A 62,068-nucleotide genomic window follows, 5' to 3' on the forward strand; every position below is an offset into this window, starting at 1 on the left:
TTGTCTTTTCTGGGCGCCTCAGCACCCCACCTCTTCTCCCCAGGCAGGACACAATTAAAATCGCCACAGATTATCAAAGGCAAAGAGCCTGGCAGGTAGTACTGTAGATCCTCAAATAGCTGGGATCGCTCCTCCTTCAATGGTGAGGCATAGATAGATAGCAGCCTGAACTCTACTCCCCGGAAGCTTACATTTAGGAGAAGGGCTCTTCCAGGAACGACCTGTAAAAAGGAATGGACTTTAAATTCATGGGACTTAAACAGAACTCCGATGCCTGTCGCTCTGTTCTCATTGTCTCCAGACCATATGGATGGTCCCAAAGTCCAGCTTTCTCTCAAATCCGCATAGTTTGGGCTGTAGTCAATCCCACACTCTTGTAGGCATATAATATCACAGTTCATGGTGGACAAAAAAGAAAACAAGGCAGCCCTTCTTGTAGGACTCCTCAGGCTTCTCACATTTAGTGAGGCGATTCCAATGTTGCGGGCCATTTAGGAGGTCAGGCACTACTGCTGTCCGAGTCCGTCATAATCCCAGCTGTTCCAGGGCTCGAGACGTTCTCTGACGAATCGGAAAACCTGATGTTAGTTGGGTCAGAAGGGGGTGGTTCCGCAGGGGGCTCAGGTAGTTGCAGCCTGGAAGGAACCGGTTTATAGAGGCGGGTGTCTGAAGTCTCAGTGGATGTTTCCCCCGGTTGTAAAGAGCTGGATTTTACCAGCACCTTCTTTGCAGTGTCTTGTCTTTTGTCAGCCGCCTTTTTCCTTTTCCGCTGTACCTCCCACTCCATCTCGCCCTCTGTATCTTCGGTGTTGGGGCCCTCGGCAGCAACAGAGGGGCTTTCAGCGGCTTCAACCTCAGACCCCCCTGCCCCTGGCGCATCCCCCTCTGGATCATCGGACACCTTGGACCAGTCAACAGGAATTTTGGTATCATCAGTTAGGTCCTTTACAGGCTGTTCTTCAGGGACAACGCTAGCTGGTGATGCTTGCGCTTTAGATGTGCCCTCCAACACAGGGTGTTTTTTGAGCACATCCGCATACGATCGGCTGCTTTTTTTCAATGGACAGTCTTTAAAAGTATGCCCAGACACTTTGCAAATGTTACAGACGATTGTGTTCTTACAGCTCATGGTAGCATGCCCTTTCCTGTAGCATTTCTTACAAACCGCTACCTCCTCCTTGCAGGTTTCATACACATGCCCGAACTCCATACACTTTCTGCAGAATAAAGGCATTCCAGGGTAAAAGAGACGACCCCGATCCCTTCCAATCATAAAGCTTGATGGGGGGTGCCTCAAACCCTCGATTCCCTCCGGGCTCTGCTGGAATTTGACAAAAAACTTATATTTGCCAGTCCATAACTGCTCTGAATTCAGCACCTTATGAGAGAAACGTACCTCAGAGCAGTAGGTCCACAGAAAGCGGGTGATATCATCAAAGTCCACATATGGGTTGCTCATATGGACTACCAGAGGCTTCTCACCTCCAGAATAAAGCACCACAAAAGATAGTCCTTTTAGGTTCTCCTCGTGCAGGTTTGCATTAATCTGACGAAAGCAGTTCTGGCAAGCTGCTTCAGACTCCAGGGTAAGAATAAACCGTCCAGGCGAGTCTTGCAGGGCCAGAATATCCTCCCTCTTGATCTTCAACGTTTCCAGCAGGATCCTCCGTACGAAGAAACTTAGGGAGACCTTATCCCGCACTTCATCAGCAATTTCAATCTTGAAAGAATTCTTCAGACGTAGATCACCGGATTCCGCATAACGGATGGTAGCCGCCACGTTCTCCGACATCTTCAAAGGAATAGAGCGATCGCCTTCCCAAGTATCTTCGCAAGTCCGCCCCCAATAGCAGCGAAGGGCTTAAGATGCACGAAGCACCGATGCCCCAAGGCCGAGGGTACGACAGGCTCAGAAACCTCTGACCAGACCACGTAGATCTTAGCCAAAAGGCCGAGAAGCGATAACCCGAAATGGGTTTCACCTGTAGCCCGGTCCGCCCAACTCCACTTCCAAGGCTTGAGGCAACACGCTCAGCCAGCACTCTGGGCGCACCCACAATGCACCCAGGCAGCTGGGAGAGCTATTAAAACTTTACATAGCCCCGCCCCACGCCTTCTCAACCGCGCCCAGCCTCACACCCTCAGTCCTTCCTCTTGCACCGAGCTCACGCATCCTAGGCTTGCAGAGCCTGCTGCTGCTGCAGGACTCGTCAGCTCCCTACAAACGAGGGTTAAGCCGGCGATGACACTAGAAGCAAGCACTAGTTTGTCTCTGAAGGTGCGTCGGCCGGTCGGTTGGAGGGATCTCTTCGGCCAGCCGCATTTCGAGTAGGGACGGATGGAAACTTTTTACCTAAAATAAGGGAAATTGGCTTCGGCCCCATAGGGCTTTATTGCCTTCCCCTGGGCCAGCATTAGTAGACCCTAGTAAGGAGAATATTAGAGCGGCATGGTCATCCGAAGAACTTAAAAACATACAGCAGGCCTTTTTTTCCCCGCCATACATACATAACTACAGATTTTATATTTTTTTTACATATATATATATATCTCTATCACACACACACACACAATCGTAAATCTATCTTTAATCTATATCTACAAAATCTATAATTCAGAAATAATCCATATCTATATTCTACGTAATTAATAAAGATAGATTAGATAGGATAGGATAGATAGACACATACATGCATACATACTGTATGCAAATGAGCCAGGTATTTGGAATGCTGATGATGTCACTCCCTTGTGATGTCATGAGCCAGGTGTATGGCAGGCTGATGTCACTCCATTGTGATGTCATCAATTTAGAAGCATAAATAGCGGGCTTGGCAGCGATTTCAGTCAGTCTCTGCTGCAGCTGGGAGACGGGAGATGGTCTTTATCTCTACCAAGAAGCTGCAGAACTACCGGCAACTGCAGAACTACCGGCAACTGCAAAACTACCGGCAACTGCAAAACTACCGGCAACTGCAAAACTACCGGCAACTGCTGAACTACCGGCAACTGCTGAACTACCGGCAACTGCTGAACTACCGGCAACTGCTGAACTACCGGCAACTGCTGAACTACCGGCAACTGCTGAACTACCGGCAACTGCATCATTTTTATTTTATTCAATATAGGTTTTATTGGTTTCATGGAGGGGGGGAAACTTTTGCCTTATCTCAAAGCAATGTAAAAATAACTTTGACAATGAAACTTAATAAATAAATTTCGAGTTGAACTATATGATGTTTGTCTGTGATATTTTATAAGGTGTACAAACAGGGGAAGGGGGGGGGGGAGCGGTAAGGGAGGGTAGGTATCTATGACACGGGAGAAAGAGAAAATAAAACAAAAAGGGGGAGGGGGGGGCGCTCCGGGATTGCTGTTTCTCTTTACGATTGTGGTTTAAACGTGTTACTCACATGTCCCTGTCTGTAACCACCTAGTAAATAGGGGTGAGCTCCGGGCATCTATCCATATCGCCCAGGTGTGATACAATTTATCATAGCCTGACGGCTCATCTTGAAGCCTCATTCTCTCCCTACGCTCTATTTCGTGGATCAATGTTATTTTTAGTGGAGTGCATTTTTTATGCAGCACACAAGGGGGAGACAGCGGCCTACCAAAATCGAGTTGGCTGCTGCTGTGGCTTTCTTTTTTTTAAAAAAAAGGTAGGTTCCGTTCTTCCATGGTGAGGAATAGGCAGGGAGGTTCCGTTTTTGCCAGCTGGGGAATGCTTATAGGCAAGGCCTTATCCCTGGTGGTGCATGTAACGTCAGACCACGTTTCAGCATTCAGTCAGTCAGTGGCTGACAAACGAGCTCCATGCAAGTTTACATTAAACAGACACATTTCTTTCTTTACTGTATTGACTGCGGTCTGTAATCGAGCGGTTGAACTGTTTCTGTGTCCATGCATTGAATAAAGCAATACATCCTTGTAAAGTAGACGTCCGTTCGTTGGAGTTCTTTGCTCCCCGAGTGTTGCTCCATCTCTAAACGTTGGCCTGGATCTTCATGGACGAATACTGCCCATCCCACGTGGAGCGTGTATCTCAGCCCGCGTGGAGTGCTGCAGTCCAATGAGGTATTCCGTGCTACATAGCAAGCCTTGGGCCTGTGTGATTGGGGGTCCGCTGCTGTCTGTCCACTCTGAAGCGCGCATCCGGGGCCGGCCGCTTTTCGACTACCAGCGACTGCAGGTCACACACACAGGCTGGTTGGAATGGCCTAGCATTATCCTGATCCGGAGGTGTAACTTGAAGCTGCGGGGCCCCAGTACAAAGTCTGGAACTGGGCCCCCAAACTATAAAGCTTCATTGATAGCATTGGTTTACAATGTGGGGAAGAGAGACTTTATGGGCCCCCTGGGGCTCCGGGCCCCCTGCACATACACCCATGACCCGAATACGTGGAGCATACAGACGCAGGCTGCCAGGATACGCTGTGCCTGCCCGATGTTTCCAACTTGGCTATTAGCGCAGCGGTAGGTACGAACTATAGAGTGCGGCTGCCATATGAACTGGTGTGTGTGTTGTTTTGCTTCCAGTTGTACCTGTGCTGTGCACACTCTGGCAGACGCAGCTGCTCAGTGGATACAATGTTGCGAGCAGACGGGCTGAGTGTCAATCAAAGTGCTTGGGCGGTGGTAGCAGCAGCCGCCACAGCTGCGCTGCACCTCTTGCTCGTCGGTTTTGTTTTTCTGCTTTTGGAAACTGTTGTAGGAAAGGGGGTGCACCGGTCCTGGAGGTACTGCAATACCAGGTCAATGCGTGGAGTGGACAGAGCAAGCTCTTTTTCCAGCTCCCTGTTCTAAAAATCCATTTAATATATGGTCCCCAGATAGGGGACGTATCAGATATTAAACTGATAAGAACAGATTTTTTTTTTTTTTTTTTTTTATACCCTCAGATTGGGTTGAAAACTTACTTTACTTTACTTTCAAGTAAACTGTCATTGCATATTTACTGCAACGTTCATCCCTTTCATCATCAGGCTTTATTACTGTTCTTATTTTTCACAGTAACAAAAAACAATATCACAAAGAAAAAACATTATTTTTACAATCCAACAAGTTGAATCCACTTCTTCACCTTCCAAACGCCCTCCGCATCCACCCCCCTCCTCCTCTTATCCCATAGGTAGCATATAAATAACTTCCCCAGTACCATTCTTACACTCGCATTCACACTCAGCTCTTCTCTTTTATACACATACACGTTCCTCACATCCCACAGCACTTCTTTCACACATGACAAAAACAACCACAACAATCTTTCTTTCACTCCATCACTCGCACCTAATCCAAACATCAGTACCTCAAAAGATAGAAACTGAATGCCTGTTAACTCTTTACAGAGCGGTCCTAATTTTTTCACCACTTTCTGGGCATAGGCACAATTCCAGAATAAGTGGACTATGCTCTCGCTGCCTCCACACTGGACTCTAGGACAGGTCTCTCTTGCTATCAGACCTCTACTCCTCTGAAATTCTCTCACAGGCAGTACACCATGCAAGCTCTGCCATACAATTTCTTTCTGTCTGCCAGTCATTCCATCCATTCTCACTTTCGCCCATACTCTCTGCACATTCCTTCCACCAACCAGATTTATCTCACTCACCCTTTCCCTACTCTCAATCATTCTCACAAGCAGACGTTTATTTCGGAGCATACTCACTTCCACTTCACTCAACTCATACTTCTCTACAAACTTTACAATCCACTCATACCACTTTGGAACCACGAATGCAACAGGCTTACTCAAGTCATTCCTGCACCACTTTAACCTTACAAACAGTCGCCCAGCCAAATATCTCATCATACACGACACCTTTCTCTCTCTCTCAATCACAGCCAACAAAAAAACTAATCCATTCACTCCAAAATAAACTTCTAGGTTCGGGAAACTCATACCACCATTCCTCCAATTCTTCACCACAGTCTCTCTTTTCAAGCGCTCCATCTTAGATCCCCAGAAAAAAACAAATAGAATCCTATTTAAACTCCTGAGCCTCATATAGTCAGGCGGGAAGATCATTGCCACATACAAAAAGATTGGCAGAACAATACTCTTGATCACTACTATTTTTCCCAGGAGACTAAGATCTCTCATCCTCCAGAAGGTCAACCGTTTCTCCACTCTTTCCTTTGCTGCCTCCCAACTCTCTTTACCATCCACAGAGTCATTAAACATGACCCCCAGAATTTTCATTGGCCCAGACACTACATTCAAACCTAAATCTCTCACTCCACCTACCTCCCCAAATACTTTACATTCACTCTTTGACCAATTCACTCTAAAAGCAGACGCACCACAAAAAATAGACGCTAACAACTTGACTCTACGCACAGCACTCTCTGACTCGCACACCACACACACATCGTCCATATACGCACACACTTTTAACTCTTTCCCACCACTTCCTGGAATATGAATCCCTCTCACAACTTTGTCCTTTCTCAACAGGCACAACAATGGCTCAATCGCACAAATAAAAGCGACTGCGGACAGCGGACAGCCCTGCCGCACACCAGAACATCCATTCACCTTTCTCCCCACACATCCATTCACCAACACTCTGCTATACATTCCATTATATAAACTCTGAACTCTCCACACAAAATCACTCGGGAAACCCATTCGTAACAACACTCTAAACAAAAAACTATGAGACAATCTATCATACGCCTTTTCAAAGTCTATAGACACAACATACACACTCTTCTCTCTACTCTTACAATCCCACAACACATCTCTCAACAACACCAGACTCTCTTGCACTCTTCTACCAGGCACCGCACAGAATTGCTCTTCACTCACCACACATTCAACCACATCTCTCATTCTGTTGGCCACTATCTTCGCATAAATCTTGTAATCACAGTTAAGTAACGTGATGGGCCTCCAATTTTTCAGACTTTTCAGGCTTCCTTTTTTTGGTATCAACACAATCACACCCCCACGCATACTCTCAGCCACTTCCACATTCTCCCACATATACTTACACACCGCACACACATCCACTCCCACCACCTTCCACAACAGACGATAGAATTCCACAGGCAACCCATCCTCGCCAGGCGTCTTATTCACAGCCATTCCTTGTACCACTCTCTCCACCTCATCCATAGATATGTCTCTCATCACAGACGCTCTCTCTCCCTCTCCAAGCTTACTCTCTAGCACACTCAGCACCTCACTCTCCAAACTCTCATCCCTCTCTTTCACCGCATACAGATCCTCATAGAACGCAGCCACTTCCTCACCCACACCATCCCCACTCACCTCACATCCATCCTCTTTCATCACCACCTCTATTGTTGGTTTCTTTGCAAAGACCTTTTTAAAGAAAAACCTAGAGCATTTCTCTCCATACTCCATCTTTTCCAGTTTGGCCCTGTATATGATGCTTCTGCCTTTTTCTGTCATATACCTATTGATTTCTCTCCTCACACTCACCAACTCATCCTGCACATCCACACCATTCTCTCTCATTCTCTCCAAAAAGCTTAGACGTGTGTTTAGTTTTGTGTACTCCTCCCGCCTTCTTGCTGCCAGTTTATATCCCAAAGACTTGAAATATGCTTTAGTCTTCTTTTTTACCCAATCCCACCACTGCAGAATATTAGCAAACTTGCTTTTCCTCTCACACCACCTGTTATACAGACACTCATACTCCTTTCTCACATCCTCACTCTCCAGATGACTTATATTGAGTTTCCACAGCCCCCTCCCATGTACCCCTCTCACATTCACATCCACACCACACAGCAAACACTCATGATCCGAGAAAATAACTGGTTTTTGTTGGTAGCTTAACGGTATGATATTCTCTGAAACAAAACAATAGTCCAGCCGGGAATGAAGGCCCCCTCTATCGGCATGGTAAGTAAATAATTTGGGGTTAATGTTACATAAAATCTGCATATCTTGCAACCTATAATCAGAAACAATCTCTGACAAAACCTTCCCAGACAAATCAAAAGCCTTCTTGTCCAGGTCGCAGTTCACATCACCGACTATAATTACTGGCATTCTGCCCTGAATAAACAATTTAATTTTTTCAAATAAAAGTTTTCTCTCATTCTTACTGCTGGGAGCATAAATATTAACTAACAAAAACTTAGTGTTTTTATATATCAGTACCGCTGACAGACACCTCCCCACCTCAATTACTGTGTAGCTGTCTAGCTGCACCTCCCCCGACTTAAGCAATATGCCTACCCCATCATTTCTGTTTGTCTTACTACCAGACCATATACATGTCCCACAAGGCCATTCATCAGGTTTTATATTACCAGTAATCCCACATTCTTGCAGACAGTACACATCCGCATTCTCCTGTCTGAGAAAACTCAGTATGGCCGTCCTCCTGGCCCTACTGGTAAACACCCGGACATTTTGTGAGCAAATGGTAAAACCCATATTACATCCTCATATACATCATGCTGCTTAAATACATCAGGGTGAGTACCCTATGCAAAGATTCATTTATAAGTCTTCACCACTATCAGTAGTAAGGACAAGGTCCTGCGCCACTTTTTCCAGCGGGTCGCCGGTTTCCATGGGCTTTTCTTTACTCCTCTCACACTTTCGTTTTTTAGCAGAGTCCCCCACCACTTCTGCGAACTCTTCATCACTTGAGCTTTCAGAATCCCCACCACCCTCCCTCTTACACAGGGAAGTCTCTGGTGAGGAGAAGCTTGCAATGTTCTCTGGGTCTGAGGGATGTAGTGGACTCTCCACCCCTTCAATTACTTCCTCCAGGTGTCTAATTATCTTAGACACCTGGGCCTCAGATACCTCCACAGCTTCAGGCATTTCTGCTGCCTCAGACACTTTAACGACCTCAGGTGGTTTGGAAACTACAGGCGTTTTACTTGCCACCGGCGCTTTAGTTGCTCTGGACATTTTAGTTGCTTTGGACACTTTAGCAACCACTGGTGCCCTAGCAGCTCCAGACACTCCAGCCTCCACAGGTGCCTTAGCAGCCACTGCAGCCCAAGATATTTTTGCAGTTTCAGTTTTTGTGGCCTCAGACAATTTTGCAGTCTCAGACGTTTTTGGAACCTCAGACACTTTTGGGGCCCCTACGGCTCCAGATACCTCAGCAGGCCCTGCAGCTTCAGCCTGCACACTTTTGGGGTTTTCAACCTTCCTCTGTATGCCAGGAGATTTACCAGCTCTCTCCTGCTCTGGCACCTCTTCCCTCTCTCCTCCCATTCTGGGCCTTATGCTCGCAGTGCAATCTTTAAACATATGATCGCTAGAGCCACAAAAGTCACACCGCTTTGGTTGCGGGCAATTACCAGCGTGATGACCCTCTTCCTGGCAGTTTCTGCATACTTGCCCTTTCGTGCATTCAGTTTTTACATGCCCAAACTCGAAGCAATTGCGGCAGTAAGTGGGTTGCCCCGGATAAGTCAGATAGCCTCTCTGTCCAGCAATTGTGAAGTTGGCCGGTGGGTGCTTCACACCTCCAATGCTGTCTGCACTCTGTCTAAATCTGCAATAGAACTTGTACTTGCAGTTGAATATGCCTAAAATGTTCATCTGCTTGTCTCCACCCCTCACCTGGTCGCAATATCTTCTTAAAAAGCTTTTAACTAGTTCAACCTCAGTGAAGGGGTTGTAGACATGCACCAAGACTGGCTTTTCGTGGATGCCAAACAACGGAGTGATCCTAACTCCATCCAACAAGTCAATGTCCTTGTGCTTTCTGAGCCATTCATAAACATTTAGGCAGATATGTTCCTCTGTAAAAGTCACATCGTACATACCCTGCCGTGGAAAGTCCTGCACGCTGTAGATGGTTGCTTTAGGAACCTTCATCTTCTCCAGGAGAATATCTCTGACGATAAAGACGACAGTGTTCTTGTTGTAATCTCCTGGCGCAACTTCAAAGCGTATGGAATTCTTCATGCCAAACATTTTCAGGGGTCAGCTGTCGGTCCAAAAACCACAGGAAAAAGATGCCGCTCCAAGCAAAAAAACTGGGCGCACCCAGATCGCTCCTCCAGCACAGACCGAGCCTTACACTTGATCTGAGCCAAAAGGCCGAGAAGCGATAACCCGAAATGGGTTTCACCTGTAGCCCGGTCCGCCCAACTCCACTTCCAAGGCTTGAGGCAACACGCTCAGCCAGCACTCTGGGCGCACCCACAATGCACCCAGGCAGCTGGGAGAGCTATTAAAACTTTACATAGCCCCGCCCCACGCCTTCTCAACCGCGCCCAGCCTCACACCCTCAGTCCTTCCTCTTGCACCGAGCTCACGCATCCTAGGCTTGCAGAGCCTGCTGCTGCTGCAGGACTCGTCAGCTCCCTACAAACGAGGGTTAAGCCGGCGATGACACTAGAAGCAAGCACTAGTTTGTCTCTGAAGGTGCGTCGGCCGGTCGGTTGGAGGGATCTCTTCGGCCAGCCGCATTTCGAGTAGGGACGGATGGAAACTTTTTACCTAAAATAAGGGAAATTGGCTTCGGCCCCATAGGGCTTTATTGCCTTCCCCTGGGCCAGCATTAGTAGACCCTAGTAAGGAGAATATTAGAGCGGCATGGTCATCCGAAGAACTTAAAAACATACAGCAGGCCTTTTTTTCCCCGCCATACATACATAACTACAGATTTTATATTTTTTTTACATATATATATATATCTCTATCACACACACACACACAATCGTAAATCTATCTTTAATCTATATCTACAAAATCTATAATTCAGAAATAATCCATATCTATATTCTACGTAATTAATAAAGATAGATTAGATAGGATAGGATAGATAGACACATACATGCATACATACTGTATGCAAATGAGCCAGGTATTTGGAATGCTGATGATGTCACTCCCTTGTGATGTCATGAGCCAGGTGTATGGCAGGCTGATGTCACTCCATTGTGATGTCATCAATTTAGAAGCATAAATAGCGGGCTTGGCAGCGATTTCAGTCAGTCTCTGCTGCAGCTGGGAGACGGGAGATGGTCTTTATCTCTACCAAGAAGCTGCAGAACTACCGGCAACTGCAGAACTACCGGCAACTGCAAAACTACCGGCAACTGCAAAACTACCGGCAACTGCAAAACTACCGGCAACTGCAAAACTACCGGCAACTGCTGAACTACCGGCAACTGCTGAACTACCGGCAACTGCTGAACTACCGGCAACTGCTGAACTACCGGCAACTGCTGAACTACCGGCAACTGCTGAACTACCGGCAACTGCATCATTTTTATTTTATTCAATATAGGTTTTATTGGTTTCATGGAGGGGGGGAAACTTTTGCCTTATCTCAAAGCAATGTAAAAATAACTTTGACAATGAAACTTAATAAATAAATTTCGAGTTGAACTATATGATGTTTGTCTGTGATATTTTATAAGGTGTACAAACAGGGGAAGGGGGGGGGGAGCGGTAAGGGAGGGTAGGTATCTATGACACGGGAGAAAGAGAAAATAAAACAAAAAGGGGGAGGGGGGGGCGCTCCGGGATTGCTGTTTCTCTTTACGATTGTGGTTTAAACGTGTTACTCACATGTCCCTGTCTGTAACCACCTAGTAAATAGGGGTGAGCTCCGGGCATCTATCCATATCGCCCAGGTGTGATACAATTTATCATAGCCTGACGGCTCATCTTGAAGCCTCATTCTCTCCCTACGCTCTATTTCGTGGATCAATGTTATTTTTAGTGGAGTGCATTTTTTATGCAGCACACAAGGGGGAGACAGCGGCCTACCAAAATCGAGTTGGCTGCTGCTGTGGCTTTCTTTTTTTTAAAAAAAAGGTAGGTTCCGTTCTTCCATGGTGAGGAATAGGCAGGGAGGTTCCGTTTTTGCCAGCTGGGGAATGCTTATAGGCAAGGCCTTATCCCTGGTGGTGCATGTAACGTCAGACCACGTTTCAGCATTCAGTCAGTCAGTGGCTGACAAACGAGCTCCATGCAAGTTTACATTAAACAGACACATTTCTTTCTTTACTGTATTGACTGCGGTCTGTAATCGAGCGGTTGAACTGTTTCTGTGTCCATGCATTGAATAAAGCAATACATCCTTGTAAAGTAGACGTCCGTTCGTTGGAGTTCTTTGCTCCCCGAGTGTTGCTCCATCTCTAAACGTTGGCCTGGATCTTCATGGACGAATACTGCCCATCCCACGTGGAGCGTGTATCTCAGCCCGCGTGGAGTGCTGCAGTCCAATGAGGTATTCCGTGCTACATAGCAAGCCTTGGGCCTGTGTGATTGGGGGTCCGCTGCTGTCTGTCCACTCTGAAGCGCGCATCCGGGGCCGGCCGCTTTTCGACTACCAGCGACTGCAGGTCACACACACAGGCTGGTTGGAATGGCCTAGCATTATCCTGATCCGGAGGTGTAACTTGAAGCTGCGGGGCCCCAGTACAAAGTCTGGAACTGGGCCCCCAAACTATAAAGCTTCATTGATAGCATTGGTTTACAATGTGGGGAAGAGAGACTTTATGGGCCCCCTGGGGCTCCGGGCCCCCTGCACATACACCCATGACCCGAATACGTGGAGCATACAGACGCAGGCTGCCAGGATACGCTGTGCCTGCCCGATGTTTCCAACTTGGCTATTAGCGCAGCGGTAGGTACGAACTATAGAGTGCGGCTGCCATATGAACTGGTGTGTGTGTTGTTTTGCTTCCAGTTGTACCTGTGCTGTGCACACTCTGGCAGACGCAGCTGCTCAGTGGATACAATGTTGCGAGCAGACGGGCTGAGTGTCAATCAAAGTGCTTGGGCGGTGGTAGCAGCAGCCGCCACAGCTGCGCTGCACCTCTTGCTCGTCGGTTTTGTTTTTCTGCTTTTGGAAACTGTTGTAGGAAAGGGGGTGCACCGGTCCTGGAGGTACTGCAATACCAGGTCAATGCGTGGAGTGGACAGAGCAAGCTCTTTTTCCAGCTCCCTGTTCTAAAAATCCATTTAATATATGGTCCCCAGATAGGGGACGTATCAGATATTAAACTGATAAGAACAGATACTACACTTGATCTTAGCCAAAAGGCCGAGAAGCGATAACCCGAAATGGGTTTCACCTGTAGCCCGGTCCGCCCAACTCCACTTCCAAGGCTTGAGGCAACACGCTCAGCCAGCACTCTGGGCGCACCCACAATGCACCCAGGCAGCTGGGAGAGCTATTAAAACTTTACATAGCCCCGCCCCACGCCTTCTCAACCGCGCCCAGCCTCACACCCTCAGTCCTTCCTCTTGCACCGAGCTCACGCATCCTAGGCTTGCAGAGCCTGCTGCTGCTGCAGGACTCGTCAGCTCCCTACAAACGAGGGTTAAGCCGGCGATGACACTAGAAGCAAGCACTAGTTTGTCTCTGAAGGTGCGTCGGCCGGTCGGTTGGAGGGATCTCTTCGGCCAGCCGCATTTCGAGTAGGGACGGATGGAAACTTTTTACCTAAAATAAGGGAAATTGGCTTCGGCCCCATAGGGCTTTATTGCCTTCCCCTGGGCCAGCATTAGTAGACCCTAGTAAGGAGAATATTAGAGCGGCATGGTCATCCGAAGAACTTAAAAACATACAGCAGGCCTTTTTTTCCCCGCCATACATACATAACTACAGATTTTATATTTTTTTTACATATATATATATATCTCTATCACACACACACACACAATCGTAAATCTATCTTTAATCTATATCTACAAAATCTATAATTCAGAAATAATCCATATCTATATTCTACGTAATTAATAAAGATAGATTAGATAGGATAGGATAGATAGACACATACATGCATACATACTGTATGCAAATGAGCCAGGTATTTGGAATGCTGATGATGTCACTCCCTTGTGATGTCATGAGCCAGGTGTATGGCAGGCTGATGTCACTCCATTGTGATGTCATCAATTTAGAAGCATAAATAGCGGGCTTGGCAGCGATTTCAGTCAGTCTCTGCTGCAGCTGGGAGACGGGAGATGGTCTTTATCTCTACCAAGAAGCTGCAGAACTACCGGCAACTGCAGAACTACCGGCAACTGCAAAACTACCGGCAACTGCAAAACTACCGGCAACTGCAAAACTACCGGCAACTGCAAAACTACCGGCAACTGCTGAACTACCGGCAACTGCTGAACTACCGGCAACTGCTGAACTACCGGCAACTGCTGAACTACCGGCAACTGCTGAACTACCGGCAACTGCTGAACTACCGGCAACTGCATCATTTTTATTTTATTCAATATAGGTTTTATTGGTTTCATGGAGGGGGGGAAACTTTTGCCTTATCTCAAAGCAATGTAAAAATAACTTTGACAATGAAACTTAATAAATAAATTTCGAGTTGAACTATATGATGTTTGTCTGTGATATTTTATAAGGTGTACAAACAGGGGAAGGGGGGGGGGAGCGGTAAGGGAGGGTAGGTATCTATGACACGGGAGAAAGAGAAAATAAAACAAAAAGGGGGAGGGGGGGGCGCTCCGGGATTGCTGTTTCTCTTTACGATTGTGGTTTAAACGTGTTACTCACATGTCCCTGTCTGTAACCACCTAGTAAATAGGGGTGAGCTCCGGGCATCTATCCATATCGCCCAGGTGTAATACAATTTATCATAGCCTGACGGCTCATCTTGAAGCCTCATTCTCTCCCTACGCTCTATTTCGTGGATCAATGTTATTTTTAGTGGAGTGCATTTTTTATGCAGCACACAAGGGGGAGACAGCGGCCTACCAAAATCGAGTTGGCTGCTGCTGTGGCTTTCTTTTTTTTAAAAAAAAGGTAGGTTCCGTTCTTCCATGGTGAGGAATAGGCAGGGAGGTTCCGTTTTTGCCAGCTGGGGAATGCTTATAGGCAAGGCCTTATCCCTGGTGGTGCATGTAACGTCAGACCACGTTTCAGCATTCAGTCAGTCAGTGGCTGACAAACGAGCTCCATGCAAGTTTACATTAAACAGACACATTTCTTTCTTTACTGTATTGACTGCGGTCTGTAATCGAGCGGTTGAACTGTTTCTGTGTCCATGCATTGAATAAAGCAATACATCCTTGTAAAGTAGACGTCCGTTCGTTGGAGTTCTTTGCTCCCCGAGTGTTGCTCCATCTCTAAACGTTGGCCTGGATCTTCATGGACGAATACTGCCCATCCCACGTGGAGCGTGTATCTCAGCCCGCGTGGAGTGCTGCAGTCCAATGAGGTATTCCGTGCTACATAGCAAGCCTTGGGCCTGTGTGATTGGGGGTCCGCTGCTGTCTGTCCACTCTGAAGCGCGCATCCGGGGCCGGCCGCTTTTCGACTACCAGCGACTGCAGGTCACACACACAGGCTGGTTGGAATGGCCTAGCATTATCCTGATCCGGAGGTGTAACTTGAAGCTGCGGGGCCCCAGTACAAAGTCTGGAACTGGGCCCCCAAACTATAAAGCTTCATTGATAGCATTGGTTTACAATGTGGGGAAGAGAGACTTTATGGGCCCCCTGGGGCTCCGGGCCCCCTGCACATACACCCATGACCCGAATACGTGGAGCATACAGACGCAGGCTGCCAGGATACGCTGTGCCTGCCCGATGTTTCCAACTTGGCTATTAGCGCAGCGGTAGGTACGAACTATAGAGTGCGGCTGCCATATGAACTGGTGTGTGTGTTGTTTTGCTTCCAGTTGTACCTGTGCTGTGCACACTCTGGCAGACGCAGCTGCTCAGTGGATACAATGTTGCGAGCAGACGGGCTGAGTGTCAATCAAAGTGCTTGGGCGGTGGTAGCAGCAGCCGCCACAGCTGCGCTGCACCTCTTGCTCGTCGGTTTTGTTTTTCTGCTTTTGGAAACTGTTGTAGGAAAGGGGGTGCACCGGTCCTGGAGGTACTGCAATACCAGGTCAATGCGTGGAGTGGACAGAGCAAGCTCTTTTTCCAGCTCCCTGTTCTAAAAATCCATTTAATATATGGTCCCCAGATAGGGGACGTATCAGATATTAAACTGATAAGAACAGATACTACACTTGATCTTAGCCAAAAGGCCGAGAAGCGATAACCCGAAATGGGTTTCACCTGTAGCCCGGTCCGCCCAACTCCACTTCCAAGGCTTGAGGCAACACGCTCAGCCAGCACTCTGGGCGCACCCACAATGCACCCAGGCAGCTGGGAGAGCTATTAAAACTTTACATAGCCCCGCCCCACGCCTTCTCAACCGCGCCCAGCCTCACACCCTCAGTCCTTCCTCTTGCACCGAGCTCACGCATCCTAGGCTTGCAGAGCCTGCTGCTGCTGCAGGACTCGTCAGCTCCCTACAAACGAGGGTTAAGCCGGCGATGACACTAGAAGCAAGCACTAGTTTGTCTCTGAAGGTGCGTCGGCCGGTCGGTTGGAGGGATCTCTTCGGCCAGCCGCATTTCGAGTAGGGACGGATGGAAACTTTTTACCTAAAATAAGGGAAATTGGCTTCGGCCCCATAGGGCTTTATTGCCTTCCCCTGGGCCAGCATTAGTAGACCCTAGTAAGGAGAATATTAGAGCGGCATGGTCATCCGAAGAACTTAAAAACATACAGCAGGCCTTTTTTTCCCCGCCATACATACATAACTACAGATTTTATATTTTTTTTACATATATATATATATCTCTATCACACACACACACACAATCGTAAATCTATCTTTAATCTATATCTACAAAATCTATAATTCAGAAATAATCCATATCTATATTCTACGTAATTAATAAAGATAGATTAGATAGGATAGGATAGATAGACACATACATGCATACATACTGTATGCAAATGAGCCAGGTATTTGGAATGCTGATGATGTCACTCCCTTGTGATGTCATGAGCCAGGTGTATGGCAGGCTGATGTCACTCCATTGTGATGTCATCAATTTAGAAGCATAAATAGCGGGCTTGGCAGCGATTTCAGTCAGTCTCTGCTGCAGCTGGGAGACGGGAGATGGTCTTTATCTCTACCAAGAAGCTGCAGAACTACCGGCAACTGCAGAACTACCGGCAACTGCAAAACTACCGGCAACTGCAAAACTACCGGCAACTGCAAAACTACCGGCAACTGCAAAACTACCGGCAACTGCAAAACTACCGGCAACTGCTGAACTACCGGCAACTGCTGAACTACCGGCAACTGCTGAACTACCGGCAACTGCTGAACTACCGGCAACTGCTGAACTACCGGCAACTGCTGAACTACCGGCAACTGCATCATTTTTATTTTATTCAATATAGGTTTTATTGGTTTCATGGAGGGGGGGAAACTTTTGCCTTATCTCAAAGCAATGTAAAAATAACTTTGACAATGAAACTTAATAAATAAATTTCGAGTTGAACTATATGATGTTTGTCTGTGATATTTTATAAGGTGTACAAACAGGGGAAGGGGGGGGGGAGCGGTAAGGGAGGGTAGGTATCTATGACACGGGAGAAAGAGAAAATAAAACAAAAAGGGGGAGGGGGGGGCGCTCCGGGATTGCTGTTTCTCTTTACGATTGTGGTTTAAACGTGTTACTCACATGTCCCTGTCTGTAACCACCTAGTAAATAGGGGTGAGCTCCGGGCATCTATCCATATCGCCCAGGTGTGATACAATTTATCATAGCCTGACGGCTCATCTTGAAGCCTCATTCTCTCCCTACGCTCTATTTCGTGGATCAATGTTATTTTTAGTGGAGTGCATTTTTTATGCAGCACACAAGGGGGAGACAGCGGCCTACCAAAATCGAGTTGGCTGCTGCTGTGGCTTTCTTTTTTTTAAAAAAAAGGTAGGTTCCGTTCTTCCATGGTGAGGAATAGGCAGGGAGGTTCCGTTTTTGCCAGCTGGGGAATGCTTATAGGCAAGGCCTTATCCCTGGTGGTGCATGTAACGTCAGACCACGTTTCAGCATTCAGTCAGTCAGTGGCTGACAAACGAGCTCCATGCAAGTTTACATTAAACAGACACATTTCTTTCTTTACTGTATTGACTGCGGTCTGTAATCGAGCGGTTGAACTGTTTCTGTGTCCATGCATTGAATAAAGCAATACATCCTTGTAAAGTAGACGTCCGTTCGTTGGAGTTCTTTGCTCCCCGAGTGTTGCTCCATCTCTAAACGTTGGCCTGGATCTTCATGGACGAATACTGCCCATCCCACGTGGAGCGTGTATCTCAGCCCGCGTGGAGTGCTGCAGTCCAATGAGGTATTCCGTGCTACATAGCAAGCCTTGGGCCTGTGTGATTGGGGGTCCGCTGCTGTCTGTCCACTCTGAAGCGCGCATCCGGGGCCGGCCGCTTTTCGACTACCAGCGACTGCAGGTCACACACACAGGCTGGTTGGAATGGCCTAGCATTATCCTGATCCGGAGGTGTAACTTGAAGCTGCGGGGCCCCAGTACAAAGTCTGGAACTGGGCCCCCAAACTATAAAGCTTCATTGATAGCATTGGTTTACAATGTGGGGAAGAGAGACTTTATGGGCCCCCTGGGGCTCCGGGCCCCCTGCACATACACCCATGACCCGAATACGTGGAGCATACAGACGCAGGCTGCCAGGATACGCTGTGCCTGCCCGATGTTTCCAACTTGGCTATTAGCGCAGCGGTAGGTACGAACTATAGAGTGCGGCTGCCATATGAACTGGTGTGTGTGTTGTTTTGCTTCCAGTTGTACCTGTGCTGTGCACACTCTGGCAGACGCAGCTGCTCAGTGGATACAATGTTGCGAGCAGACGGGCTGAGTGTCAATCAAAGTGCTTGGGCGGTGGTAGCAGCAGCCGCCACAGCTGCGCTGCACCTCTTGCTCGTCGGTTTTGTTTTTCTGCTTTTGGAAACTGTTGTAGGAAAGGGGGTGCACCGGTCCTGGAGGTACTGCAATACCAGGTCAATGCGTGGAGTGGACAGAGCAAGCTCTTTTTCCAGCTCCCTGTTCTAAAAATCCATTTAATATATGGTCCCCAGATAGGGGACGTATCAGATATTAAACTGATAAGAACAGATACTACACTTGATCTTAGCCAAAAGGCCGAGAAGCGATAACCCGAAATGGGTTTCACCTGTAGCCCGGTCCGCCCAACTCCACTTCCAAGGCTTGAGGCAACACGCTCAGCCAGCACTCTGGGCGCACCCACAATGCACCCAGGCAGCTGGGAGAGCTATTAAAACTTTACATAGCCCCGCCCCACGCCTTCTCAACCGCGCCCAGCCTCACACCCTCAGTCCTTCCTCTTGCACCGAGCTCACGCATCCTAGGCTTGCAGAGCCTGCTGCTGCTGCAGGACTCGTCAGCTCCCTACAAACGAGGGTTAAGCCGGCGATGACACTAGAAGCAAGCACTAGTTTGTCTCTGAAGGTGCGTCGGCCGGTCGGTTGGAGGGATCTCTTCGGCCAGCCGCATTTCGAGTAGGGACGGATGGAAACTTTTTACCTAAAATAAGGGAAATTGGCTTCGGCCCCATAGGGCTTTATTGCCTTCCCCTGGGCCAGCATTAGTAGACCCTAGTAAGGAGAATATTAGAGCGGCATGGTCATCCGAAGAACTTAAAAACATACAGCAGGCCTTTTTTTCCCCGCCATACATACATAACTACAGATTTTATATTTTTTTTACATATATATATATATCTCTATCACACACACACACACAATCGTAAATCTATCTTTAATCTATATCTACAAAATCTATAATTCAGAAATAATCCATATCTATATTCTACGTAATTAATAAAGATAGATTAGATAGGATAGGATAGATAGACACATACATGCATACATACTGTATGCAAATGAGCCAGGTATTTGGAATGCTGATGATGTCACTCCCTTGTGATGTCATGAGCCAGGTGTATGGCAGGCTGATGTCACTCCATTGTGATGTCATCAATTTAGAAGCATAAATAGCGGGCTTGGCAGCGATTTCAGTCAGTCTCTGCTGCAGCTGGGAGACGGGAGATGGTCTTTATCTCTACCAAGAAGCTGCAGAACTACCGGCAACTGCAGAACTACCGGCAACTGCAAAACTACCGGCAACTGCAAAACTACCGGCAACTGCAAAACTACCGGCAACTGCTGAACTACCGGCAACTGCTGAACTACCGGCAACTGCTGAACTACCGGCAACTGCTGAACTACCGGCAACTGCTGAACTACCGGCAACTGCTGAACTACCGGCAACTGCTGAACTACCGGCAACTGCATCATTTTTATTTTATTCAATATAGGTTTTATTGGTTTCATGGAGGGGGGGAAACTTTTGCCTTATCTCAAAGCAATGTAAAAATAACTTTGACAATGAAACTTAATAAATAAATTTCGAGTTGAACTATATGATGTTTGTCTGTGATATTTTATAAGGTGTACAAACAGGGGAAGGGGGGGGGGAGCGGTAAGGGAGGGTAGGTATCTATGACACGGGAGAAAGAGAAAATAAAACAAAAAGGGGGAGGGGGGGGCGCTCCGGGATTGCTGTTTCTCTTTACGATTGTGGTTTAAACGTGTTACTCACATGTCCCTGTCTGTAACCACCTAGTAAATAGGGGTGAGCTCCGGGCATCTATCCATATCGCCCAGGTGTGATACAATTTATCATAGCCTGACGGCTCATCTTGAAGCCTCATTCTCTCCCTACGCTCTATTTCGTGGATCAATGTTATTTTTAGTGGAGTGCATTTTTTATGCAGCACACAAGGGGGAGACAGCGGCCTACCAAAATCGAGTTGGCTGCTGCTGTGGCTTTCTTTTTTTTAAAAAAAAGGTAGGTTCCGTTCTTCCATGGTGAGGAATAGGCAGGGAGGTTCCGTTTTTGCCAGCTGGGGAATGCTTATAGGCAAGGCCTTATCCCTGGTGGTGCATGTAACGTCAGACCACGTTTCAGCATTCAGTCAGTCAGTGGCTGACAAACGAGCTCCATGCAAGTTTACATTAAACAGACACATTTCTTTCTTTACTGTATTGACTGCGGTCTGTAATCGAGCGGTTGAACTGTTTCTGTGTCCATGCATTGAATAAAGCAATACATCCTTGTAAAGTAGACGTCCGTTCGTTGGAGTTCTTTGCTCCCCGAGTGTTGCTCCATCTCTAAACGTTGGCCTGGATCTTCATGGACGAATACTGCCCATCCCACGTGGAGCGTGTATCTCAGCCCGCGTGGAGTGCTGCAGTCCAATGAGGTATTCCGTGCTACATAGCAAGCCTTGGGCCTGTGTGATTGGGGGTCCGCTGCTGTCTGTCCACTCTGAAGCGCGCATCCGGGGCCGGCCGCTTTTCGACTACCAGCGACTGCAGGTCACACACACAGGCTGGTTGGAATGGCCTAGCATTATCCTGATCCGGAGGTGTAACTTGAAGCTGCGGGGCCCCAGTACAAAGTCTGGAACTGGGCCCCCAAACTATAAAGCTTCATTGATAGCATTGGTTTACAATGTGGGGAAGAGAGACTTTATGGGCCCCCTGGGGCTCCGGGCCCCCTGCACATACACCCATGACCCGAATACGTGGAGCATACAGACGCAGGCTGCCAGGATACGCTGTGCCTGCCCGATGTTTCCAACTTGGCTATTAGCGCAGCGGTAGGTACGAACTATAGAGTGCGGCTGCCATATGAACTGGTGTGTGTGTTGTTTTGCTTCCAGTTGTACCTGTGCTGTGCACACTCTGGCAGACGCAGCTGCTCAGTGGATACAATGTTGCGAGCAGACGGGCTGAGTGTCAATCAAAGTGCTTGGGCGGTGGTAGCAGCAGCCGCCACAGCTGCGCTGCACCTCTTGCTCGTCGGTTTTGTTTTTCTGCTTTTGGAAACTGTTGTAGGAAAGGGGGTGCACCGGTCCTGGAGGTACTGCAATACCAGGTCAATGCGTGGAGTGGACAGAGCAAGCTCTTTTTCCAGCTCCCTGTTCTAAAAATCCATTTAATATATGGTCCCCAGATAGGGGACGTATCAGATATTAAACTGATAAGAACAGATACTACACTTGATCTTAGCCAAAAGGCCGAGAAGCGATAACCCGAAATGGGTTTCACCTGTAGCCCGGTCCGCCCAACTCCACTTCCAAGGCTTGAGGCAACACGCTCAGCCAGCACTCTGGGCGCACCCACAATGCACCCAGGCAGCTGGGAGAGCTATTAAAACTTTACATAGCCCCGCCCCACGCCTTCTCAACCGCGCCCAGCCTCACACCCTCAGTCCTTCCTCTTGCACCGAGCTCACGCATCCTAGGCTTGCAGAGCCTGCTGCTGCTGCAGGACTCGTCAGCTCCCTACAAACGAGGGTTAAGCCGGCGATGACACTAGAAGCAAGCACTAGTTTGTCTCTGAAGGTGCGTCGGCCGGTCGGTTGGAGGGATCTCTTCGGCCAGCCGCATTTCGAGTAGGGACGGATGGAAACTTTTTACCTAAAATAAGGGAAATTGGCTTCGGCCCCATAGGGCTTTATTGCCTTCCCCTGGGCCAGCATTAGTAGACCCTAGTAAGGAGAATATTAGAGCGGCATGGTCATCCGAAGAACTTAAAAACATACAGCAGGCCTTTTTTTCCCCGCCATACATACATAACTACAGATTTTATATTTTTTTTACATATATATATATATCTCTATCACACACACACACACAATCGTAAATCTATCTTTAATCTATATCTACAAAATCTATAATTCAGAAATAATCCATATCTATATTCTACGTAATTAATAAAGATAGATTAGATAGGATAGGATAGATAGACACATACATGCATACATACTGTATGCAAATGAGCCAGGTATTTGGAATGCTGATGATGTCACTCCCTTGTGATGTCATGAGCCAGGTGTATGGCAGGCTGATGTCACTCCATTGTGATGTCATCAATTTAGAAGCATAAATAGCGGGCTTGGCAGCGATTTCAGTCAGTCTCTGCTGCAGCTGGGAGACGGGAGATGGTCTTTATCTCTACCAAGAAGCTGCAGAACTACCGGCAACTGCAGAACTACCGGCAACTGCAAAACTACCGGCAACTGCAAAACTACCGGCAACTGCAAAACTACCGGCAACTGCAAAACTACCGGCAACTGCTGAACTACCGGCAACTGCTGAACTACCGGCAACTGCTGAACTACCGGCAACTGCTGAACTACCGGCAACTGCTGAACTACCGGCAACTGCTGAACTACCGGCAACTGCATCATTTTTATTTTATTCAATATAGGTTTTATTGGTTTCATGGAGGGGGGGAAACTTTTGCCTTATCTCAAAGCAATGTAAAAATAACTTTGACAATGAAACTTAATAAATAAATTTCGAGTTGAACTATATGATGTTTGTCTGTGATATTTTATAAGGTGTACAAACAGGGGAAGGGGGGGGGGAGCGGTAAGGGAGGGTAGGTATCTATGACACGGGAGAAAGAGAAAATAAAACAAAAAGGGGGAGGGGGGGGCGCTCCGGGATTGCTGTTTCTCTTTACGATTGTGGTTTAAACGTGTTACTCACATGTCCCTGTCTGTAACCACCTAGTAAATAGGGGTGAGCTCCGGGCATCTATCCATATCGCCCAGGTGTGATACAATTTATCATAGCCTGACGGCTCATCTTGAAGCCTCATTCTCTCCCTACGCTCTATTTCGTGGATCAATGTTATTTTTAGTGGAGTGCATTTTTTATGCAGCACACAAGGGGGAGACAGCGGCCTACCAAAATCGAGTTGGCTGCTGCTGTGGCTTTCTTTTTTTTAAAAAAAAGGTAGGTTCCGTTCTTCCATGGTGAGGAATAGGCAGGGAGGTTCCGTTTTTGCCAGCTGGGGAATGCTTATAGGCAAGGCCTTATCCCTGGTGGTGCATGTAACGTCAGACCACGTTTCAGCATTCAGTCAGTCAGTGGCTGACAAACGAGCTCCATGCAAGTTTACATTAAACAGACACATTTCTTTCTTTACTGTATTGACTGCGGTCTGTAATCGAGCGGTTGAACTGTTTCTGTGTCCATGCATTGAATAAAGCAATACATCCTTGTAAAGTAGACGTCCGTTCGTTGGAGTTCTTTGCTCCCCGAGTGTTGCTCCATCTCTAAACGTTGGCCTGGATCTTCATGGACGAATACTGCCCATCCCACGTGGAGCGTGTATCTCAGCCCGCGTGGAGTGCTGCAGTCCAATGAGGTATTCCGTGCTACATAGCAAGCCTTGGGCCTGTGTGATTGGGGGTCCGCTGCTGTCTGTCCACTCTGAAGCGCGCATCCGGGGCCGGCCGCTTTTCGACTACCAGCGACTGCAGGTCACACACACAGGCTGGTTGGAATGGCCTAGCATTATCCTGATCCGGAGGTGTAACTTGAAGCTGCGGGGCCCCAGTACAAAGTCTGGAACTGGGCCCCCAAACTATAAAGCTTCATTGATAGCATTGGTTTACAATGTGGGGAAGAGAGACTTTATGGGCCCCCTGGGGCTCCGGGCCCCCTGCACATACACCCATGACCCGAATACGTGGAGCATACAGACGCAGGCTGCCAGGATACGCTGTGCCTGCCCGATGTTTCCAACTTGGCTATTAGCGCAGCGGTAGGTACGAACTATAGAGTGCGGCTGCCATATGAACTGGTGTGTGTGTTGTTTTGCTTCCAGTTGTACCTGTGCTGTGCACACTCTGGCAGACGCAGCTGCTCAGTGGATACAATGTTGCGAGCAGACGGGCTGAGTGTCAATCAAAGTGCTTGGGCGGTGGTAGCAGCAGCCGCCACAGCTGCGCTGCACCTCTTGCTCGTCGGTTTTGTTTTTCTGCTTTTGGAAACTGTTGTAGGAAAGGGGGTGCACCGGTCCTGGAGGTACTGCAATACCAGGTCAATGCGTGGAGTGGACAGAGCAAGCTCTTTTTCCAGCTCCCTGTTCTAAAAATCCATTTAATATATGGTCCCCAGATAGGGGACGTATCAGATATTAAACTGATAAGAACAGATTTTTTTTTTTTTTTTTTTTATACCCTCAGATTGGGTTGAAAACTTACTTTACTTTACTTTCAAGTAAACTGTCATTGCATATTTACTGCAACGTTCATCCCTTTCATCATCAGGCTTTATTACTGTTCTTATTTTTCACAGTAACAAAAAACAATATCACAAAGAAAAAAACATTATTTTTACAATCCAACAAGTTGAATCCACTTCTTCACCTTCCAAACGCCCTCCGCATCCACCCCCCTCCTCCTCTTATCCCATAGGTAGCATATGAATAACTTCCCTAGCACCATTCTTACACTCGCATTCACACTCAGCTCTTCTCTTTTATACACATACACGTTCCTCACATCCCACAGCACTTCTTTCACACATGACAAAAACAACCACAACAATCTTTCTTTCACTCCATCACTCGCACCTAATCCAAACATCAGTACCTCAAAAGATAGAAACTGAATGCCTGTTAACTCTTTACAGAGCGGTCCTAATTTTTTCACCACTTTCTGGGCATAGGCACAATTCCAGAATAAGTGGACTATGCTCTCGCTGCCTCCACACTGGACTCTAGGACAGGTCTCTCTTGCTATCAGACCTCTACTCCTCTGGAATTCTCTCACAGGTAGTACGCCATGCAAGCTCTGCCATACAATTTCTTTCTGTCTGCCAGTCATTCCATCCATTCTCACTTTCGCCCATACTCTCTGCACATTCCTTCCACCAACCAGATTTATCTCACTCACCCTTTCCCTACTCTCAATCATTCTCACAAGCAGACGTTTATTTCGGAGCATACTCACTTCCACTTCACTCAACTCATACTTCTCTACAAACTTTACAATCCACTCATACCACTTTGGAACCACGAACGCAACAGGCTTACTCAAGTCATTCCTGCACCACTTTAACCTTACAAACAGTCGCCCAGCCAAATATCTCATCATACACGACACCTTTCTCTCTCTCTCAATCACAGCCAATAAAAAAACTAATCCATTCACTCCAAAATAAACTTCTAGGTTCGGGAAACTCATACCACCATTCCTCCAGTTCTTCACCACAGTCTCTCTTTTCAAGCGCTCCATCTTAGATCCCCAGAAAAAAACAAATAGAATCCTATTTAAACTCCTGAGCCTCATATAGTCAGGCGGGAAGATCATTGCCACATACAAAAAGATTGGCAGAACAATACTCTTGATCACTACTATTTTTCCCAGGAGACTAAGATCTCTCATCCTCCAGAAGGTCAACCGTTTCTCCACTCTTTCCTTTGCTGCCTCCCAACTCTCTTTACCATCCACAGAGTCATTAAACATGACCCCCAGAATTTTCATTGGCCCAGACACTACATTCAAACCTAAATCTCTCACTCCACCTACCTCCCCAAATACTTTACATTCACTCTTTGACCAATTCACTCTAAAAGCAGACGCACCACAAAAAATGGACGCTAACAACTTGACTCTACGCACAGCACTCTCTGACTCGCACACCACACACACATCATCCATATACGCACACACTTTTAACTCTTTCCCACCACTTCCTGGAATATGAATCCCTCTCACAACTTTGTCCTTTCTCAACAGGCACAACAATGGCTCAATCGCACAGATAAAGGCGACTGCGGACAGCGGACAGCCCTGCCGCACCCCAGAACATCCATTCACCTTTCTCCCCACACATCCATTCACCAACACTCTGCTATACATTCCATTATACAAACTCTGAACTCTCCACACAAAATCACTCGGGAAACCCATTCGTAACAACACTCTAAACAAAAAACTATGAGACAATCTATCATACGCCTTTTCAAAGTCTATAGACACAACATACACACTCTTCTCTCTACTCTTACAATCCCACAACACATCTCTCAACAACACCAGACTCTCTTGCACTCTTCTACCAGGCACCGCACAAAATTGCTCTTCACTCACCACACATTCAACCACATCTCTCATTCTGTTGGCCACTATCTTCGCATAAATCTTGTAATCACAGTTAAGTAACGTGATGGGCCTCCAATTTTTCAGACTTTTCAGGCTTCCTTTTTTTGGTATCAACACAATCACTCCCCCACGCATACTCTCAGCCACTTCCACATTCTCCCACATATACTTACACACCGCACACACATCCACTCCCACCACCTTCCACAACAGACGATAGAATTCCACAGGCAACCCATCCTCACCAGGCGTCTTATTCACAGCCATTCCTTGTACCACTCTCTCCACCTCATCCATAGATATGTCTCTCATCACAGACGCTCTCTCTCCCTCTCCAAGCTTACTCTCTAGCACACTCAGCACCTCACTCTCCAAACTCTCATCCCTCTCTTTCACCGCATACAGATCCTCATAGAACGCAGCCACTTCCTCACTCACACCATCCCCACTCACCTCACATCCATCCTCTTTCGCCACCACCTCTATTGTTGGTTTCTTTGCAAAGACCTTTTTAAAGAAAAACCTAGAGCATTTCTCTCCATACTCCATCTTTTCCAGTTTGGCCCTGTATATGATGCTTCTGCCTTTTTCTGTCATATACCTATTAATTTCTCTCCTCACACTCACCAACTCATCCTGCACATCCACACCATTCTCTCTCATTCTCTCCAAAAAACTTAGACGTGTGTTTAGTTTTGTGTACTCCTCCCGCCTTCTTGCTGCCAGTTTATATCCCAAAGACTTGAAATATGCTTTAGTCTTCTTTTTTACCCAATCCCACCACTGCAGAATATTAGCAAACTTGTTTTTCCTCTCACACCACCTGTTATACAGACACTCATACTCCTTTCTCACATCCTCACTCTCCAGATGACTTATATTGAGTTTCCACAGCCCCCTCCCATGTACCCCTCTCACATTCACATCCACACCACACAGCAAACACTCATGATCCGAAAAAATAACTGGTTTTTGTTGGTAACTTAACGGTATGATATTCTCTGAAACAAAACAATAATCCAACCGGGAATGAAGGCCCCCTCTATCAGCATGGTACGTACATAATTTGGGGTTAATGTTACATAAAATCTGCATATCTTGCAACCTATAATCAGAAACAATCTCTGACAAAACCTTCCCAGACAAATCAAAAGCCTTCTTGTCCAGGTCGCAGTTCACATCACCGACTATAATTACTGGCATTCTGCCCTGAATAAACAATTTAATTTTTTCAAATAAAAGTTTTCTCTCATTCTTACTGCTGGGAGCATAAATATTAACTAACAAAAACTTCGTGTTTTTATATATCAGTACCGCTGACAGACACCTCCCCACCTCAATTACTGTGTAGCTGTCTAGCTGCACCTCCCCCGACTTAAGCAATATGCCTACCCCATCATTTCTGTTGGTTTTACTGCCAGACCATATACATGTCCCACAAGGCCATTCATCAGGCTTTATATCACCAGTAATCCCACATTCTTGCAGACAGTACACATCCGCATTCTCCTGTCTGAGAAAACTCAGTATGGCCGTCCTCCTGGCCCTACTGGTAAACACCCGGACATTTTGTGAGCAAATGGTAAAACCCATATTACATCCTCATTTTCATACTGCTTAAATACATCAGGGTGAGTACCCTATGCAAAGATTCATTTATAAGTCTTCACCACTATCAGTAGTAAGGACAAGGTCCTGCGCCACTTTTTCCAGCGGGTCGCCGGTTTCCATGGGTTTTTCTTTACTCCTCTCACACTTTCGTTTTTTAGCAGAGTCCCCCACCACTTTTGCGAACTCTTCATCACTTGAGCTTTCAGAATCCCCACCACCCTCCCTCTTACACAGGGAAGTCTCTGGTGAGGAGAAGCTTGCAATGTTCTCTGGGTCTGAGGGATGTACTGGACTCTCCACCCCTTCAATTACTTCCTCCAGGTGTCTAATTATCTTAGACACCTGGGCCTCAGATACCTCCACAGCTTCAGGCATTTCTGCTGCCTCAGACACTTTAACGACCTCAGGTGGTTTGGAAACTACAGGCGTTTTACTTGCCACCGGCGCTTTAGTTGCTCTGGACATTTTAGTTGCTTTGGACACTTTAGCAACCACTGGTGCCCTAGCAGCTCCAGACACTCCAGCCTCCACAGGTGCCTTAGCAGCCACTGCAGCCCAAGATATTTTTGCAGTTTCAGTTTTTGTGGCCTCAGACAATTTTGCAGTCTCAGACGTTTTTGGAACCTCAGACACTTTTGGGGCCCCTACGGCTCCAGATACCTCAGCAGGCCCTGCAGCTTCAGCCTGCACACTTTTGGGGTTTTCAACCTTCCTCTGTATGCCAGGAGATTTACCAGCTCTCTCCTGCTCTGGCACCTCTTCCCTCTCTCCTCCCATTCTGGGCCTTATGCTCGCAGTGCAATCTTTAAACATATGATCGCTAGAGCCACAAAAGTCACACCGCTTTGGTTGCGGGCAATTACCAGCGTGATGACCCTCTTCCTGGCAGTTTCTGCATACTTGCCCTTTCGTGCATTCAGTTTTTACATGCCCAAACTCGAAGCAATTGCGGCAGTAAGTGGGTTGCCCCGGATAAGACAAATAGCCTCTATGTCCAGCAATTGTGAAGTTGGCCGGTGGGTGCTTCACACCTCCAATGCTGTCTGCACTCTGTCTAAATCTGCAATAGAACTTGTACTTGCAGTTGAATATGCCTAAAATGTTCATCTGCTTGTCTCCACCCCTCACCTGGTCGCAATATCTTCTTAAAAAGCTTTTAACTAGTTCAACCTCAGTGAAGGGGTTGTAGACATGCACCAAAACTGGCTTTTCGTGGATGCCAAACAACGGAGTGATCCTAACTCCATCCAACAAGTCAATGTCCTTGTGCTTTCTGAGCCATTCATAAACATTTAGGCAGATATGTTCCTCTGTAAAAGTCACATCGTACATACCCTGCCGTGGAAAGTCCTGCACGCTGTAGATGGCTGCTTTAGGAACCTTCATCTTCTCCAGGAGAATATCTCTGACGATAAAGACGACAGTGTTCTTGTTGTAATCTCCTGGCGCAACTTCAAAGCGTATGGAATTCTTCATGCCAAACATTTTCAGGGGTCAGCTGTCGGTCCAAAAACCACAGGAAAAAGATGCCGCTCCAAGCAAAAAAACTGGGCGCACCCAGATCGCTCCTCCAGCACAGACCGAGCCTTACACTTGATCTGAGCCAAAAGGCCGAGAAGCGATAACCCGAAATGGGTTTCACCTGTAGCCCGGTCCGCCCAACTCCACTTCCAAGGCTTGAGGCAACACGCTCAGCCAGCACTCTGGGCGCACCCACAATGCACCCAGGCAGCTGGGAGAGCTATTAAAACTTTACATAGCCCCGCCCCACGCCTTCTCAACCGCGCCCAGCCTCACACCCTCAGTCCTTCCTCTTGCACCGAGCTCACGCATCCTAGGCTTGCAGAGCCTGCTGCTGCTGCAGGACTCGTCAGCTCCCTACAAACGAGGGTTAAGCCGGCGATGACACTAGAAGCAAGCACTAGTTTGTCTCTGAAGGTGCGTCGGCCGGTCGGTTGGAGGGATCTCTTCGGCCAGCCGCATTTCGAGTAGGGACGGATGGAAACTTTTTACCTAAAATAAGGGAAATTGGCTTCGGCCCCATAGGGCTTTATTGCCTTCCCCTGGGCCAGCATTAGTAGACCCTAGTAAGGAGAATATTAGAGCGGCATGGTCATCCGAAGAACTTAAAAACATACAGCAGGCCTTTTTTTCCCCGCCATACATACATAACTACAGATTTTATATTTTTTTTACATATATATATATATCTCTATCACACACACACACACAATCGTAAATCTATCTTTAATCTATATCTACAAAATCTATAATTCAGAAATAATCCATATCTATATTCTACGTAATTAATAAAGATAGATTAGATAGGATAGGATAGATAGACACATACATGCATACATACTGTATGCAAATGAGCCAGGTATTTGGAATGCTGATGATGTCACTCCCTTGTGATGTCATGAGCCAGGTGTATGGCAGGCTGATGTCACTCCATTGTGATGTCATCAATTTAGAAGCATAAATAGCGGGCTTGGCAGCGATTTCAGTCAGTCTCTGCTGCAGCTGGGAGACGGGAGATGGTCTTTATCTCTACCAAGAAGCTGCAGAACTACCGGCAACTGCAGAACTACCGGCAACTGCAAAACTACCGGCAACTGCAAAACTACCGGCAACTGCAAAACTACCGGCAACTGCAAAACTACCGGCAACTGCAAAACTACCGGCAACTGCAAAACTACCGGCAACTGCTGAACTACCGGCAACTGCTGAACTACCGGCAACTGCTGAACTACCGGCAACTGCTGAACTACCGGCAACTGCTGAACTACCGGCAACTGCATCATTTTTATTTTATTCAATATAGGTTTTATTGGTTTCATGGAGGGGGGGAACTTTTGCCTTATCTCAAAGCAATGTAAAAATAACTTTGACAATGAAACTTAATAAATAAATTTCGAGTTGAACTATATGATGTTTGTCTGTGATATTTTATAAGGTGTACAAACAGGGGAAGGGGGGGGGGAGCGGTAAGGGAGGGTAGGTATCTATGACACGGGAGAAAGAGAAAATAAAACAAAAAGGGGGAGGGGGGGGCGCTCCGGGATTGCTGTTTCTCTTTACGATTGTGGTTTAAACGTGTTACTCACATGTCCCTGTCTGTAACCACCTAGTAAATAGGGGTGAGCTCCGGGCATCTATCCATATCGCCCAGGTGTGATACAATTTATCATAGCCTGACGGCTCATCTTGAAGCCTCATTCTCTCCCTACGCTCTATTTCGTGGATCAATGTTATTTTTAGTGGAGTGCATTTTTTATGCAGCACACAAGGGGGAGACAGCGGCCTACCAAAATCGAGTTGGCTGCTGCTGTGGCTTTCTTTTTTTTAAAAAAAAGGTAGGTTCCGTTCTTCCATGGTGAGGAATAGGCAGGGAGGTTCCGTTTTTGCCAGCTGGGGAATGCTTATAGGCAAGGCCTTATCCCTGGTGGTGCATGTAACGTCAGACCACGTTTCAGCATTCAGTCAGTCAGTGGCTGACAAACGAGCTCCATGCAAGTTTACATTAAACAGACACATTTCTTTCTTTACTGTATTGACTGCGGTCTGTAATCGAGCGGTTGAACTGTTTCTGTGTCCATGCATTGAATAAAGCAATACATCCTTGTAAAGTAGACGTCCGTTCGTTGGAGTTCTTTGCTCCCCGAGTGTTGCTCCATCTCTAAACGTTGGCCTGGATCTTCATGGACGAATACTGCCCATCCCACGTGGAGCGTGTATCTCAGCCCGCGTGGAGTGCTGCAGTCCAATGAGGTATTCCGTGCTACATAGCAAGCCTTGGGCCTGTGTGATTGGGGGTCCGCTGCTGTCTGTCCACTCTGAAGCGCGCATCCGGGGCCGGCCGCTTTTCGACTACCAGCGACTGCAGGTCACACACACAGGCTGGTTGGAATGGCCTAGCATTATCCTGATCCGGAGGTGTAACTTGAAGCTGCGGGGCCCCAGTACAAAGTCTGGAACTGGGCCCCCAAACTATAAAGCTTCATTGATAGCATTGGTTTACAATGTGGGGAAGAGAGACTTTATGGGCCCCCTGGGGCTCCGGGCCCCCTGCACATACACCCATGACCCGAATACGTGGAGCATACAGACGCAGGCTGCCAGGATACGCTGTGCCTGCCCGATGTTTCCAACTTGGCTATTAGCGCAGCGGTAGGTACGAACTATAGAGTGCGGCTGCCATATGAACTGGTGTGTGTGTTGTTTTGCTTCCAGTTGTACCTGTGCTGTGCACACTCTGGCAGACGCAGCTGCTCAGTGGATACAATGTTGCGAGCAGACGGGCTGAGTGTCAATCAAAGTGCTTGGGCGGTGGTAGCAGCAGCCGCCACAGCTGCGCTGCACCTCTTGCTCGTCGGTTTTGTTTTTCTGCTTTTGGAAACTGTTGTAGGAAAGGGGGTGCACCGGTCCTGGAGGTACTGCAATACCAGGTCAATGCGTGGAGTGGACAGAGCAAGCTCTTTTTCCAGCTCCCTGTTCTAAAAATCCATTTAATATATGGTCCCCAGATAGGGGACGTATCAGATATTAAACTGATAAGAACAGATACTACACTTGATCTTAGCCAAAAGGCCGAGAAGCGATAACCCGAAATGGGTTTCACCTGTAGCCCGGTCCGCCCAACTCCACTTCCAAGGCTTGAGGCAACACGCTCAGCCAGCACTCTGGGCGCACCCACAATGCACCCAGGCAGCTGGGAGAGCTATTAAAACTTTACATAGCCCCGCCCCACGCCTTCTCAACCGCGCCCAGCCTCACACCCTCAGTCCTTCCTCTTGCACCGAGCTCACGCATCCTAGGCTTGCAGAGCCTGCTGCTGCTGCAGGACTCGTCAGCTCCCTACAAACGAGGGTTAAGCCGGCGATGACACTAGAAGCAAGCACTAGTTTGTCTCTGAAGGTGCGTCGGCCGGTCGGTTGGAGGGATCTCTTCGGCCAGCCGCATTTCGAGTAGGGACGGATGGAAACTTTTTACCTAAAATAAGGGAAATTGGCTTCGGCCCCATAGGGCTTTATTGCCTTCCCCTGGGCCAGCATTAGTAGACCCTAGTAAGGAGAATATTAGAGCGGCATGGTCATCCGAAGAACTTAAAAACATACAGCAGGCCTTTTTTTCCCCGCCATACATACATAACTATAGATTTTATATTTTTTTTACATATATATATATATCTCTATCACACACACACACACAATCGTAAATCTATCTTTAATCTATATCTACAAAATCTATAATTCAGAAATAATCCATATCTATATTCTACGTAATTAATAAAGATAGATTAGATAGGATAGGATAGATAGACACATACATGCATACATACTGTATGCAAATGAGCCAGGTATTTGGAATGCTGATGATGTCACTCCCTTGTGATGTCATGAGCCAGGTGTATGGCAGGCTGATGTCACTCCATTGTGATGTCATCAATTTAGAAGCATAAATAGCGGGCTTGGCAGCGATTTCAGTCAGTCTCTGCTGCAGCTGGGAGACGGGAGATGGTCTTTATCTCTACCAAGAAGCTGCAGAACTACCGGCAACTGCAGAACTACCGGCAACTGCAAAACTACCGGCAACTGCAAAACTACCGGCAACTGCAAAACTACCGGCAACTGCAAAACTACCGGCAACTGCTGAACTACCGGCAACTGCTGAACTACCGGCAACTGCTGAACTACCGGCAACTGCTGAACTACCGGCAACTGCTGAACTACCGGCAACTGCATCATTTTTATTTTATTCAATATAGGTTTTATTGGTTTCATGGAGGGGGGGAAACTTTTGCCTTATCTCAAAGCAATGTAAAAATAACTTTGACAATGAAACTTAATAAATAAATTTCGAGTTGAACTATATGATGTTTGTCTGTGATATTTTATAAGGTGTACAAACAGGGGAAGGGGGGGGGGAGCGGTAAGGGAGGGTAGGTATCTATGACACGGGAGAAAGAGAAAATAAAACAAAAAGGGGGAGGGGGGGGCGCTCCGGGATTGCTGTTTCTCTTTACGATTGTGGTTTAAACGTGTTACTCACATGTCCCTGTCTGTAACCACCTAGTAAATAGGGGTGAGCTCCGGGCATCTATCCATATCGCCCAGGTGTGATACAATTTATCATAGCCTGACGGCTCATCTTGAAGCCTCATTCTCTCCCTACGCTCTATTTCGTGGATCAATGTTATTTTTAGTGGAGTGCATTTTTTATGCAGCACACAAGGGGGAGACAGCGGCCTACCAAAATCGAGTTGGCTGCTGCTGTGGCTTTCTTTTTTTTAAAAAAAAGGTAGGTTCCGTTCTTCCATGGTGAGGAATAGGCAGGGAGGTTCCGTTTTTGCCAGCTGGGGAATGCTTATAGGCAAGGCCTTATCCCTGGTGGTGCATGTAACGTCAGACCACGTTTCAGCATTCAGTCAGTCAGTGGCTGACAAACGAGCTCCATGCAAGTTTACATTAAACAGACACATTTCTTTCTTTACTGTATTGACTGCGGTCTGTAATCGAGCGGTTGAACTGTTTCTGTGTCCATGCATTGAATAAAGCAATACATCCTTGTAAAGTAGACGTCCGTTCGTTGGAGTTCTTTGCTCCCCGAGTGTTGCTCCATCTCTAAACGTTGGCCTGGATCTTCATGGACGAATACTGCCCATCCCACGTGGAGCGTGTATCTCAGCCCGCGTGGAGTGCTGCAGTCCAATGAGGTATTCCGTGCTACATAGCAAGCCTTGGGCCTGTGTGATTGGGGGTCCGCTGCTGTCTGTCCACTCTGAAGCGCGCATCCGGGGCCGGCCGCTTTTCGACTACCAGCGACTGCAGGTCACACACACAGGCTGGTTGGAATGGCCTAGCATTATCCTGATCCGGAGGTGTAACTTGAAGCTGCGGGGCCCCAGTACAAAGTCTGGAACTGGGCCCCCAAACTATAAAGCTTCATTGATAGCATTGGTTTACAATGTGGGGAAGAGAGACTTTATGGGCCCCCTGGGGCTCCGGGCCCCCTGCACATACACCCATGACCCGAATACGTGGAGCATACAGACGCAGGCTGCCAGGATACGCTGTGCCTGCCCGATGTTTCCAACTTGGCTATTAGCGCAGCGGTAGGTACGAACTATAGAGTGCGGCTGCCATATGAACTGGTGTGTGTGTTGTTTTGCTTCCAGTTGTACCTGTGCTGTGCACACTCTGGCAGACGCAGCTGCTCAGTGGATACAATGTTGCGAGCAGACGGGCTGAGTGTCAATCAAAGTGCTTGGGCGGTGGTAGCAGCAGCCGCCACAGCTGCGCTGCACCTCTTGCTCGTCGGTTTTGTTTTTCTGCTTTTGGAAACTGTTGTAGGAAAGGGGGTGCACCGGTCCTGGAGGTACTGCAATACCAGGTCAATGCGTGGAGTGGACAGAGCAAGCTCTTTTTCCAGCTCCCTGTTCTAAAAATCCATTTAATATATGGTCCCCAGATAGGGGACGTATCAGATATTAAACTGATAAGAACAGATACTACACTTGATCTTAGCCAAAAGGCCGAGAAGCGATAACCCGAAATGGGTTTCACCTGTAGCCCGGTCCGCCCAACTCCACTTCCAAGGCTTGAGGCAACACGCTCAGCCAGCACTCTGGGCGCACCCACAATGCACCCAGGCAGCTGGGAGAGCTATTAAAACTTTACATAGCCCCGCCCCACGCCTTCTCAACCGCGCCCAGCCTCACACCCTCAGTCCTTCCTCTTGCACCGAGCTCACGCATCCTAGGCTTGCAGAGCCTGCTGCTGCTGCAGGACTCGTCAGCTCCCTACAAACGAGGGTTAAGCCGGCGATGACACTAGAAGCAAGCACTAGTTTGTCTCTGAAGGTGCGTCGGCCGGTCGGTTGGAGGGATCTCTTCGGCCAGCCGCATTTCGAGTAGGGACGGATGGAAACTTTTTACCTAAAATAAGGGAAATTGGCTTCGGCCCCATAGGGCTTTATTGCCTTCCCCTGGGCCAGCATTAGTAGACCCTAGTAAGGAGAATATTAGAGCGGCATGGTCATCCGAAGAACTTAAAAACATACAGCAGGCCTTTTTTTCCCCGCCATACATACATAACTACAGATTTTATATTTTTTTTACATATATATATATATCTCTATCACACACACACACACAATCGTAAATCTATCTTTAATCTATATCTACAAAATCTATAATTCAGAAATAATCCATATCTATATTCTACGTAATTAATAAAGATAGATTAGATAGGATAGGATAGATAGACACATACATGCATACATACTGTATGCAAATGAGCCAGGTATTTGGAATGCTGATGATGTCACTCCCTTGTGATGTCATGAGCCAGGTGTATGGCAGGCTGATGTCACTCCATTGTGATGTCATCAATTTAGAAGCATAAATAGCGGGCTTGGCAGCGATTTCAGTCAGTCTCTGCTGCAGCTGGGAGACGGGAGATGGTCTTTATCTCTACCAAGAAGCTGCAGAACTACCGGCAACTGCAGAACTACCGGCAACTGCAAAACTACCGGCAACTGCAAAACTACCGGCAACTGCAAAACTACCGGCAACTGCAAAACTACCGGCAACTGCTGAACTACCGGCAACTGCTGAACTACCGGCAACTGCTGAACTACCGGCAACTGCTGAACTACCGGCAACTGCTGAACTACCGGCAACTGCTGAACTACCGGCAACTGCTGAACTACCGGCAACTGCATCATTTTTATTTTATTCAATATAGGTTTTATTGGTTTCATGGAGGGGGGGAAACTTTTGCCTTATCTCAAAGCAATGTAAAAATAACTTTGACAATGAAACTTAATAAATAAATTTCGAGTTGAACTATATGATGTTTGTCTGTGATATTTTATAAGGTGTACAAACAGGGGAAGGGGGGGGGGAGCGGTAAGGGAGGGTAGGTATCTATGACACGGGAGAAAGAGAAAATAAAACAAAAAGGGGGAGGGGGGGGCGCTCCGGGATTGCTGTTTCTCTTTACGATTGTGGTTTAAACGTGTTACTCACATGTCCCTGTCTGTAACCACCTAGTAAATAGGGGTGAGCTCCGGGCATCTATCCATATCGCCCAGGTGTGATACAATTTATCATAGCCTGACGGCTCATCTTGAAGCCTCATTCTCTCCCTACGCTCTATTTCGTGGATCAATGTTATTTTTAGTGGAGTGCATTTTTTATGCAGCACACAAGGGGGAGACAGCGGCCTACCAAAATCGAGTTGGCTGCTGCTGTGGCTTTCTTTTTTTTAAAAAAAAGGTAGGTTCCGTTCTTCCATGGTGAGGAATAGGCAGGGAGGTTCCGTTTTTGCCAGCTGGGGAATGCTTATAGGCAAGGCCTTATCCCTGGTGGTGCATGTAACGTCAGACCACGTTTCAGCATTCAGTCAGTCAGTGGCTGACAAACGAGCTCCATGCAAGTTTACATTAAACAGACACATTTCTTTCTTTACTGTATTGACTGCGGTCTGTAATCGAGCGGTTGAACTGTTTCTGTGTCCATGCATTGAATAAAGCAATACATCCTTGTAAAGTAGACGTCCGTTCGTTGGAGTTCTTTGCTCCCCGAGTGTTGCTCCATCTCTAAACGTTGGCCTGGATCTTCATGGACGAATACTGCCCATCCCACGTGGAGCGTGTATCTCAGCCCGCGTGGAGTGCTGCAGTCCAATGAGGTATTCCGTGCTACATAGCAAGCCTTGGGCCTGTGTGATTGGGGGTCCGCTGCTGTCTGTCCACTCTGAAGCGCGCATCCGGGGCCGGCCGCTTTTCGACTACCAGCGACTGCAGGTCACACACACAGGCTGGTTGGAATGGCCTAGCATTATCCTGATCCGGAGGTGTAACTTGAAGCTGCGGGGCCCCAGTACAAAGTCTGGAACTGGGCCCCCAAACTATAAAGCTTCATTGATAGCATTGGTTTACAATGTGGGGAAGAGAGACTTTATGGGCCCCCTGGGGCTCCGGGCCCCCTGCACATACACCCATGACCCGAATACGTGGAGCATACAGACGCAGGCTGCCAGGATACGCTGTGCCTGCCCGATGTTTCCAACTTGGCTATTAGCGCAGCGGTAGGTACGAACTATAGAGTGCGGCTGCCATATGAACTGGTGTGTGTGTTGTTTTGCTTCCAGTTGTACCTGTGCTGTGCACACTCTGGCAGACGCAGCTGCTCAGTGGATACAATGTTGCGAGCAGACGGGCTGAGTGTCAATCAAAGTGCTTGGGCGGTGGTAGCAGCAGCCGCCACAGCTGCGCTGCACCTCTTGCTCGTCGGTTTTGTTTTTCTGCTTTTGGAAACTGTTGTAGGAAAGGGGGTGCACCGGTCCTGGAGGTACTGCAATACCAGGTCAATGCGTGGAGTGGACAGAGCAAGCTCTTTTTCCAGCTCCCTGTTCTAAAAATCCATTTAATATATGGTCCCCAGATAGGGGACGTATCAGATATTAAACTGATAAGAACAGATTTTTTTTTTTTTTTTTATACCCTCAGATTGGGTTGAAAACTTACTTTACTTTACTTTCAAGTAAACTGTCATTGCATATTTACTGCAACGTTCATCCCTTTCATCATCAGGCTTTATTACTGTTCTTATTTTTCACAGTAACAAAAAACAATATCACAAAGAAAAAACATTATTTTTACAATCCAACAAGTTGAATCCACTTCTTCACCTTCCAAACGCCCTCCGCATCCACCCCCCTCCTCCTCTTATCCCATAGGTAGCATATGAATAACTTCCCTAGCACCATTCTTACACTCGCATTCACACTCAGCTCTTCTCTTTTATACACATACACGTTCCTCACATCCCACAGCACTTCTTTCACACATGACAAAAACAACCACAACAATCTTTCTTTCACTCCATCACTCGCACCTAATCCAAACATCAGTACCTCAAAAGATAGAAACTGAATGCCTGTTAACTCTTTACAGAGCGGTCCTAATTTTTTCACCACTTTCTGGGCATAGGCACAATTCCAGAATAAGTGGACTATGCTCTCGCTGCCTCCACACTGGACTCTAGGACAGGTCTCTCTTGCTATCAGACCTCTACTCCTCTGGAATTCTCTCACAGGTAGTACGCCATGCAAGCTCTGCCATACAATTTCTTTCTGTCTGCCAGTCATTCCATCCATTCTCACTTTCGCCCATACTCTCTGCACATTCCTTCCACCAACCAGATTTATCTCACTCACCCTTTCCCTACTCTCAATCATTCTCACAAGCAGACGTTTATTTCGGAGCATACTCACTTCCACTTCACTCAACTCATACTTCTCTACAAACTTTACAATCCACTCATACCACTTTGGAACCACGAATGCAACAGGCTTACTCAAGTCATTCCTGCACCACTTTAACCTTACAAACAGTCGCCCAGCCAAATATCTCATCATACACGACACCTTTCTCTCTCTCTCAATCACAGCCAATAAAAAAACTAATCCATTCACTCCAAAATAAACTTCTAGGTTCGGGAAACTCATACCACCATTCCTCCAGTTCTTCACCACAGTCTCTCTTTTCAAGCGCTCCATCTTAGATCCCCAGAAAAAAACAAATAGAATCCTATTTAAACTCCTGAGCCTCATATAGTCAGGCGGGAAGATCATTGCCACATACAAGAAGATTGGCAGAACAATACTCTTGATCACTACTATTTTTCCCAGGAGACTAAGATCTCTCATCCTCCAGAAGGTCAACCGTTTCTCCACTCTTTCCTTTGCTGCCTCCCAACTCTCTTTACCATCCACAGAGTCATTAAACATGACCCCCAGAATTTTCATTGGCCCAGACACTACATTCAAACCTAAATCTCTCACTCCACCTACCTCCCCAAATACTTTACATTCACTCTTTGACCAATTCACTCTAAAAGCAGACGCACCACAAAAAATAGACGCTAACAACTTGACTCTACGCACAGCACTCTCTGACTCGCACACCACACACACATCATCCATATACGCACACACTTTTAACTCTTTCCCACCACTTCCTGGAATATGAATCCCTCTCACAACTTTGTCCTTTCTCAACAGGCACAACAATGGCTCAATCGCACAGATAAAGGCGACTGCGGACAGCGGACAGCCCTGCCGCACCCCAGAACATCCATTCACCTTTCTCCCCACACATCCATTCACCAACACTCTGCTATACATTCCATTATACAAACTCTGAACTCTCCACACAAAATCACTCGGGAAACCCATTCGTAACAACACTCTAAACAAAAAACTATGAGACAATCTATCATACGCCTTTTCAAAGTCTATAGACACAACATACACACTCTTCTCTCTACTCTTACAATCCCACAACACATCTCTCAACAACACCAGACTCTCTTGCACTCTTCTACCAGGCACCGCACAAAATTGCTCTTCACTCACCACACATTCAACCACATCTCTCATTCTGTTGGCCACTATCTTCGCATAAATCTTGTAATCACAGTTAAGTAACGTGATGGGCCTCCAATTTTTCAGACTTTTCAGGCTTCCTTTTTTTGGTATCAACACAATCACTCCCCCACGCATACTCTCAGCCACTTCCACATTCTCCCACATATACTTACACACCGCACACACATCCACTCCCACCACCTTCCACAACAGACGATAGAATTCCACAGGCAACCCATCCTCACCAGGCGTCTTATTCACAGCCATTCCTTGTACCACTCTCTCCACCTCATCCATAGATATGTCTCTCATCACAGACGCTCTCTCTCCCTCTCCAAGCTTACTCTCTAGCACACTCAGCACCTCACTCTCCAAACTCTCATCCCTCTCTTTCACCGCATACAGATCCTCATAGAACGCAGCCACTTCCTCACTCACACCATCCCCACTCACCTCACATCCATCCTCTTTCGCCACCACCTCTATTGTTGGTTTCTTTGCAAAGACCTTTTTAAAGAAAAACCTAGAGCATTTCTCTCCATACTCCATCTTTTCCAGTTTGGCCCTGTATATGATGCTTCTGCCTTTTTCTGTCATATACCTATTAATTTCTCTCCTCACACTCACCAACTCATCCTGCACATCCACACCATTCTCTCTCATTCTCTCCAAAAAACTTAGACGTGTGTTTAGTTTTGTGTACTCCTCCCGCCTTCTTGCTGCCAGTTTATATCCCAAAGACTTGAAATATGCTTTAGTCTTCTTTTTTACCCAATCCCACCACTGCAGAATATTAGCAAACTTGTTTTTCCTCTCACACCACCTGTTATACAGACACTCATACTCCTTTCTCACATCCTCACTCTCCAGATGACTTATATTGAGTTTCCACAGCCCCCTCCCATGTACCCCTCTCACATTCACATCCACACCACACAGCAAACACTCATGATCCGAAAAAATAACTGGTTTTTGTTGGTAACTTAACGGTATGATATTCTCTGAAACAAAACAATAATCCAACCGGGAATGAAGGCCCCCTCTATCAGCATGGTACGTACATAATTTGGGGTTAATGTTACATAAAATCTGCATATCTTGCAACCTATAATCAGAAACAATCTCTGACAAAACCTTCCCAGACAAATCAAAAGCCTTCTTGTCCAGGTCGCAGTTCACATCACCGACTATAATTACTGGCATTCTGCCCTGAATAAACAATTTAATTTTTTCAAATAAAAGTTTTCTCTCATTCTTACTGCTGGGAGCATAAATATTAACTAACAAAAACTTCGTGTTTTTATATATCAGTACCGCTGACAGACACCTCCCCACCTCAATTACTGTGTAGCTGTCTAGCTGCACCTCCCCCGACTTAAGCAATATGCCTACCCCATCATTTCTGTTGGTTTTACTGCCAGACCATATACATGTCCCACAAGGCCATTCATCAGGCTTTATATCACCAGTAATCCCACATTCTTGCAGACAGTACACATCCGCATTCTCCTGTCTGAGAAAACTCAGTATGGCCGTCCTCCTGGCCCTACTGGTAAACACCCGGACATTTTGTGAGCAAATGGTAAAACCCATATTACATCCTCATTTTCATACTGCTTAAATACATCAGGGTGAGTACCCTATGCAAAGATTCATTTATAAGTCTTCACCACTATCAGTAGTAAGGACAAGGTCCTGCGCCACTTTTTCCAGCGGGTCGCCGGTTTCCATGGGTTTTTCTTTACTCCTCTCACACTTTCGTTTTTTAGCAGAGTCCCCCACCACTTTTGCGAACTCTTCATCACTTGAGCTTTCAGAATCCCCACCACCCTCCCTCTTACACAGGGAAGTCTCTGGTGAGGAGAAGCTTGCAATGTTCTCTGGGTCTGAGGGATGTACTGGACTCTCCACCCCTTCAATTACTTCCTCCAGGTGTCTAATTATCTTAGACACCTGGGCCTCAGATACCTCCACAGCTTCAGGCATTTCTGCTGCCTCAGACACTTTAACGACCTCAGGTGGTTTGGAAACTACAGGCGTTTTACTTGCCACCGGCGCTTTAGTTGCTCTGGACATTTTAGTTGCTTTGGACACTTTAGCAACCACTGGTGCCCTAGCAGCTCCAGACACTCCAGCCTCCACAGGTGCCTTAGCAGCCACTGCAGCCCAAGATATTTTTGCAGTTTCAGTTTTTGTGGCCTCAGACAATTTTGCAGTCTCAGACGTTTTTGGAACCTCAGACACTTTTGGGGCCCCTACGGCTCCAGATACCTCAGCAGGCCCTGCAGCTTCAGCCTGCACACTTTTGGGGTTTTCAACCTTCCTCTGTATGCCAGGAGATTTACCAGCTCTCTCCTGCTCTGGCACCTCTTCCCTCTCTCCTCCCATTCTGGGCCTTATGCTCGCAGTGCAATCTTTAAACATATGATCGCTAGAGCCACAAAAGTCACACCGCTTTGGTTGCGGGCAATTACCAGCGTGATGACCCTCTTCCTGGCAGTTTCTGCATACTTGCCCTTTCGTGCATTCAGTTTTTACATGCCCAAACTCGAAGCAATTGCGGCAGTAAGTGGGTTGCCCCGGATAAGACAAATAGCCTCTATGTCCAGCAATTGTGAAGTTGGCCGGTGGGTGCTTCACACCTCCAATGCTGTCTGCACTCTGTCTAAATCTGCAATAGAACTTGTACTTGCAGTTGAATATGCCTAAAATGTTCATCTGCTTGTCTCCACCCCTCACCTGGTCGCAATATCTTCTTAAAAAGCTTTTAACTAGTTCAACCTCAGTGAAGGGGTTGTAGACATGCACCAAAACTGGCTTTTCGTGGATGCCAAACAACGGAGTGATCCTAACTCCATCCAACAAGTCAATGTCCTTGTGCTTTCTGAGCCATTCATAAACATTTAGGCAGATATGTTCCTCTGTAAAAGTCACATCGTACATACCCTGCCGTGGAAAGTCCTGCACGCTGTAGATGGCTGCTTTAGGAACCTTCATCTTCTCCAGGAGAATATCTCTGACGATAAAGACGACAGTGTTCTTGTTGTAATCTCCTGGCGCAACTTCAAAGCGTATGGAATTCTTCATGCCAAACATTTTCAGGGGTCAGCTGTCGGTCCAAAAACCACAGGAAAAAGATGCCGCTCCAAGCAAAAAAACTGGGCGCACCCAGATCGCTCCTCCAGCACAGACCGAGCCTTACACTTGATCTGAGCCAAAAGGCCGAGAAGCGATAACCCGAAATGGGTTTCACCTGTAGCCCGGTCCGCCCAACTCCACTTCCAAGGCTTGAGGCAACACGCTCAGCCAGCACTCTGGGCGCACCCACAATGCACCCAGGCAGCTGGGAGAGCTATTAAAACTTTACATAGCCCCGCCCCACGCCTTCTCAACCGCGCCCAGCCTCACACCCTCAGTCCTTCCTCTTGCACCGAGCTCACGCATCCTAGGCTTGCAGAGCCTGCTGCTGCTGCAGGACTCGTCAGCTCCCTACAAACGAGGGTTAAGCCGGCGATGACACTAGAAGCAAGCACTAGTTTGTCTCTGAAGGTGCGTCGGCCGGTCGGTTGGAGGGATCTCTTCGGCCAGCCGCATTTCGAGTAGGGACGGATGGAAACTTTTTACCTAAAATAAGGGAAATTGGCTTCGGCCCCATAGGGCTTTATTGCCTTCCCCTGGGCCAGCATTAGTAGACCCTAGTAAGGAGAATATTAGAGCGGCATGGTCATCCGAAGAACTTAAAAACATACAGCAGGCCTTTTTTTCCCCGCCATACATACATAACTACAGATTTTATATTTTTTTTACATATATATATATATCTCTATCACACACACACACACAATCGTAAATCTATCTTTAATCTATATCTACAAAATCTATAATTCAGAAATAATCCATATCTATATTCTACGTAATTAATAAAGATAGATTAGATAGGATAGGATAGATAGACACATACATGCATACATACTGTATGCAAATGAGCCAGGTATTTGGAATGCTGATGATGTCACTCCCTTGTGATGTCATGAGCCAGGTGTATGGCAGGCTGATGTCACTCCATTGTGATGTCATCAATTTAGAAGCATAAATAGCGGGCTTGGCAGCGATTTCAGTCAGTCTCTGCTGCAGCTGGGAGACGGGAGATGGTCTTTATCTCTACCAAGAAGCTGCAGAACTACCGGCAACTGCAGAACTACCGGCAACTGCAAAACTACCGGCAACTGCAAAACTACCGGCAACTGCAAAACTACCGGCAACTGCAAAACTACCGGCAACTGCTGAACTACCGGCAACTGCTGAACTACCGGCAACTGCTGAACTACCGGCAACTGCTGAACTACCGGCAACTGCTGAACTACCGGCAACTGCTGAACTACCGGCAACTGCTGAACTACCGGCAACTGCATCATTTTTATTTTATTCAATATAGGTTTTATTGGTTTCATGGAGGGGGGGAAACTTTTGCCTTATCTCAAAGCAATGTAAAAATAACTTTGACAATGAAACTTAATAAATAAATTTCGAGTTGAACTATATGATGTTTGTCTGTGATATTTTATAAGGTGTACAAACAGGGGAAGGGGGGGGGGAGCGGTAAGGGAGGGTAGGTATCTATGACACGGGAGAAAGAGAAAATAAAACAAAAAGGGGGAGGGGGGGGCGCTCCGGGATTGCTGTTTCTCTTTACGATTGTGGTTTAAACGTGTTACTCACATGTCCCTGTCTGTAACCACCTAGTAAATAGGGGTGAGCTCCGGGCATCTATCCATATCGCCCAGGTGTGATACAATTTATCATAGCCTGACGGCTCATCTTGAAGCCTCATTCTCTCCCTACGCTCTATTTCGTGGATCAATGTTATTTTTAGTGGAGTGCATTTTTTATGCAGCACACAAGGGGGAGACAGCGGCCTACCAAAATCGAGTTGGCTGCTGCTGTGGCTTTCTTTTTTTTAAAAAAAAGGTAGGTTCCGTTCTTCCATGGTGAGGAATAGGCAGGGAGGTTCCGTTTTTGCCAGCTGGGGAATGCTTATAGGCAAGGCCTTATCCCTGGTGGTGCATGTAACGTCAGACCACGTTTCAGCATTCAGTCAGTCAGTGGCTGACAAACGAGCTCCATGCAAGTTTACATTAAACAGACACATTTCTTTCTTTACTGTATTGACTGCGGTCTGTAATCGAGCGGTTGAACTGTTTCTGTGTCCATGCATTGAATAAAGCAATACATCCTTGTAAAGTAGACGTCCGTTCGTTGGAGTTCTTTGCTCCCCGAGTGTTGCTCCATCTCTAAACGTTGGCCTGGATCTTCATGGACGAATACTGCCCATCCCACGTGGAGCGTGTATCTCAGCCCGCGTGGAGTGCTGCAGTCCAATGAGGTATTCCGTGCTACATAGCAAGCCTTGGGCCTGTGTGATTGGGGGTCCGCTGCTGTCTGTCCACTCTGAAGCGCGCATCCGGGGCCGGCCGCTTTTCGACTACCAGCGACTGCAGGTCACACACACAGGCTGGTTGGAATGGCCTAGCATTATCCTGATCCGGAGGTGTAACTTGAAGCTGCGGGGCCCCAGTACAAAGTCTGGAACTGGGCCCCCAAACTATAAAGCTTCATTGATAGCATTGGTTTACAATGTGGGGAAGAGAGACTTTATGGGCCCCCTGGGGCTCCGGGCCCCCTGCACATACACCCATGACCCGAATACGTGGAGCATACAGACGCAGGCTGCCAGGATACGCTGTGCCTGCCCGATGTTTCCAACTTGGCTATTAGCGCAGCGGTAGGTACGAACTATAGAGTGCGGCTGCCATATGAACTGGTGTGTGTGTTGTTTTGCTTCCAGTTGTACCTGTGCTGTGCACACTCTGGCAGACGCAGCTGCTCAGTGGATACAATGTTGCGAGCAGACGGGCTGAGTGTCAATCAAAGTGCTTGGGCGGTGGTAGCAGCAGCCGCCACAGCTGCGCTGCACCTCTTGCTCGTCGGTTTTGTTTTTCTGCTTTTGGAAACTGTTGTAGGAAAGGGGGTGCACCGGTCCTGGAGGTACTGCAATACCAGGTCAATGCGTGGAGTGGACAGAGCAAGCTCTTTTTCCAGCTCCCTGTTCTAAAAATCCATTTAATATATGGTCCCCAGATAGGGGACGTATCAGATATTAAACTGATAAGAACAGATACTACACTTGATCTTAGCCAAAAGGCCGAGAAGCGATAACCCGAAATGGGTTTCACCTGTAGCCCGGTCCGCCCAACTCCACTTCCAAGGCTTGAGGCAACACGCTCAGCCAGCACTCTGGGCGCACCCACAATGCACCCAGGCAGCTGGGAGAGCTATTAAAACTTTACATAGCCCCGCCCCACGCCTTCTCAACCGCGCCCAGCCTCACACCCTCAGTCCTTCCTCTTGCACCGAGCTCACGCATCCTAGGCTTGCAGAGCCTGCTGCTGCTGCAGGACTCGTCAGCTCCCTACAAACGAGGGTTAAGCCGGCGATGACACTAGAAGCAAGCACTAGTTTGTCTCTGAAGGTGCGTCGGCCGGTCGGTTGGAGGGATCTCTTCGGCCAGCCGCATTTCGAGTAGGGACGGATGGAAACTTTTTACCTAAAATAAGGGAAATTGGCTTCGGCCCCATAGGGCTTTATTGCCTTCCCCTGGGCCAGCATTAGTAGACCCTAGTAAGGAGAATATTAGAGCGGCATGGTCATCCGAAGAACTTAAAAACATACAGCAGGCCTTTTTTTCCCCGCCATACATACATAACTACAGATTTTATATTTTTTTTACATATATATATATATCTCTATCACACACACACACACAATCGTAAATCTATCTTTAATCTATATCTACAAAATCTATAATTCAGAAATAATCCATATCTATATTCTACGTAATTAATAAAGATAGATTAGATAGGATAGGATAGATAGACACATACATGCATACATACTGTATGCAAATGAGCCAGGTATTTGGAATGCTGATGATGTCACTCCCTTGTGATGTCATGAGCCAGGTGTATGGCAGGCTGATGTCACTCCATTGTGATGTCATCAATTTAGAAGCATAAATAGCGGGCTTGGCAGCGATTTCAGTCAGTCTCTGCTGCAGCTGGGAGACGGGAGATGGTCTTTATCTCTACCAAGAAGCTGCAGAACTACCGGCAACTGCAGAACTACCGGCAACTGCAAAACTACCGGCAACTGCAAAACTACCGGCAACTGCAAAACTACCGGCAACTGCAAAACTACCGGCAACTGCTGAACTACCGGCAACTGCTGAACTACCGGCAACTGCTGAACTACCGGCAACTGCTGAACTACCGGCAACTGCTGAACTACCGGCAACTGCTGAACTACCGGCAACTGCTGAACTACCGGCAACTGCATCATTTTTATTTTATTCAATATAGGTTTTATTGGTTTCATGGAGGGGGGGAAACTTTTGCCTTATCTCAAAGCAATGTAAAAATAACTTTGACAATGAAACTTAATAAATAAATTTCGAGTTGAACTATATGATGTTTGTCTGTGATATTTTATAAGGTGTACAAACAGGGGAAGGGGGGGGGGAGCGGTAAGGGAGGGTAGGTATCTATGACACGGGAGAAAGAGAAAATAAAACAAAAAGGGGGAGGGGGGGGCGCTCCGGGATTGCTGTTTCTCTTTACGATTGTGGTTTAAACGTGTTACTCACATGTCCCTGTCTGTAACCACCTAGTAAATAGGGGTGAGCTCCGGGCATCTATCCATATCGCCCAGGTGTGATACAATTTATCATAGCCTGACGGCTCATCTTGAAGCCTCATTCTCTCCCTACGCTCTATTTCGTGGATCAATGTTATTTTTAGTGGAGTGCATTTTTTATGCAGCACACAAGGGGGAGACAGCGGCCTACCAAAATCGAGTTGGCTGCTGCTGTGGCTTTCTTTTTTTTAAAAAAAAGGTAGGTTCCGTTCTTCCATGGTGAGGAATAGGCAGGGAGGTTCCGTTTTTGCCAGCTGGGGAATGCTTATAGGCAAGGCCTTATCCCTGGTGGTGCATGTAACGTCAGACCACGTTTCAGCATTCAGTCAGTCAGTGGCTGACAAACGAGCTCCATGCAAGTTTACATTAAACAGACACATTTCTTTCTTTACTGTATTGACTGCGGTCTGTAATCGAGCGGTTGAACTGTTTCTGTGTCCATGCATTGAATAAAGCAATACATCCTTGTAAAGTAGACGTCCGTTCGTTGGAGTTCTTTGCTCCCCGAGTGTTGCTCCATCTCTAAACGTTGGCCTGGATCTTCATGGACGAATACTGCCCATCCCACGTGGAGCGTGTATCTCAGCCCGCGTGGAGTGCTGCAGTCCAATGAGGTATTCCGTGCTACATAGCAAGCCTTGGGCCTGTGTGATTGGGGGTCCGCTGCTGTCTGTCCACTCTGAAGCGCGCATCCGGGGCCGGCCGCTTTTCGACTACCAGCGACTGCAGGTCACACACACAGGCTGGTTGGAATGGCCTAGCATTATCCTGATCCGGAGGTGTAACTTGAAGCTGCGGGGCCCCAGTACAAAGTCTGGAACTGGGCCCCCAAACTATAAAGCTTCATTGATAGCATTGGTTTACAATGTGGGGAAGAGAGACTTTATGGGCCCCCTGGGGCTCCGGGCCCCCTGCACATACACCCATGACCCGAATACGTGGAGCATACAGACGCAGGCTGCCAGGATACGCTGTGCCTGCCCGATGTTTCCAACTTGGCTATTAGCGCAGCGGTAGGTACGAACTATAGAGTGCGGCTGCCATATGAACTGGTGTGTGTGTTGTTTTGCTTCCAGTTGTACCTGTGCTGTGCACACTCTGGCAGACGCAGCTGCTCAGTGGATACAATGTTGCGAGCAGACGGGCTGAGTGTCAATCAAAGTGCTTGGGCGGTGGTAGCAGCAGCCGCCACAGCTGCGCTGCACCTCTTGCTCGTCGGTTTTGTTTTTCTGCTTTTGGAAACTGTTGTAGGAAAGGGGGTGCACCGGTCCTGGAGGTACTGCAATACCAGGTCAATGCGTGGAGTGGACAGAGCAAGCTCTTTTTCCAGCTCCCTGTTCTAAAAATCCATTTAATATATGGTCCCCAGATAGGGGACGTATCAGATATTAAACTGATAAGAACAGATACTACACTTGATCTTAGCCAAAAGGCCGAGAAGCGATAACCCGAAATGGGTTTCACCTGTAGCCCGGTCCGCCCAACTCCACTTCCAAGGCTTGAGGCAACACGCTCAGCCAGCACTCTGGGCGCACCCACAATGCACCCAGGCAGCTGGGAGAGCTATTAAAACTTTACATAGCCCCGCCCCACGCCTTCTCAACCGCGCCCAGCCTCACACCCTCAGTCCTTCCTCTTGCACCGAGCTCACGCATCCTAGGCTTGCAGAGCCTGCTGCTGCTGCAGGACTCGTCAGCTCCCTACAAACGAGGGTTAAGCCGGCGATGACACTAGAAGCAAGCACTAGTTTGTCTCTGAAGGTGCGTCGGCCGGTCGGTTGGAGGGATCTCTTCGGCCAGCCGCATTTCGAGTAGGGACGGATGGAAACTTTTTACCTAAAATAAGGGAAATTGGCTTCGGCCCCATAGGGCTTTATTGCCTTCCCCTGGGCCAGCATTAGTAGACCCTAGTAAGGAGAATATTAGAGCGGCATGGTCATCCGAAGAACTTAAAAACATACAGCAGGCCTTTTTTTCCCCGCCATACATACATAACTACAGATTTTATATTTTTTTTACATATATATATATATCTCTATCACACACACACACACAATCGTAAATCTATCTTTAATCTATATCTACAAAATCTATAATTCAGAAATAATCCATATCTATATTCTACGTAATTAATAAAGATAGATTAGATAGGATAGGATAGATAGACACATACATGCATACATACTGTATGCAAATGAGCCAGGTATTTGGAATGCTGATGATGTCACTCCCTTGTGATGTCATGAGCCAGGTGTATGGCAGGCTGATGTCACTCCATTGTGATGTCATCAATTTAGAAGCATAAATAGCGGGCTTGGCAGCGATTTCAGTCAGTCTCTGCTGCAGCTGGGAGACGGGAGATGGTCTTTATCTCTACCAAGAAGCTGCAGAACTACCGGCAACTGCAGAACTACCGGCAACTGCAAAACTACCGGCAACTGCAAAACTACCGGCAACTGCAAAACTACCGGCAACTGCTGAACTACCGGCAACTGCTGAACTACCGGCAACTGCTGAACTACCGGCAACTGCTGAACTACCGGCAACTGCTGAACTACCGGCAACTGCTGAACTACCGGCAACTGCTGAACTACCGGCAACTGCATCATTTTTATTTTATTCAATATAGGTTTTATTGGTTTCATGGAGGGGGGGAAACTTTTGCCTTATCTCAAAGCAATGTAAAAATAACTTTGACAATGAAACTTAATAAATAAATTTCGAGTTGAACTATATGATGTTTGTCTGTGATATTTTATAAGGTGTACAAACAGGGGAAGGGGGGGGGGAGCGGTAAGGGAGGGTAGGTATCTATGACACGGGAGAAAGAGAAAATAAAACAAAAAGGGGGAGGGGGGGGCGCTCCGGGATTGCTGTTTCTCTTTACGATTGTGGTTTAAACGTGTTACTCACATGTCCCTGTCTGTAACCACCTAGTAAATAGGGGTGAGCTCCGGGCATCTATCCATATCGCCCAGGTGTGATACAATTTATCATAGCCTGACGGCTCATCTTGAAGCCTCATTCTCTCCCTACGCTCTATTTCGTGGATCAATGTTATTTTTAGTGGAGTGCATTTTTTATGCAGCACACAAGGGGGAGACAGCGGCCTACCAAAATCGAGTTGGCTGCTGCTGTGGCTTTCTTTTTTTTAAAAAAAAGGTAGGTTCCGTTCTTCCATGGTGAGGAATAGGCAGGGAGGTTCCGTTTTTGCCAGCTGGGGAATGCTTATAGGCAAGGCCTTATCCCTGGTGGTGCATGTAACGTCAGACCACGTTTCAGCATTCAGTCAGTCAGTGGCTGACAAACGAGCTCCATGCAAGTTTACATTAAACAGACACATTTCTTTCTTTACTGTATTGACTGCGGTCTGTAATCGAGCGGTTGAACTGTTTCTGTGTCCATGCATTGAATAAAGCAATACATCCTTGTAAAGTAGACGTCCGTTCGTTGGAGTTCTTTGCTCCCCGAGTGTTGCTCCATCTCTAAACGTTGGCCTGGATCTTCATGGACGAATACTGCCCATCCCACGTGGAGCGTGTATCTCAGCCCGCGTGGAGTGCTGCAGTCCAATGAGGTATTCCGTGCTACATAGCAAGCCTTGGGCCTGTGTGATTGGGGGTCCGCTGCTGTCTGTCCACTCTGAAGCGCGCATCCGGGGCCGGCCGCTTTTCGACTACCAGCGACTGCAGGTCACACACACAGGCTGGTTGGAATGGCCTAGCATTATCCTGATCCGGAGGTGTAACTTGAAGCTGCGGGGCCCCAGTACAAAGTCTGGAACTGGGCCCCCAAACTATAAAGCTTCATTGATAGCATTGGTTTACAATGTGGGGAAGAGAGACTTTATGGGCCCCCTGGGGCTCCGGGCCCCCTGCACATACACCCATGACCCGAATACGTGGAGCATACAGACGCAGGCTGCCAGGATACGCTGTGCCTGCCCGATGTTTCCAACTTGGCTATTAGCGCAGCGGTAGGTACGAACTATAGAGTGCGGCTGCCATATGAACTGGTGTGTGTGTTGTTTTGCTTCCAGTTGTACCTGTGCTGTGCACACTCTGGCAGACGCAGCTGCTCAGTGGATACAATGTTGCGAGCAGACGGGCTGAGTGTCAATCAAAGTGCTTGGGCGGTGGTAGCAGCAGCCGCCACAGCTGCGCTGCACCTCTTGCTCGTCGGTTTTGTTTTTCTGCTTTTGGAAACTGTTGTAGGAAAGGGGGTGCACCGGTCCTGGAGGTACTGCAATACCAGGTCAATGCGTGGAGTGGACAGAGCAAGCTCTTTTTCCAGCTCCCTGTTCTAAAAATCCATTTAATATATGGTCCCCAGATAGGGGACGTATCAGATATTAAACTGATAAGAACAGATACTACACTTGATCTTAGCCAAAAGGCCGAGAAGCGATAACCCGAAATGGGTTTCACCTGTAGCCCGGTCCGCCCAACTCCACTTCCAAGGCTTGAGGCAACACGCTCAGCCAGCACTCTGGGCGCACCCACAATGCACCCAGGCAGCTGGGAGAGCTATTAAAACTTTACATAGCCCCGCCCCACGCCTTCTCAACCGCGCCCAGCCTCACACCCTCAGTCCTTCCTCTTGCACCGAGCTCACGCATCCTAGGCTTGCAGAGCCTGCTGCTGCTGCAGGACTCGTCAGCTCCCTACAAACGAGGGTTAAGCCGGCGATGACACTAGAAGCAAGCACTAGTTTGTCTCTGAAGGTGCGTCGGCCGGTCGGTTGGAGGGATCTCTTCGGCCAGCCGCATTTCGAGTAGGGACGGATGGAAACTTTTTACCTAAAATAAGGGAAATTGGCTTCGGCCCCATAGGGCTTTATTGCCTTCCCCTGGGCCAGCATTAGTAGACCCTAGTAAGGAGAATATTAGAGCGGCATGGTCATCCGAAGAACTTAAAAACATACAGCAGGCCTTTTTTTCCCCGCCATACATACATAACTACAGATTTTATATTTTTTTTACATATATATATATATCTCTATCACACACACACACACAATCGTAAATCTATCTTTAATCTATATCTACAAAATCTATAATTCAGAAATAATCCATATCTATATTCTACGTAATTAATAAAGATAGATTAGATAGGATAGGATAGATAGACACATACATGCATACATACTGTATGCAAATGAGCCAGGTATTTGGAATGCTGATGATGTCACTCCCTTGTGATGTCATGAGCCAGGTGTATGGCAGGCTGATGTCACTCCATTGTGATGTCATCAATTTAGAAGCATAAATAGCGGGCTTGGCAGCGATTTCAGTCAGTCTCTGCTGCAGCTGGGAGACGGGAGATGGTCTTTATCTCTACCAAGAAGCTGCAGAACTACCGGCAACTGCAGAACTACCGGCAACTGCAAAACTACCGGCAACTGCAAAACTACCGGCAACTGCAAAACTACCGGCAACTGCTGAACTACCGGCAACTGCTGAACTACCGGCAACTGCTGAACTACCGGCAACTGCTGAACTACCGGCAACTGCTGAACTACCGGCAACTGCTGAACTACCGGCAACTGCTGAACTACCGGCAACTGCTGAACTACCGGCAACTGCTGAACTACCGGCAACTGCATCATTTTTATTTTATTCAATATAGGTTTTATTGGTTTCATGGAGGGGGGGAAACTTTTGCCTTATCTCAAAGCAATGTAAAAATAACTTTGACAATGAAACTTAATAAATAAATTTCGAGTTGAACTATATGATGTTTGTCTGTGATATTTTATAAGGTGTACAAACAGGGGAAGGGGGGGGGGAGCGGTAAGGGAGGGTAGGTATCTATGACACGGGAGAAAGAGAAAATAAAACAAAAAGGGGGAGGGGGGGGCGCTCCGGGATTGCTGTTTCTCTTTACGATTGTGGTTTAAACGTGTTACTCACATGTCCCTGTCTGTAACCACCTAGTAAATAGGGGTGAGCTCCGGGCATCTATCCATATCGCCCAGGTGTGATACAATTTATCATAGCCTGACGGCTCATCTTGAAGCCTCATTCTCTCCCTACGCTCTATTTCGTGGATCAATGTTATTTTTAGTGGAGTGCATTTTTTATGCAGCACACAAGGGGGAGACAGCGGCCTACCAAAATCGAGTTGGCTGCTGCTGTGGCTTTCTTTTTTTTAAAAAAAAGGTAGGTTCCGTTCTTCCATGGTGAGGAATAGGCAGGGAGGTTCCGTTTTTGCCAGCTGGGGAATGCTTATAGGCAAGGCCTTATCCCTGGTGGTGCATGTAACGTCAGACCACGTTTCAGCATTCAGTCAGTCAGTGGCTGACAAACGAGCTCCATGCAAGTTTACATTAAACAGACACATTTCTTTCTTTACTGTATTGACTGCGGTCTGTAATCGAGCGGTTGAACTGTTTCTGTGTCCATGCATTGAATAAAGCAATACATCCTTGTAAAGTAGACGTCCGTTCGTTGGAGTTCTTTGCTCCCCGAGTGTTGCTCCATCTCTAAACGTTGGCCTGGATCTTCATGGACGAATACTGCCCATCCCACGTGGAGCGTGTATCTCAGCCCGCGTGGAGTGCTGCAGTCCAATGAGGTATTCCGTGCTACATAGCAAGCCTTGGGCCTGTGTGATTGGGGGTCCGCTGCTGTCTGTCCACTCTGAAGCGCGCATCCGGGGCCGGCCGCTTTTCGACTACCAGCGACTGCAGGTCACACACACAGGCTGGTTGGAATGGCCTAGCATTATCCTGATCCGGAGGTGTAACTTGAAGCTGCGGGGCCCCAGTACAAAGTCTGGAACTGGGCCCCCAAACTATAAAGCTTCATTGATAGCATTGGTTTACAATGTGGGGAAGAGAGACTTTATGGGCCCCCTGGGGCTCCGGGCCCCCTTGCACATACACCCATGACCCGAATACGTGGAGCATACAGACGCAGGCTGCCAGGATACGCTGTGCCTGCCCGATGTTTCCAACTTGGCTATTAGCGCAGCGGTAGGTACGAACTATAGAGTGCGGCTGCCATATGAACTGGTGTGTGTGTTGTTTTGCTTCCAGTTGTACCTGTGCTGTGCACACTCTGGCAGACGCAGCTGCTCAGTGGATACAATGTTGCGAGCAGACGGGCTGAGTGTCAATCAAAGTGCTTGGGCGGTGGTAGCAGCAGCCGCCACAGCTGCGCTGCACCTCTTGCTCGTCGGTTTTGTTTTTCTGCTTTTGGAAACTGTTGTAGGAAAGGGGGTGCACCGGTCCTGGAGGTACTGCAATACCAGGTCAATGCGTGGAGTGGACAGAGCAAGCTCTTTTTCCAGCTCCCTGTTCTAAAAATCCATTTAATATATGGTCCCCAGATAGGGGACGTATCAGATATTAAACTGATAAGAACAGATTTTTTTTTTTTTTTTTATACCCTCAGATTGGGTTGAAAACTTACTTTACTTTACTTTCAAGTAAACTGTCATTGCATATTTACTGCAACGTTCATCCCTTTCATCATCAGGCTTTATTACTGTTCTTATTTTTCACAGTAACAAAAAACAATATCACAAAGAAAAAACATTATTTTTACAATCCAACAAGTTGAATCCACTTCTTCACCTTCCAAACGCCCTCCGCATCCACCCCCCTCCTCCTCTTATCCCATAGGTAGCATATGAATAACTTCCCTAGCACCATTCTTACACTCGCATTCACACTCAGCTCTTCTCTTTTATACACATACACGTTCCTCACATCCCACAGCACTTCTTTCACACATGACAAAAACAACCACAACAATCTTTCTTTCACTCCATCACTCGCACCTAATCCAAACATCAGTACCTCAAAAGATAGAAACTGAATGCCTGTTAACTCTTTACAGAGCGGTCCTAATTTTTTCACCACTTTCTGGGCATAGGCACAATTCCAGAATAAGTGGACTATGCTCTCGCTGCCTCCACACTGGACTCTAGGACAGGTCTCTCTTGCTATCAGACCTCTACTCCTCTGGAATTCTCTCACAGGTAGTACGCCATGCAAGCTCTGCCATACAATTTCTTTCTGTCTGCCAGTCATTCCATCCATTCTCACTTTCGCCCATACTCTCTGCACATTCCTTCCACCAACCAGATTTATCTCACTCACCCTTTCCCTACTCTCAATCATTCTCACAAGCAGACGTTTATTTCGGAGCATACTCACTTCCACTTCACTCAACTCATACTTCTCTACAAACTTTACAATCCACTCATACCACTTTGGAACCACGAATGCAACAGGCTTACTCAAGTCATTCCTGCACCACTTTAACCTTACAAACAGTCGCCCAGCCAAATATCTCATCATACACGACACCTTTCTCTCTCTCTCAATCACAGCCAATAAAAAAACTAATCCATTCACTCCAAAATAAACTTCTAGGTTCGGGAAACTCATACCACCATTCCTCCAGTTCTTCACCACAGTCTCTCTTTTCAAGCGCTCCATCTTAGATCCCCAGAAAAAAACAAATAGAATCCTATTTAAACTCCTGAGCCTCATATAGTCAGGCGGGAAGATCATTGCCACATACAAAAAGATTGGCAGAACAATACTCTTGATCACTACTATTTTTCCCAGGAGACTAAGATCTCTCATCCTCCAGAAGGTCAACCGTTTCTCCACTCTTTCCTTTGCTGCCTCCCAACTCTCTTTACCATCCACAGAGTCATTAAACATGACCCCCAGAATTTTCATTGGCCCAGACACTACATTCAAACCTAAATCTCTCACTCCACCTACCTCCCCAAATACTTTACATTCACTCTTTGACCAATTCACTCTAAAAGCAGACGCACCACAAAAAATAGACGCTAACAACTTGACTCTACGCACAGCACTCTCTGACTCGCACACCACACACACATCATCCATATACGCACACACTTTTAACTCTTTCCCACCACTTCCTGGAATATGAATCCCTCTCACAACTTTGTCCTTTCTCAACAGGCACAACAATGGCTCAATCGCACAGATAAAGGCGACTGCGGACAGCGGACAGCCCTGCCGCACCCCAGAACATCCATTCACCTTTCTCCCCACACATCCATTCACCAACACTCTGCTATACATTCCATTATACAAACTCTGAACTCTCCACACAAAATCACTCGGGAAACCCATTCGTAACAACACTCTAAACAAAAAACTATGAGACAATCTATCATACGCCTTTTCAAAGTCTATAGACACAACATACACACTCTTCTCTCTACTCTTACAATCCCACAACACATCTCTCAACAACACCAGACTCTCTTGCACTCTTCTACCAGGCACCGCACAAAATTGCTCTTCACTCACCACACATTCAACCACATCTCTCATTCTGTTGGCCACTATCTTCGCATAAATCTTGTAATCACAGTTAAGTAACGTGATGGGCCTCCAATTTTTCAGACTTTTCAGGCTTCCTTTTTTTGGTATCAACACAATCACTCCCCCACGCATACTCTCAGCCACTTCCACATTCTCCCACATATACTTACACACCGCACACACATCCACTCCCACCACCTTCCACAACAGACGATAGAATTCCACAGGCAACCCATCCTCACCAGGCGTCTTATTCACAGCCATTCCTTGTACCACTCTCTCCACCTCATCCATAGATATGTCTCTCATCACAGACGCTCTCTCTCCCTCTCCAAGCTTACTCTCTAGCACACTCAGCACCTCACTCTCCAAACTCTCATCCCTCTCTTTCACCGCATACAGATCCTCATAGAACGCAGCCACTTCCTCACTCACACCATCCCCACTCACCTCACATCCATCCTCTTTCGCCACCACCTCTATTGTTGGTTTCTTTGCAAAGACCTTTTTAAAGAAAAACCTAGAGCATTTCTCTCCATACTCCATCTTTTCCAGTTTGGCCCTGTATATGATGCTTCTGCCTTTTTCTGTCATATACCTATTAATTTCTCTCCTCACACTCACCAACTCATCCTGCACATCCACACCATTCTCTCTCATTCTCTCCAAAAAACTTAGACGTGTGTTTAGTTTTGTGTACTCCTCCCGCCTTCTTGCTGCCAGTTTATATCCCAAAGACTTGAAATATGCTTTAGTCTTCTTTTTTACCCAATCCCACCACTGCAGAATATTAGCAAACTTGTTTTTCCTCTCACACCACCTGTTATACAGACACTCATACTCCTTTCTCACATCCTCACTCTCCAGATGACTTATATTGAGTTTCCACAGCCCCCTCCCATGTACCCCTCTCACATTCACATCCACACCACACAGCAAACACTCATGATCCGAAAAAATAACTGGTTTTTGTTGGTAACTTAACGGTATGATATTCTCTGAAACAAAACAATAATCCAACCGGGAATGAAGGCCCCCTCTATCAGCATGGTACGTACATAATTTGGGGTTAATGTTACATAAAATCTGCATATCTTGCAACCTATAATCAGAAACAATCTCTGACAAAACCTTCCCAGACAAATCAAAAGCCTTCTTGTCCAGGTCGCAGTTCACATCACCGACTATAATTACTGGCATTCTGCCCTGAATAAACAATTTAATTTTTTCAAATAAAAGTTTTCTCTCATTCTTACTGCTGGGAGCATAAATATTAACTAACAAAAACTTCGTGTTTTTATATATCAGTACCGCTGACAGACACCTCCCCACCTCAATTACTGTGTAGCTGTCTAGCTGCACCTCCCCCGACTTAAGCAATATGCCTACCCCATCATTTCTGTTGGTTTTACTGCCAGACCATATACATGTCCCACAAGGCCATTCATCAGGCTTTATATCACCAGTAATCCCACATTCTTGCAGACAGTACACATCCGCATTCTCCTGTCTGAGAAAACTCAGTATGGCCGTCCTCCTGGCCCTACTGGTAAACACCCGGACATTTTGTGAGCAAATGGTAAAACCCATATTACATCCTCATTTTCATACTGCTTAAATACATCAGGGTGAGTACCCTATGCAAAGATTCATTTATAAGTCTTCACCACTATCAGTAGTAAGGACAAGGTCCTGCGCCACTTTTTCCAGCGGGTCGCCGGTTTCCATGGGTTTTTCTTTACTCCTCTCACACTTTCGTTTTTTAGCAGAGTCCCCCACCACTTTTGCGAACTCTTCATCACTTGAGCTTTCAGAATCCCCACCACCCTCCCTCTTACACAGGGAAGTCTCTGGTGAGGAGAAGCTTGCAATGTTCTCTGGGTCTGAGGGATGTACTGGACTCTCCACCCCTTCAATTACTTCCTCCAGGTGTCTAATTATCTTAGACACCTGGGCCTCAGATACCTCCACAGCTTCAGGCATTTCTGCTGCCTCAGACACTTTAACGACCTCAGGTGGTTTGGAAACTACAGGCGTTTTACTTGCCACCGGCGCTTTAGTTGCTCTGGACATTTTAGTTGCTTTGGACACTTTAGCAACCACTGGTGCCCTAGCAGCTCCAGACACTCCAGCCTCCACAGGTGCCTTAGCAGCCACTGCAGCCCAAGATATTTTTGCAGTTTCAGTTTTTGTGGCCTCAGACAATTTTGCAGTCTCAGACGTTTTTGGAACCTCAGACACTTTTGGGGCCCCTACGGCTCCAGATACCTCAGCAGGCCCTGCAGCTTCAGCCTGCACACTTTTGGGGTTTTCAACCTTCCTCTGTATGCCAGGAGATTTACCAGCTCTCTCCTGCTCTGGCACCTCTTCCCTCTCTCCTCCCATTCTGGGCCTTATGCTCGCAGTGCAATCTTTAAACATATGATCGCTAGAGCCACAAAAGTCACACCGCTTTGGTTGCGGGCAATTACCAGCGTGATGACCCTCTTCCTGGCAGTTTCTGCATACTTGCCCTTTCGTGCATTCAGTTTTTACATGCCCAAACTCGAAGCAATTGCGGCAGTAAGTGGGTTGCCCCGGATAAGACAAATAGCCTCTATGTCCAGCAATTGTGAAGTTGGCCGGTGGGTGCTTCACACCTCCAATGCTGTCTGCACTCTGTCTAAATCTGCAATAGAACTTGTACTTGCAGTTGAATATGCCTAAAATGTTCATCTGCTTGTCTCCACCCCTCACCTGGTCGCAATATCTTCTTAAAAAGCTTTTAACTAGTTCAACCTCAGTGAAGGGGTTGTAGACATGCACCAAAACTGGCTTTTCGTGGATGCCAAACAACGGAGTGATCCTAACTCCATCCAACAAGTCAATGTCCTTGTGCTTTCTGAGCCATTCATAAACATTTAGGCAGATATGTTCCTCTGTAAAAGTCACATCGTACATACCCTGCCGTGGAAAGTCCTGCACGCTGTAGATGGCTGCTTTAGGAACCTTCATCTTCTCCAGGAGAATATCTCTGACGATAAAGACGACAGTGTTCTTGTTGTAATCTCCTGGCGCAACTTCAAAGCGTATGGAATTCTTCATGCCAAACATTTTCAGGGGTCAGCTGTCGGTCCAAAAACCACAGGAAAAAGATGCCGCTCCAAGCAAAAAAACTGGGCGCACCCAGATCGCTCCTCCAGCACAGACCGAGCCTTACACTTGATCTGAGCCAAAAGGCCGAGAAGCGATAACCCGAAATGGGTTTCACCTGTAGCCCGGTCCGCCCAACTCCACTTCCAAGGCTTGAGGCAACACGCTCAGCCAGCACTCTGGGCGCACCCACAATGCACCCAGGCAGCTGGGAGAGCTATTAAAACTTTACATAGCCCCGCCCCACGCCTTCTCAACCGCGCCCAGCCTCACACCCTCAGTCCTTCCTCTTGCACCGAGCTCACGCATCCTAGGCTTGCAGAGCCTGCTGCTGCTGCAGGACTCGTCAGCTCCCTACAAACGAGGGTTAAGCCGGCGATGACACTAGAAGCAAGCACTAGTTTGTCTCTGAAGGTGCGTCGGCCGGTCGGTTGGAGGGATCTCTTCGGCCAGCCGCATTTCGAGTAGGGACGGATGGAAACTTTTTACCTAAAATAAGGGAAATTGGCTTCGGCCCCATAGGGCTTTATTGCCTTCCCCTGGGCCAGCATTAGTAGACCCTAGTAAGGAGAATATTAGAGCGGCATGGTCATCCGAAGAACTTAAAAACATACAGCAGGCCTTTTTTTCCCCGCCATACATACATAACTACAGATTTTATATTTTTTTTACATATATATATATATCTCTATCACACACACACACACAATCGTAAATCTATCTTTAATCTATATCTACAAAATCTATAATTCAGAAATAATCCATATCTATATTCTACGTAATTAATAAAGATAGATTAGATAGGATAGGATAGATAGACACATACATGCATACATACTGTATGCAAATGAGCCAGGTATTTGGAATGCTGATGATGTCACTCCCTTGTGATGTCATGAGCCAGGTGTATGGCAGGCTGATGTCACTCCATTGTGATGTCATCAATTTAGAAGCATAAATAGCGGGCTTGGCAGCGATTTCAGTCAGTCTCTGCTGCAGCTGGGAGACGGGAGATG

The 62,068-nt window shown here is 47.2% G+C and overlaps 13 non-coding genes across 13 annotated transcripts; all 13 read right to left on the reverse strand.

Annotated features, from left to right (window-relative positions):
- Positions 1-4,717: 4,717 nt before the first annotated feature.
- LOC136593753 (U2 spliceosomal RNA) lies at positions 4,718-4,916 on the reverse strand. The gene has a single exon (XR_010788340.1). It is a non-coding gene; the product is annotated as a U2 spliceosomal RNA (small nuclear RNA).
- A 7,915-nt stretch (positions 4,917-12,831) lies between these two features.
- Positions 12,832-13,022, reverse strand: LOC136593719 (U2 spliceosomal RNA). The gene has a single exon (XR_010788307.1). It is a non-coding gene; the product is annotated as a U2 spliceosomal RNA (small nuclear RNA).
- A 2,771-nt stretch (positions 13,023-15,793) lies between these two features.
- LOC136593731 (U2 spliceosomal RNA) lies at positions 15,794-15,984 on the reverse strand. Its single transcript, XR_010788320.1, has one exon. It is a non-coding gene; the product is annotated as a U2 spliceosomal RNA (small nuclear RNA).
- A 2,789-nt stretch (positions 15,985-18,773) lies between these two features.
- On the reverse strand, positions 18,774-18,964 carry LOC136593743 (U2 spliceosomal RNA). The gene has a single exon (XR_010788332.1). It is a non-coding gene; the product is annotated as a U2 spliceosomal RNA (small nuclear RNA).
- Positions 18,965-21,735: 2,771 nt separating this feature from the next.
- Positions 21,736-21,926, reverse strand: LOC136593755 (U2 spliceosomal RNA). Its single transcript, XR_010788342.1, has one exon. It is a non-coding gene; the product is annotated as a U2 spliceosomal RNA (small nuclear RNA).
- A 2,771-nt stretch (positions 21,927-24,697) lies between these two features.
- On the reverse strand, positions 24,698-24,897 carry LOC136593752 (U2 spliceosomal RNA). Its single transcript, XR_010788339.1, has one exon. It is a non-coding gene; the product is annotated as a U2 spliceosomal RNA (small nuclear RNA).
- A 7,928-nt stretch (positions 24,898-32,825) lies between these two features.
- On the reverse strand, positions 32,826-33,016 carry LOC136593759 (U2 spliceosomal RNA). Its single transcript, XR_010788343.1, has one exon. It is a non-coding gene; the product is annotated as a U2 spliceosomal RNA (small nuclear RNA).
- A 2,753-nt stretch (positions 33,017-35,769) lies between these two features.
- Positions 35,770-35,960, reverse strand: LOC136593720 (U2 spliceosomal RNA). The gene has a single exon (XR_010788309.1). It is a non-coding gene; the product is annotated as a U2 spliceosomal RNA (small nuclear RNA).
- A 2,789-nt stretch (positions 35,961-38,749) lies between these two features.
- Positions 38,750-38,946, reverse strand: LOC136593750 (U2 spliceosomal RNA). The gene has a single exon (XR_010788337.1). It is a non-coding gene; the product is annotated as a U2 spliceosomal RNA (small nuclear RNA).
- Positions 38,947-46,874: 7,928 nt separating this feature from the next.
- Positions 46,875-47,065, reverse strand: LOC136593721 (U2 spliceosomal RNA). Its single transcript, XR_010788310.1, has one exon. It is a non-coding gene; the product is annotated as a U2 spliceosomal RNA (small nuclear RNA).
- A 2,789-nt stretch (positions 47,066-49,854) lies between these two features.
- Positions 49,855-50,045, reverse strand: LOC136593722 (U2 spliceosomal RNA). Its single transcript, XR_010788311.1, has one exon. It is a non-coding gene; the product is annotated as a U2 spliceosomal RNA (small nuclear RNA).
- A 2,771-nt stretch (positions 50,046-52,816) lies between these two features.
- LOC136593723 (U2 spliceosomal RNA) lies at positions 52,817-53,007 on the reverse strand. The gene has a single exon (XR_010788312.1). It is a non-coding gene; the product is annotated as a U2 spliceosomal RNA (small nuclear RNA).
- Positions 53,008-55,815: 2,808 nt separating this feature from the next.
- On the reverse strand, positions 55,816-56,012 carry LOC136593751 (U2 spliceosomal RNA). The gene has a single exon (XR_010788338.1). It is a non-coding gene; the product is annotated as a U2 spliceosomal RNA (small nuclear RNA).
- Between the last annotated feature and the right edge of the window lie 6,056 nt (positions 56,013-62,068).

This window comes from Eleutherodactylus coqui, unplaced genomic scaffold, assembly GCF_035609145.1.
Source record: "Eleutherodactylus coqui strain aEleCoq1 unplaced genomic scaffold, aEleCoq1.hap1 HAP1_SCAFFOLD_290, whole genome shotgun sequence".
NCBI lineage: Eukaryota > Metazoa > Chordata > Amphibia > Anura > Eleutherodactylidae > Eleutherodactylus > Eleutherodactylus coqui.